The following is a 50826-nucleotide window of genomic DNA, read 5'->3' on the forward strand; positions in this document are numbered from 1 at the left end:
AATAAAACGTTGACTTTGTTAAATTAAACAACGATTAACTTACACACTGTATATTTAATTAAATAAAAATAATTATTTACATTCATACCTACACATTATTGATTGCATTAAGACTACACTTATTAATTTGTGCTATTATCAAAATATGGTCTACTATCACTTTTTGAAAGAAAGAACAACAAGTTAGGGCATTTTTTATTTTTTATTGTGAAATTCCATTGATATGGGAAAGTAGTTTTACTTTGATATTTCAATGTACAATACATGAAGACGGTAAAATTTTTATTGTAATTTAGCACCAAATCATCTCTTTTCGACCTTATTTGTGCTTCCCACAGATTCTAGCATTTGTGGACAAAGATGCCACTCTATGCCCACAGATAGTATGAAGATGGGAGCCCTAATGTCCCACAGATTCTATGCAGATAGCATCTGTTAGCATATGATCCTAAATAACATTTGTCGACAGAGATGCCACGCTATCTTAATTAGTGCTTCTCACAGATTACAGTGACTCTCTAGAGAGCCTCTAAGGACTCTCACAGATTCTAGCATCTTAGCATCTATGAGCAGAAATGCCACGCAATCTTAATTAGTGTTTCCCACAGATCCTAGCATCTGTGGGCAAAGATGCCACGATATGGCCACAGATTTGATGGCGTGGAGATGCGAGCTCTAATGTCCCACAGATTCTAGCATCTATGAGCAGAGATGCCACGCTATCCTAGTTATTGCCTGCCCCAGCCCCCCTAGGTAATTGGCAAAACGTGACATTTGCAACTTAGAATTTCCGTCACAGAGCGATGTACAAATAACTACGAGTACAAACAAAAACGCTGGAACGTAGGAATTTCGAATTACAACTGTCACGTCTTGCCACTTGTCTAGAGTGCAGATGCTACATGAGATATTATGTCGACAGAGATGTCTCGATATCCTATAGTTAGTGCTTCCCACAGATTCTGGCATCTGTGGGCAAAGATGCCACGCTATGCTCACAGATGGCGTGCAGGAGCGAGCTCTAATGTCTCACAGATTCTAGTCTAGCATCTGTCGACATATGATTCTACATAACATTTGTCGACCGCTATGTTACACTATCTTAATTAGTGTTTCCCACAGATTCTAGCATCTGTGGGCAAAGATGCCACGATATGCCCACAGATGGCGTGGAGATGCGAGCTTGGCACCAGGATCAGCATATCCTGGTGTCTGTAATAGACCTGGACGCCTGTGTGAGGCGAGGTGATCTTCACGCCGTTCTTGATTTCGGAGACCCTGGAAAAAAGGCATGGTCAAAATAGTTTGAAGGAGAAGGTTCAGAAAACTCAGAATTGGTTAGGACAAAATGGATATCAGTTGTTTCCAAATGCACATTTTACCCTACCGAAAGCTCAATGTCGAAATCAACAGGGTATAGAAGCTATAGACTAACATGACGGGACAATCCCACCTTTTTTTCCCACCCCTGCGCTGCAACTCACCTGTGTAGCCAAGATCTACAGCTTGACCGCCAATAAGAGCTCAACCAGTGAAAGACAAGTTAGACATGGGGGAAAGAAACAAAAAATTGGACCCGCAACGAAATTAATCAGAAGAACATAGGAGGAGTTCGAAGTTAAGGTACGACTTCCCTCCAGTGTAGAGCGGACGACAGGTGACAAAACAAAGGTTTAAGTAACCTTTATGAAAAGGTAGATTTGACACCAGCAACCATAGTTGTTACAACTTACTTCAAAACAGAGACAAACTTAGCCTTCACTGGTTGAGTTTTATTGGCGGTCAAGCTGTAGATCCTGGCTATAGTCTGGTCTGCGAGCACGCAGAATTTTGTCCAATGACCCCAAGCTACCCATCCTTATCGCTCGCGCGTAATTATATTGCTGTCGCGACTGTGCGACGGGCGCCCGCAGTGAGTGTGCGAGCGCGACAGCAACATAATTACGCGCGAGCGACAAGGATGGGACAACATTCTACGTGCTCGCAGACCGGGCTTTACACAGGAGTTGCGGCGGTGGGAACGAGAGGTGGAAATAGTCCCGTTTGACTTACTTCAAATGGTTGTCTGACTGCGTCATATTGATGAACATGTTCTGCCTCCCCGTCCTCTCCACTGTGACGTAGTACCCCCCCGCGTAAACCTTCAGCCCCCCCTGCTTGAGTTGGGTGATTGCGAACCTGTGGCAGTAAAATATTTAACTGATAAACAAAAATATGGGGATTCAATTTAATGTTTTAATAAAATAAAGTGATATCAATTCAATTTTACGAGTCAATGTTGCTAAGTGGCGTCCATCTCCACGATAAGAATTCTATATGCAAAATTGAAATATTTTTACTTAAAAAAACATCAGCCCCCAATCACAAAAAGTAAAACGCGCGTTGAACAGTTTAGGTAATGTAAATTGACATTAAGTACCTACCTATGAAAATGTAATTTTATTTGAAAACACTAGGTCGGATATCATAAAACTTGATGATTCGACACCTAACAATTTGAAAGAGAGACAATAAATTCATCTTCGGATGAAATTTTCACGGATGAAACGTCACCTACTAAGTAACGCCTAATTCGAAGGATGTCAAGACGATTTATCAATAAAAACTTTGTAGGTACTTATTATTACTATGCATTATTACCTGGGTTTCTCAGTACAGTCGCCTAGCAGAAGTCGTTCAGTGCACTCGGTGGTGCCTCCGTGGGGCCCGAACCTGAACCACGTCTCGAAATTTTTCTCCGCTGTACCGTTTTGCGACGGCGAGAATTCCTCTGGATAAAACAATATAAAAGATCAATAGAATTTAATTTATGGGCATCGATTTCCACACACAACTATTGCACAGTGGAACAGCGTTCTATAGCAGTGCAACTTGACGGTATGAAGCTATAAAACAAATATTATTTGCAAAAAGAAAAGTCATTTCTGGGAATAACTGATAATGTTGCTATCTGTCATTAGTAACTTGTTATGAGCGAACAGACGGACTATGAACGATACTGTGCGAGCCATGAATGGAAAATCATCAAAGTCGGCTCGGACTTTTCCTTCTTTTTTTTATCCACAACGAGGAAGCTCTTGGCCTGTATCTCACCTGATGGTAAGTGACGATCAGGCCGAAGGTGGAAGCGAGTTTCACCCGGAATCCTCAACCACGGAGGAACTGGTTATCTTACTTCTAACTGCATGCCGGAACACCACAATGCTGTTAACATTGTTGTTATGGCGACAGACTTAGGTAAGATGGTGGTAGCTAGCCAGGCGGACTTAGAACAAGCCCTACCACCAACCAAACCGAACAGAAAAATCTGCCCCCACTGGGAATCGAACCCGGGACCTCTGCGTCTGAAGCACGTGGTCTTATCACTAGACCACAGAGGCGGTTAAAATGGCGGCGGCCTTCTCCACTCGGAGAAAGAAAAGTCTGTCTAACTCCGACAAAGTCAGACTTTTCTTACAACTTTTTCTCACTGTTTCCACTCCTGTGTAGCCAGGATCTATAGCTTGACCGCCAATAACCCAACCAGTGAAGGCCAAGTTTGTCCCGGGGAAAGTTAAACTGTCATTGGACCCGCAACGAAATTAATCAGAAGAACATAGGAGTTCGAAGGTAAGGATTTACTTACTGTAGTAGTTGTTTATCATCTTCAGATTGGTCCAGGCTTCGAAGAGTCTATCAAAGCCGAGCGACACAAATTGAATCTTCGCGTCATTATTCACAGCCAATGATGCTATAGCGTTCTTCACCTGGAAAATAAATCGTTATCATCATTTCAGCCACAGGCCGTCCACTGCTGAACATAGACCTCCCCTAATGATTTCTATTTGACTGGTTGTCATCCAGGGCTTTTCCTGCTATCTTTATGAGGTCGGCTATCCGCCTTATGGGTGGACGTCCTACGCTGCATTTGATTCGATATCGTAAAGAAACACCGAGCATACGAGTAGCCCTTTCTATAGCACGCTGTACAACTTTGAGCTTCTTTATGAGGCTTATGGAGAGAGAGGCCAAGTTTCGACCTTTCATCTAAGTAGGTGAAAAGGAATTAGAGTGAAGAGTAAGAACCAGAACAGACGGTGAAACGCAACTGCAACGAAACTGCAACTTTCTGATGATTCTTATGAATGAAACTGAAACTGAAAGTTTCAAACTGGTCGCGTCATGTGTGGTCTCTCAACGGACGCTATGGCAGAAACTTAGATGCAACTCAAAAGTAACTAGCAGTTGCAGTTTCGTTGCAGTTGCGTTTCACCGTCTGTTCTGGGCCTAACAGAGAGACTTGAGTCATTATTCTTTTATAATATTGGTATGGAAGAATGTATGTATGTATAAGCATGGATTATTATATAAAATTATGTTATGATTATGTTATGATTATGTTAATTTATCCATACTTTACAAAGGAGACTATGAATATACCTACCTCTAAAGTAACGTTGAATTGGGCGAGATCTTCAGAAGTACTGAACAAAGGTTTTTGCCTGAAGGTCTCTGCTTCGCATCCTAGGCCCAGATTGGCCAACATGTCACTTGGTAACTGAAATTAATACATAAATAAAAAAAATCGATGATCACAATTTAAGATACATCAGCAGCTTGCTTAGTACTGCTCATTTCACTATTGTTCTGGCATTCATCATCTTTTCATCCACAGGAAGTTCACTGTTAAAACTCATTTATTTTTGCAAGGTAGGCTTTTAAAAAGCACGTTTACACGTCCCTATATTACACCTACCACTGCTTCGGGACAATATTAATATTTTTGGCATTGAAGTATAAATTAATAAATAAATAAATAATTGGCCAGTGCTGAGAAGAAGCAGCGCAAGAAACTCGTCACTAGTTGAACATAAGCCTCTCCCATTGATTCGCAGATTGGTCAGTTGGTAGTTAGTGTCCTTTAGTATCGATAGGGCATTTTCGGAAGTAGGTACCTACTATTGCATTAACTTTAATAGGATCTTATTTACTTGTTTAAAGTGTTTTATTTGCAACAAAAAAGTGCTTAGTTACTTTAATAATTAAAATAACACTTGCATTTTTGTTAGTAATCTTCAAGTTGAGGAGTTTCCCCAAGGAGTATTTATTGTCGCTGTATTCCACCTTCAGAACCCTGGCCTTGGATGACGTCACGAAGTTGACGGCGAAGCTGCCGGCGTAGCTGGTGCCTTGAGGCATGTTCTTGGCATAGATATTGAAGTCTTGGTTCTCTATTAACAGCTGGAAATAATTTTCTTTTCTTTATTTGGAGAGCAAAAATAATGAAATAGCTCAATCACAGTTCACAGAAATGTGACAAGGGCGCTGGGCCGGTGTCGCAGCAATATGCACAAAAACTGCTCGTGAGGCCTCAGCCTCGAATTTAGCGGGCAGCGGGGCGGCGGCGGTAGCGGCGCGGGAGCGGCAGGATCTAATGCGTAAAATCAAATAGACCGGTTCTCGAAAACAGCGGCGCGGGAGCGGGCAACGAGCGGGCAGCGCACTCCTTCTTTTGCCCACAGTAAATCGAGCATTAGGAATAAATTTGAATCGAAATAAAATTGTCGCCGTTGTTCAGACATTTCATCATCATCGTCATCATCATCATTTCAGCCACAGGACGTCCACTGCTGAACATAGGCCTCCCCCAATGCTTTCCATGTTGATCGATTGGTAGCGGCCTGCGTCCAGCGCTTCCCTGCTACCTTTACGATGTCGTCGGTCCACCTTGTAGGTGGACGTCCCACGCTGCGTTTCGTTTCGTCAGACATTTCGTTTGCGAATAAAAACAAATATCTCGACAACACAACCCCGAACACAACACTTCGCCGCTAAAGCGCCGCGCGAGCTGCCCGCTTGTTTCGAGAACGGGCCTGCGTTGTCCGCCCCGCTCCCGCGCCGTCGCCGCTACCGCGCCGCTGCCCGCTAAATTCGAGGCTGAGGCCTGAAAGCAATGATGACAGCAGCGACGTCATAATGTAAACAGTTTACGTTGCTTGCGTAGTACCTACTTACTAAAGATTATTCGAACGTTGAGTATAGGTACCGCAGTGGATACTGAACACATAATTTTGATTTCTTTGTGTGTGTGAATTTCTAATGCGACACTGAGTTTTGAACTCAGCGCATTATTTGGTTGATAATAAATAAATAAATATAAATATATCTCCATGAGGAACATTATCATCACTAGATGATGTTCATTCGTTTCAGCCAAATGACGTCTACTGCTGGACAAAGGCCTCCCCTGCTCTCTGCTCCGTTCTGCTCCACCTTAGTGGAAACCGAGCCTTATTAACTTCTTACCCTCCAGTTAGACCCTGGTGATTTAGGCCTGGATCCATTGGCAACAAGCCTCGTAGTTACTTTGTCGTCCAAATTGTTTATTTCGAACTCCGCATCCAGTTTGAAGATGGTATCATCTTCTGGAGCTTCAACGTCCTGTCTGGAACCAAAAATATACATAAACTGGCCGTCTGTCTGTTACAGAAAATTTTCTTCGCTAAATACGTTACGTTTTATGTGTTTAGCATGAGCAATGATTTTTACTTATACGGAATTTATAAAAAGTTCATCATCATCATCATTATCATTTCAGCTATATGATGTCCGTCGTCCACAACTGAACATAGACCTCCTCCAATGATTTGCGTATTGACCGGTTATAAGAAGTTACCCACACTAACATTTCATACCATTATATTTTCCTTTATTTTCTTCCTACCTACTTCATTGTTATATTTCACCCCATTTCGACATTACATTTTTTTGCAATAATAAGTAAGATAGTAAGATGATTGATTATGCATTCGTATTTTTTGTATTTGTCTATAATTTCATAATAAATACCTACATTTTTGAAAACTGCAGCAGGAACAAAAATACAGGTTGACGATGTAAAATGATATAAATCCTTACCTATAATACTTTAAAAGCAGCGTCAATTTCAACTGCTCCTGCTGCCCTGATAGGAACCCAACGACTGATGGTGCGTCGTCTACCACCAGGGTGGCCAAGAGCCCCTTATCATCTCCCAAGGTCTTGGGAGGGTAGATGACGCCGCAAGACTTAGAGGGCGAGGAGACAAGGATAGGGAAACTGTTGAGGATCAATCTGGAGGAGCGCAGGGAATTGAGGAAGCTGGAAGAGAAATTATGATTTTTAAGTTTTAAGGTCATAGCAGACTTATCAATTCGGAAAGGGTTCAACACCGTATTGCCTTTCGCGCGCTGTCAACCGCGAGGCGACGCGTTTACGTTACGGTGCGGATAAGTATGCGTTGCAGTATCGGACTAAGAATTAGTGAACGCCAGTCTTACGTCATTTTATAAAAGCTGAAAGTTTGTCAGCGTATGCTCCCAATATAGGATATTATAATGTGGGTGAATTATGAAGTTTGGGTCGTGGTGGCTTTGGGAGCTACCCTAAAAAAACTGTCTGGCAAGGAGTTGGAACTGTCAAAACTGTCTGGCTGTTGGGGAAAATACTTCTAATTAGTCGGTTTGGTGTAGTGGTTCGGAAACGGACTACTATGCCGAGAGGTAATTTCTGTGACGGGTCTGGGTGTTACTATGAATAATATGTATGTATTTACAAAAAAAAAAGTATTTAAGTATGTTTATATCCGTTGTTTAGTACCCATAGTACAAACTTTGCTTAGTTTGGGATTAGAAGCGTAGTGTAAAATGTCCAAGCATATTAAAAAAATTATTGTCCAAATTATTATACATAAAAATCAGTTTTAATGGTATAACGTTAGTAAGCCACAGTAAAAGTCAGATTTTGGTTGATTGGGAGCATACGCTGACAAACTTTCAGCTTTTATAAAATGACGTAAGTCTGGCGTTCACTAGCTCTTACTCTATATGGAGATTCATACTAAGAATACTGACCGCCTCGAGTTGATACGGTTACGATCCCTTTGCGGGTTGATAAGTGTGCTACGACCATAAATGTGCAAACTACACGAAGCCAAAATCCAAGCTAAAAATAAACTTTTTTTTTCAAGAAGGTTTATTGTTTTTTGCAGTTCTTAAATGCAAAACTTTTATGCCAGGGTTTTTTATGGGGTTTCATTTCAATCTTTTTATTTTGAGTAATCTGATTGCCTCTAACACTTACTCGTAGAAGCTGGTGGTGAAGAGATCCTCGAATCCCAAACCTGCAGCGGAGTGGTCGCAGTCAAAATATATGCTCGATTCGTTTACCTGCGAATGGAGTTCGTGGCTTAAAATCAAATAAATGCATTGTTTTAACAATTACATTATGTAAATTAGGCTACTTTCGCTTAATAGTTAAGGCCACAGACAAACGAAAGAACCACTTGCCAATGGCGTCAACTGCTGAGAGTATGATAGCATTTATCATTCGTTTCAGCCGAAAGACGTCCACTGCTGGACAAAGGTCTCCCCCAAGGTTTTCCACAAAGACCGGTCCTGCGCCGCCCGCATCCAGGCACCTCCCGCGACCTTCACCAGATCGTTGGTCCACCTAGTGAGAGGCCTGCCCACACTACGTCTTCCGCCCCATTGTGCCATATCTTTTGAATACTTTTTCTTTTTCTTTTCTTGTCTTGTGTGGTGTACAATAAAGTGTATTCTATCTATTTATTATTATCTATGAAGGAAGTGGCAATGGACAGGGCACATAGTACGCAGAACTGATGGCTGATGGGGCAGCAAGGTTCTGGAATACCACGTACCGGAAAGCGCAGCGTGGGATGTCCACCCACAAGGTGGACCGACGACCTGATAAAAGTAGCAGGAAGGCGCTGGATGCAGGCCGCTACCAACCGTCCGATTTGGAAGTCATTGGGAGAGGCCTATGTTCAGCAGTGGACGTCCTGTGGCTGTAATGATGATGATGATGAAGCTTACCTCATAATCATGCCCGTCGCGTTTCAAAGTGAAAGCATCGACCGTTCCATTGGCTCGCTTCTCCACTTGTACTCTGGTGTGCATCACTATACCACCGCGTTGCAGGTTTGGTGATATGAAGCTGGAAATACATTTTCAGTATTTAGGCATTGTAAATGTCTTCTTCGGAGATATTTGAAGAACAAAGATTCTCTTCTGGTTGGCGGTCTAAAGCAGGGTTGCTCCATCTTACTTTAACTTTGACAAACGTCAATAATCGTTAAAGTTACGGTCAAAGTTTAGGTGGTGTGCAACTCAGCCTTAGAATCGTCTAAGTTGTGGATAAATAAATTTCCTGAGTAAGGTGTTGCGAGTAAAACCAGTGACACATGGACCTATAAAAAAAGGCGGACGGAACTCGCGCTACAACAAAACTGTGACGCAAAATTTTGGCGTTTGTCTATTGTGTGAGTGAATTTAGGGATGCCATGTTAGTAAAACATTTTACCCTTTTATCTTAAGAAAAACATAGATGGGCAGATATGTTACTTGGAAATGTAGACGGAATTATATCGTGCCATTTGAAAAGGATGAAAGATGAATACGTTTGAGGTAGACGCGAAATTTTCAAATTTTCTTACTTTGTTTGCAAGTCAGTGTCAGGTACGATTCACGCAGTTACAAATTATCAATCTTGTGTACCTACGTAATCATAATCTTATGTATCATCAATATTATTATCTCTGATACAACCTGAAAAATATAAGAAAATTTGAATTTCGCAGTTCCACGCCCTTGGGAAGGATCAAATCTGCCTACGAAAATAATTATATCCCATTAAAACACAGTTATTATGATAAATTATTTTATTTCAATAGTATGCGTAATAAACACCTAAAAAGTCTTAAAATTATAGATTTCCCACTTTTCGGGTAATTTTCCCACGTAAATAACTGAGAACACTGGCCTTTGACGTATTATTTTGTCGAGTGATTGACGTTTGATTTTAATATTTTAATGTTTATAAAATCGGGGAAATAAGTGATTAGATTATTAGTTTACCTGTGAAATGTGATTCCTTGATTTTTGTTCGTTCGATCAGAACGGTTTTTACACAATTTCACCACGCAAGACATGTCGTATTTGTGTTTTTTTTTTCGCCGCGTAAATGTGTCAACTGTGTGAAGTTTGCACTCGAAGTGGTGTATCAGGGTATGAATGTGTGCGTGCCGGCCTGTACGTACAGGCGAGCTGGTATATCCTAATGTCACAGTATTTTGTTGATGAGAATCCGTCCGACTTTTTTTATAGGTCCATGCAGTGACAGTGATGTTTTTATTATTACATTCAAAATTATTTAAATATTGTAAAAATATTGTTACCGCGTACCTGATTGAAGGATAAGGATCACAGGTAAGTTTTTTTAAATTCACTACCTTCGACATTTCTCTTTCATTTCAAGGTTCGACCAAACCAACGCGTGCAGCCCGCGTGCGCGATGGCGATCAGTAGAAGTCAGTAGGATCACCATCGTCATCATGCACGCGGGTTCTTCTTCTTCTTATTCGTCACGTTGAGGCGTTGTTCACATCGGTTGTAGAGGCGGATACAACTCTCCGCACGATCTCCCTCCATCTCTCTCTATTGGCAGACTGTCTGGTGCAGTCACATACGCCGTCTCCCACTGCTGCTTTCACTTGGTCGGTCCAGCGCATTGGTGAACTGCCACGCGATCGGGTTCCTTCGACTTTTCCGTGGACGACCAGTCGTTCTAAGGAGTTGTCATCCTGCCTCGAGACATGCACGCGGGGGTTACACGCGTTGTTTTGGTCGAACCTTCAGGGTTACCCAAAGTCTTAGTAGCTCAGTGGTCGCAACAGTCTATTTTCTAGTAAAAATCTACCTAAGTCCGGTCGCCGAACACGTAGATAAGACGAGCGATAAGAATGGGCAGTTTGGGGTCATTGGACGAAATTCTACGTGCTCGGCGACCGGACTTTACTTGAACTCACTACAATTGGCTATCCCAAAATTAAGAAGTATTAACAAAATGTATGTTAAATATAGGTCTGTCACACATAAAACTATACTTACTTCACCACCCCAGTGGGTCCAGCAGTGACGTTGAACTTGATGGGCAAGTGAGCTACCGTGGAGGTTTGCACTCTCATCGTGTGCTCAGATTGGAAGAACGCGCCGAAAGACGACAGGGATGTCAGGGTTACGCCTTGATACCTATAAATTCATGATTACCATCATCAGATCATCAGATAGCCACGATAGCCAACCGGTGAGGGGTCGGAGTGGCCGACTCGAGATCCGAGGAACGTGGGTTCGAATCCCACCGCCGCTCGACTATTGTGGTGAGGCCACTCGTAACACAAGCTTATTTAGCTTAACACGAGGGGCTAATGGGACTATTAGTAATTTGGACAAATCCCAACTAATATTATAAATGCGAAAGTAACTCTGTCTGTCTGTCTGTCTGTCTGTCTGTCTGTCTGTCTGTCTGTTACGCTTTCCCGCTTAAGGGGAGAGGGATTAGAGGTTTACCTCGCAACCGATTTTGATGAAATTTGGCATAGAGATAGTTTGAGTCCCGGGAAAGAACATAGGATAGTTTTTGTCATGTCTGACCTNATATCACTAAAAGTAAATACGACGGTGCTATAATTTTGACGTCAAAATACAAGGAATCAGCTACACCAAGATGAGTGGATGTCAACCGTATAATTAGAGCGTTTATTGAACAAATATAAAATATAATATTTAGCTTGAAATGTATCGCTTAAAAAAAGATATACACAAAAATATCAAATTGTAAATAACGGCTGGTTACCCGACCAAATTCGAATGCATACAAAAAAGCGACGGATTCATACATATCGATGACCTTCTTAACTATACTCACTAACCGGTAGAAATTTGTTGTACCGAAGTACACTGAAGTACAAAATAACAAGTAAAAAATAAATTTTAATGACAAACTTTTTTTTCTTATCTCTGGCATGAGTGATGTGTAAGTGCGCCTATATTATAATTTACAATTAAGTCTTGACGTGAAATATGTGTATTACATTAATACTAGCTTCTGCCCACGGCTTCACCCGCATGAAATTTAGTTTGTCACAACACAAATCACTTTTCTTTCATGTCTATAAAACATTTTTAGCAATTTATGGCCGCTGAGGCAGGAAAGTTCCACCACAAAGTGGTGACCACGAAACGGAAGACGTGGCGTGGGCAGGCCTCCCACTAGGTGGACCGACGATCTGGTGAAGGTCGGTGAAGGTCGCGGAAGGTAGCTAGCTGGATGCGAGTGGCGCAGGACTGGTGTTTGTGGAAATCCTTGAGGGAGGCCTTTGTCGAGTAGTGTCTTGTCTTTCGAACGATGTTGATCTGTGATTTTACGTCATGATTAAATACTTTTTAAGATAAATTTATAAGAGATTCTTAAGAAGAAGCTTTTCATTAATTTGATGTGGTTACAAATTGTATTTATTTTTCATTAACAATCTAAACGGCATGCGTAAGTGAATTCACTAGTCGGCCAGTGAGTTTTATACGAGACGCTGATTCTAAAACACCATATCACTGAGTTTTAAGGAGCAGCTAAATCGGCAAATATCCCTTGCAAGTGTAAGTCATCATCATCATCATCATCATCTCAGCCATAGGACGTCCACTGCTGAACATAGGCCCCCCCAATGCTTTCCATGTTGCCTGATTGGTCCACCTTGTAGGTGGACGTCCCACACGTTTCCGGTACGCGGCCTCCACTCCAAATTCAAATTATTTATTGTATGTCACTCCAGAACCTTGCTGCCCCATCGGCCGTCAGTTCTGCGTACCTACTATGTGCCCTGCCCATTGCCACTTCAGCTTGTATCCGTCGGGCTAGTATGTCAGCGACTTTAGTTCGTTTACGGATCTCCTCATTTCTGATTCGATCTCGTAAAGAAACACCGAGCATAGCCTTCTCCATAGCACGCTGTGCAATTTGAGCTTCTGTATAAGGCCTATAGTGGAGGCCACGTTTCCGAACCATAAGTCATCACTACACATTGGTTGTAGACCTTAGTCTTCAGGCACTGAGGTATTTTGGACGAAAATATGTTGCGTCGTTTCCCAAACGCTGCCCAGCCGAGTTGGATTCGACGATTGACCTCTTTCTCGAAATTGGACATACCCAGCTGAATCGTTTGTCCGAGGTAGACATACTTGTCAACAATCTCGAGAATTGAGCTCCCAACCGAAACTGGGTAGGGCGCAACATGGACATTGGACATAAGCTTTGTTTTCTCCATATTCATCCGCAGGCCAAGTGTAAGTAGAGATATCTTGAAGATATATGTATTGAAGATATCTTCAACCTCGCCCATCAAGTTCACCAGCGGATCCGATTTGCTTACAATAATTCATCTCGAAATGTCATTGTATGAGAATGGGGGTAATTGTGGAGAAATCCTTAAAAGAGTTCTAAACAGGTTGTTGGCTATACCGCCGACAATTTAGCTGGGTTGATGATGGAGTCAAGAGGTGACCATAGGAACTCTTAAACGAAACGGCGGAATCGCATCAAAAAAATTAAATGAATTATTTGTCACTTTCGGAATGCCTCATATATTAGTTTCAGACAACGGCCGCCAATTCACATCAACAGAATTTGAAAATTTTATGACAGAATGCGGAATAACACACCGAAAAACCGCACCATACCACCCAGCGACCAACGGCCAAGCTGAAAGGTTCGTACAGACCATCAAGAGAGCACTGCGTGCAATGACGGGGGAGAGAGGCGACTTAATGGATAAACTCTTAGTGATTAAATACCGACTGAGGCGTACCCCTGGCGCTAGTGGACACTCAGCTTACGAGCTCATGTTTGGCCGAGAAGTAAGGACTAGACTTCATACTATGCTCAAAACCCCATCATCCTCTCCATCGAGAACTAATGACACATTGGCCTCACATACAAGACATTTTGTTTGTGGAGACAGAGTGCAGGCTAGACTTTACGGAAGCTCCGCTCAGAAGTGGACATTTGCCACAGTGGTACAGCGCCTGGGCAAGCTGCACTATGTCGTGCGTACGGACGGCGGTCTGACCTGGACACGCCATCTAGACCAGCTGCTGCCGGCGCCACTGGTGCCAGCAGTGCTGCAGCCAGGAATCGCGGCGGAGGCGTGTCATGTCTGACCTTCTTTATGGTTGCTTAGCAACATGCTATTTCATTGTTATGACACAGTCATGTAAATAAACATTCAATATTTTATCAAGTATATTATTTTATGTAATAGTTTTTATCCCGGTTTTTGAAACAGGGACGCGCGCGATAAAGTTTTACTGTGACAGACAAAATTCCACGCGGGCGAAACCGCGGGCGGAAAGCTAGTTACTAATAATCGTTTAAAAAAAAATTAAAATTAAAGGACGTATAGCACCACTTATCAACGCGGAAAGGGATTGTACCCGTATCAACTCGAGGCGGTCAGTATTCTTTGTATGAAACTCCATACTGCAACACACACTTATAAGCACCGTAACGTAAACGCCTCGCCTCGCGGTTGACAGCGCGCGACAGGCGATGACAGCTTACGAAAGGCGATACGGTGTTGATCCCTTTCCAAGTTGATAAGTCTGCTATAACCTTTAGTGGTCATAGTTTCAACAATAGTAGGTTTTTCTTTTTAGAATGCTTTTATTCTTTATTTAAGTATCGAAAGGGGGCAGGCGTTAACGAAAATTTATCTCACTTAACACCAGGTGCGATTGCGGTCAAATACCTGTCCTTTCTTGCAAAGAAAAAAAAAAAACCATCCATTATATTTTTTACAGATTATGTTTTCTGCTGCAGACTTACCTTATGTGCAGATCTGTCGATGGTGTTGTAAGGTTTCCTCGGATTGAAGTGAACGATAGTGTAGTCGTTTGTAGTTTTACTGGTATACCTATTAATTGAAAAACAGTAATTAATAAAATTATCACTTCACGGGATTTATTGCAACAATATCTATTTTAACTAATCGCGTTCTAGGCCGTCTCAGAGAAACCCGGACACTGTTAGTGTAGTTTGTCGGACTGACTGTACCACTGACGAAAATATTGTGCAAATGCGGGTGGGTGAAGAAAACTCATCGCGCCGGAGCAGACGACGCCGCATCTCTTCAGTCTGCCCGCGACCATGACTCGTGCAACCGAGCCGAAACGTCGGGAGGGTAAATATTATTTACCGTTAAAATAGATATTGTTGCAATAAATCCCGTGAAGTGGTAATTTTATAGTAAAAAATGCAACATAATAGTTTAAAGTAATTAATAACTTTAATTAATGACACAAAATTCGTCCCATTTAGATAATTCTCTATCCATCACATGATGTTATTTTAAGATTTGTTTAAGTTGTTTGTGCCCATTAAGCCTTTCTTCTTACTTTCCTTAATGTAAGTATTTAGTTGTATTAGAAGCTATAAACAATACACCACTTGGTCACATAAAAAGATCGGGGGTCAAAATAGGAACTAAGTATAACTGTTTCAGTACTATTTTGTGTTCGGTGGAGACATGTAGCGCCACCCTTCAGCGCTCTTTTCAAATAACGAAAATTATACTTAATCAAGCAATGAATAATAAAACTAGGGAAAATATTTACACTTTCCCTACCCTAACAAAAAATACTAGTACTAATGCTACATTCACTTTGCCAAACACTCCAACCGCTAAACGTACAAAATGACGGTGTAACAGCGAAAAATGGGGGCAATACGGAACACTTACCGAGCTCGTTTGGGAAAATCAACTCCTTATGCGTCGGGCAGTAGACGAGCTGCTGATTGATGTGGCTGCCGAGTCGTAAGAATTCGTTTACTGACTTGGCCACTGGAAAAAAATAAAGATTTAGTAAAGGGCACTTTCCCACGGCATTTCAGTGTTGCATTACTGGTCCCAGTAATGCAGAATCTGGCAAACTGGACTCTTGTGTAAAAAAAAACTAATAAAACTCATTTATTTTTGCAAATAGGCTTATAAAAAGCACTTTTACACGTGCCACACAGTGAACACAAAAGTGTGTTTGAAATTGAAATTCAAAATTCGAATGGATCGGTTTTTTACGGGACACTGCAAACTGGATGTTCATGTGATATGGCATGTGATAGAAAAATTTCAAGCTACTAAAGAAATATTTTAAAGTACCATAAATAAAACTATTGTATTTCCAGAGCTCAAACGAAGTCAAAACAAAAATGTCTTTATTTGTTTTATTAAAAATAGGATTTACAAAGAAGTTAAATATTTCTAAGGGAAAGAGAGAGGGCGTTATTTTTAAAATTATTGGTTAATGTTGTCAATTAGTATCAAAATGCTACTTATATTATAATGATAGCCCACATTACTGAAAATGATCTACCAAATTACTTACATTCCAGCAAGTTCCAGCTGTCAAACCTAGTTTGATTCATGTGCGAGACGAAAATAGCTTTCTCTTGGATTTTGACTACAAAATCTATGTGCACCTGTAAAAACAATTATTTTCAATTAACATTTATTTTGCAATACCATAGAAATACATAAAAAGACTAGCAACACACTTGCTTTGGTTCTTTAGTTCTAAAGGATGCCAATAGGTGGCGTTGTATGTCACTTACATCGCGGTGTAAGTTTTCTCTCGGCCTCTTTTAAGGTTTTTGGGGAACTATTGCAGGTTTTTCATGTTTTCAAAATACCCTCACCTCTTCCGAAGACTTTGTGGCCCACACCTTGAACTCTTTCAGGAGTTCCACCAGTTTCTCCATCTTCAGCTCATCCTCGTTGAAGTTGTGCATCCTCTTGTATATGTTGGAGGCTACGCCTTCTGCTGAGATGTAGACCTGCAGGAAAAATGTAATTTTTAATAAGTTTATACGAGACCAAGCGAATTTCCGCCTATGTCCATCAGAAATAATGTAGGATTCTAATGACGAAAGACTATAGGTAGTTGGTTAGATTGGAGATAGGATGAATCCAACTTAGGATTGAAGCTAATTAGTTTTCTAAAGGTCATAGCAGACTTATCAACTCGGAAAGGGATTAACACCGCATCGCCTTCAACTGCGAGACGAGGCATTTACGTAGGTACACGTGCGTTGCAGTATGGAATTTCATACAAAGAATACTGACCGCCTCGAGTTGATACGCTTACGAACACTTAAGTGTGCTACGTCTTTAATGAGCAAGTGCTGAGAGGAAACTCCGCAAGCTCTCAGTCACTACTATTCGACTCAGTCCTTGACGCTTTCATTTATAATAATTCTAAACTAAGGCCGCTTTCACATTAGGACGTGAGAAGCGCGACACCAGCGCGGCATCGGCGTTTTTATAATGTGAAGGCAGGCATCCGCTGTCATATAGTATGAAATTATCGGCAGCGCGTTTGTCGCGCTGCTAAGTCGCCTAAAATAAAAAATACCCTTATGTCCAAACTACTACAAGGTTCGAGACTATATTGATGACAAGGATGCGTGGTCAGTTCAGTCTGCACATATTCGATGTACTTAAATTTGACTATTCTTACCGTTAGATAATTCCTGGCAATAAGTGGTGACTGAGTTTGTTCCGGCGTTTCTTCTCAGCACTTGCCATATGTTTGTCTCGAAGCTCTGGTAGGGCCCAAAAGATGAGGAGACATGTAAAGTGCCCCATAAGGGCTACCTTTTATTTTTTTTTTATTTTCTATTGACGTTCATAAGTGCCACTTGTGGTCTAAACTGAATAAATATTTTTGTTTTTGATTTTTTGATTTTGAAATGTGAAAACGTTCTATAATCATGACTTACAGAAACTCTATTTCCTCCCACCGACAGCCTCAGACCAGCGAAGTTGGGCAGTTCTCCAGGGTTCCCAGTGGACAGCAGGTGGAGGGTGGACGACTGGTCGGCGGAGCTGATGATGAGGTTGTTGACCGACCAGAAGTCCGTGTTGAGGTAGTACTTCAGGCCTGATACTGCTGGGACGTACATTGAGCTGAGTGGGAGACAAAGTTTGGTGAATCAGAGTGCATCTTATGTTGTTTGTAAGAAATGTATTAAGAAAATCCTAGTAAAAAGGATGTTGTACAGTTCATCTTCATCATAATCATTCCAGCCATAGGACCTCCACTGCTGAACATAGGCCTCCCCCAATGCTTTTCATGTTGATTGGTAGCGGCCTGCGTCCAGCGCTTCCCTGCTACCTTTATGAGGAGATCCGTAAACGAACTAAAGTCGCTGACATAACCCAACGGATTAATTAGCAAGCTGAAGTGGCAATGGGCAGGGCACATAGTACGCAGAACTGACGGCCGATGGGGCAGCAAGGTTCTGGAATGGAGGCCGCGTACCGGAAAACGCAGCGTGAGACGTCCATCCACAAGGTTGTACTGCTAATAATTTATTTTAATTAGCTCAATCGAGTTGTAGGTAATATCATTTTTTCAGTGGTTTACGCATAACGCTCATAAGAGGCTTATCAATTCGGAAAGGAATTAACACCGTATCGCCTTTCGTGAGCTGTCATCGCCTTTTGCGCGCTGTCAACCGCGATGCGAGGCGTTTACGTTACGATGCGGTTAGGTGTGCGTTGCAGTACGGAATTTCATAGAAAAAATACTGACCGCCTGGAGTTGATACGGTTACGATCCGTTTCCGAGTTGATAAGTGTGCTTCGTCCTTTATCCTTTATGCATAAAACGCAGTTACTTTCACATAATAAATTGTATTTAAACATCAACTTACGCCAACTTATAACCATCGAAGTTTTTATTCAACTCCAAACTCTTGATGGCCATGTACCAAAACCGGTACAGAGTCTCATCTCTGACCAAATATCTTTGGATAGTCAAGAAATCATTCTGAGTAATCGCTGTTGACGTCAGAAACACGTGGACGGCCGCCATTTTGATTTGTAGATCTTCGGTGGAGTTGGTCAGGATCGGGAGGAGCAGGTCTACTATCTGTAAAATAATTAATTTATTAGACCTATAAGGGCATCTGAGTCGAACCAGATTATGTGACTTCCCAGGTTCTTACGGGGCACGGCTGCTTTAACAAGCGGCTGTGCAACATGGGGTTAAGGGACAGTGCGAGCTGCGAGTGCGGTGAGCTCGAGGAGGACCGTCACCACATACTGTGGGATTGTCCCCTATATAGGGACATACGCGAGGAGCTGCTGCAGGGAGTCGTGCTGGAGACGCACGGCCCCGCTTGGTACCCCGATCTTGTTGCGTCAGAGGCGAACTTCAAGCGCTCAAGGCGTTCGCGTACAAGTGGCATGTGAAGCGGACAGCACCGAACAGTTCGGCGCCATAGGGTGCCATCCGTCTTCGTGATAGTCGCAGCCCCAGATCGGGAGAGTAGCAAATATAGGGACAAGGACAAAGATCAAAGAATTTGTAGGGAGTCAAGCGTTGCGCGCGGCAGAGTGCAACCTGCTACGGCAGACGCAGTTCCGCGCGCATCTCCTGCGATTCGGCCAGTTATAACCGCAAGGTTGGCATGGCCATGGGTGGTGGTGGGTTAAAAGGTCTAGCTAGCGCATACCTCAGTCAATGAGGTATGGAAGCGACACGGGAGGGCTGACATTGACATTTATGACGTGACAGAGCATACATCTGACGTCTCGTAGACGTTTAACAAAAACACCCTCTCGTGCCGCTTCCCATACTTCGGACACTAACTGAGACATATAGATAGAGATACTTATAGATATAGGTAGAGACAAGATATGGGACTATTTACACCTCTCGTTCCCACCGCTGCAACTCCTGTGTAGCCAGGATCTACAGCTTGACCGCCAATAACCCAACCAGTGAAGGCCAAGTTTGTCCCGGGGGAAAGTTCAACTGTAATTGGACAGATACGTACCCGAACTTGTCCATCAGTATAGTATTGGTTGTCAATGTAGTTGGTAGAGAATGCAGCCCATAGCCTTTCGTTTCGTTTCTTGGAAGTGTCAGTGAATATCTCCATCGTGTACTTCTGTGCCCAGAAGCCGATGTTGCTGATGCCTTGCAGCCAGATCAGTCTGTCCATGTAGTGTGGACAATCTAAAATGCAGATTATACTATAGTCTAGTCCGTGAGCACGTAGAATTTTGTCCAATGACCCCAAGCTACCCATCCTTATCGCTCACGCGTAATTTATATTGCTGTCGCGACTGTGCGACGGGCGCCCGCAGTGAGTGTGCGAGCGCGATAGCAACATAATTGACTCCTGTGTAGCCAGGATCTACAGCTTGACCGCCAATAAAAACCCAACCTGTGAAGGTCAAGTTTGCCCCGAGGAAGTTTCCCTCAACGAAATTAATCAGAAGAACATAGAACTTGTGAAAATTGAAAACAGTATACCTATGTAGAAGTGGCCTCTATGTTTTGTGATAAAAAGCCTACGTAATTCAAAGAATTAATGACTTTTCAGGTGCTTCATCGACTGGGGAACAAAACCGCACCTGCACTCCATGGTTAAGCCATCCAAGAATCCCCACCTGACCAGATTGTCCTTACTACGGCCAACCTGCGTCCGAAGTCTATTTAGAGAAGTCGATGAAGCACCTGATAGTCGTGCCCTGAGTGCCCGAGCAACTGCACTCAGGAGGATTTGATGAGTGCTGCTCACAACGCCACTCTTGTGGTGGAGTTTTGGGCTAACACTGTGTTGGTTTGTTGTCGACACGAAAAGAAGAAGGAGAATGACTTTTCGAGACGAATAATGGAGTTACTGTATATTTTTGTTTTGATTTGATTAGACTTTTCAGCAGAATTCCAGCTCTTGTTTGAAACTCACCACTGTACATCCTGACGTATTTCACCACCATATTGTCGAAGTAGTCATCGCCCACTTTCCCATCCCTCTTGGTCTGATGCAGGAGGGTGGAGAAGCTGAGGATAGCCGAGTGTCTGATTTCCTGGAGCGGGGAAAGTTTTTCATGAGTGAGAGAAAAAATAAAGTGAAAACAATTTATTCTAAAGGAAAAAGAGGCTGGGTCAAAAAGAAAAATTGCTTCGCATAACATCTTGGCAATGTAGTGTACGATGCCATGCTTGATGAACCGATGACTTTGTAAAGATAGTTAGGTAGCAGTGGTTGAAAGAGATCTTGCTTAATGGCTTCTTGGAGGCTTACATGAAGCAGGGAACTGTTATAGATTGATAGAAAATGATGATGCAGCAAGGTAGAAAAAGCAGTAGGTAGCTAGCTAATCTCCCCATCTTGCTGGAGGCTGAAGAAAGCCCACCTAAGAAAGCCCATCTAAGAAAGCAAGAAAGAAAAGTTGTTTTAATAAAAGTGTACTAATCGTCCTCCTTGGACCTTAAGGAATAGTGCTCATCATTATTCCAACTACTGATTATAGTGTCTTACTAGACCACTTTGGTACCGTTTTTAGAGTAAGTCTAGCGACCGCCCGTTTTACTTGATCCCGTTTAACGCTTGGATCCCGTTTTACCCCCTTAGGGGTTGAATTTTGCGTTGTAAAAGAAACCCCCATGCAAAATTTGAAACTCATAGCACATGTAGTTTCTAAGATTTTGTGATGAATGAGTCAGTCAATAAGTGACCTTCCGCTTTTAGGTGAAGATTAGAATAATATTTTTTCCTTCTTTCTCAAGACACTCACCTGAGGGAAGTCCAGTCCCAATTTGGTGAACGGTTCAAGTTCCTGCAACAACTCCTGGGTGTAGTTCGCTCCAGTGAACGGTAGCTTTCTGATCATTGCTATCAGCGCGGAATCTTCTATTTTTTCCTGTGAAAAGAATAATACACTCAACATCAAATAAACCGCACCTTCCGCGACGCGAACTTTAAAGATTTTCTTCTGACACAATCATGGTACCCCAACAATATTGGTGTTATTTGAAAGCCCAATAAATATCCTTAAAGAAAAATACATTTCATTTCTAAGTAAATGATTAACATTTATCATAAATATGACTTGAAAATAGACCTCACTTTGGGCTCACCTCTGGGATCAATTAGACCAATTTTTATGGTTATAAAACCAAATAAAGATGTCACGTGTCCTCTTTAACAGATGGATAGCGATTAATCCCAACTTAACAGTTTTATAGTCATAAAAATGGCTATAGCGTAACTACCTATTTTTTGAAGAAGTGACTCTGGATCCTTGTAAAGACACATTTTTGGGGTAAAAACCTTTCCTTTAATGAAATGAAGTTTAGAACTAGGCTTTCAAATGGTACCAATGTTGGTGGGAAGTGGGGATGCATACGTTTGATAAGTGCTTGTCGCGGGAGGTGCGATTTATTTGATGCCGAGTGTATAAGAGGCAGGTGAACAAAATGGAATAATCCTCACAAAGGCAACTGAGTTTCTTTTGCCACCTTTTCAACATCAGAATAATTATGTTGTCTGAAGTGGTGGTAAAGCAAGCATTAAGGGACATGTACTTACGTGTATAAGTGCAGTACGACAATGAGCCAGACCTTCAGCCTAAGAAGGAAGAGAACCTCGAAGTGACCCGGTCAAGCGTCAAGTATGACAAGGAGAGCTGTCAAGACTCCCTCTGTGGATTCATAACAGTTACCCAGGGGCATTTGAAGAACAGGACCTTTGAAGTAAGACAACCTTTTAGCTCTCAACCGTACTCACCCGCACACGTCCCCGCGTTCGCCCCGTCCGTACCAGAGCGTCTATATGACGTCACGGCAGCCAGGTGCACAGTTGGGACAGTTGATTAAACCTTTTTTTTTTAAGCATAACAAGGCAGGTATTTGACCACAATCGTACCAGATGTAAAGTGAGATGCAGTCTAGGATGGTACATATCTGCCCTGTAAGTGCCTATTCACTCTCGCCTTGAAAAGGCCCGGATTATAGTTTTCGGGAAAGACAGCAGCAGGCAACGAATTCCAGTCCCTAGCTGTTCGCATTATAAAAGAGTCATCGAAACGCTTAGTGCGAGCTGGGGGAATGTCAACAATACAGGGATGGTACGCTAACCTGCGTCTGGTTCCCCGATGATGGACCTACCTTCTCCTCAATGACTAAGTGCTTCACAAATCTAACTGAAGCATCTGAGCCAGCGTACGGAAGCATCTCTAGGAATATATTTCTAGAAGTCTCCAGCTCGTAGCTAGTTCCCAAGACAAGGTCTTCGAAGATTCTCTTCAGGGTTGTGTAGTTCAGTTGAGATATGGTGCTGAAAGTAAGAAAATATATAAATCAGGCATTTTGCACGCAAGATCTTTGATCTGAGATCAAAAACTTCTTCTTCTTGTCGTGTCGACAACAAACCTACATAGTGGCAGCCCAAAACTCCGCCACAAGACTAGCGTTGTCAGTAGCCTTCATTCCCATCCCTTCATACACTCCCCACGGGTTGAAGAGACCTGATGATGGTGATCATGATTTGTATTTATGTTGATCAACAGTTGAATGAAACTTACCTCAGTAGATTAATAAAATCAAGGCTATGAATCATGGAGGAGTTTCTCACTATGTTGTCAGCGTCAATTCCTTTTTTGGCAATCTTTAACAATATCTGTAACAAATAATATTTTATTTATTTATATAATATTCATTATTGAGCAATTACACATTTGATCCAAATAGCGTCCTAAATCCTCTTTAGGTTTGTCTAGACACTATTGTTCTCTATACAAAATAATATTAATAGACTTAGAAAAAATATTTATCCAGTATTGCCAGTATAGACCAACCCTGAGCACCTACTATACCGAGCAGAAAATTTTGACCCCATTGGTAATGGAACCCGGGACGTCTGGGTAAGATTAAGCAGGTGGTCCCACTAGATCGGGGGTTAAAAGGTCGTCTTAGGGATTGTTCCTACGGAGACATCTCATTTTTTGCAGGAACTGGAACAGGATCACGTATGTGTTTTATTAACGTTCACACGAATATCCCATTTGTGGTTTCGATCCATTCGAATTTCAAACACACATGTGTGTGTTCACAGTCCAGTTTTGTTGGGTCCTGCTTTACTGGAGCCCTTACCTGGTCCTGATCTTTAAATGCTCCTGGGTGACAGCCATGATTCCACAGAGGGAGTCACCTCCACTGGTAATCGAAAAACCATAGATCTCTGGGTTTGAAGCAGAAGGTCTTACCAATAAACCACAGATGGTAAAGGTGATCTTACTTCAAAATTCTGTTCCTTAAATGCCCTTGAAGAACAGGAATCGCTTCCACTGGTAATCGAAGAACTCTAGCCACAGAGGTTAAAATGTCGTCTTACCTCAAAGGTCCTGTTCTTCAAATGCCCCTGGGTGACAGTCATGATGCCACAGAGGGAGTCTTGACAGCTCTCCCTGTCATACTTGACGCTGGACCTGGTAACCTCGAGGTTCTCCGGCTTCTTAGGCTGAAGATCTGGCTCATTGTCGTACTGTATTGTCAACCTGGAATTGACAATATAAGATTTCAATTCCTGTACCCCAAGCACGAACAATTCTTGTTACTGTTGTGATGACAATGAATGGACAATGGTTGTTTGTTGTCACAATATAATTTTTTTTATTAATTTTCTTAAATAAACAACAAGAAAGATATCTTTCGACAAAAGCTAGTGGCTAACGTTTTTTTTCATAATATCATTATTTTTAATTTTTAACTACGCAAATGAATAAAATAATATTTTCTCTCCTGATAGCTACCAAACAATCATTGTCAATAATACAGTTTTATGGTTGTCAAAGTTATTTGTGCTTAGGGTACTTGGTTTAGGGAGGGTACCAATTGAGATGATTAAAAACTACTTGTACTCAGGGTGGATTCGACCAAACAAGAGTAACGCCCGTATGTAAACGATGCTTGTTTATGTGAAGCAGCAAATCGAACGCACAGCGTTGAATACTAGAGCTCTGTGATTGGTTCGTGTATTACCCTGTGCGGCCACGCGCACTGTGAGACCTCGTAGTAATGTTTGCGAATACGGCCGTAAATATTAATCGCAGAATAAATCGTCAGTTAGTCGACGTTTTGACATATTTCCCATTCTTAAACTGTCAATGTGCCAGTTATACCAGGAGTTATTCTCGGATAAAAGTTTGGTTGAATCGGGCCTCAATCAGATAAGGGCAAGAATTTTAAGGCTGGGTTGCACCATCTTACTTTGACTTTAACAAACGTCATAAATCTGTCAAAATCCATACAAAAAGCACCGGTTATCGTAATAGGTAGTTACTGTTGGTGCATCCAGCCTTAGTGCTTTTTTAGGAAATTGTTAATTTCGACTGGTTCATCCAGTGTCTAAGTAGCTCAGTTGAAAGAGCAGTCGTCCGGCAAGCGAAAGGTCGTGGGTTCAATTCTCGCCTGCCTAAGGCAGTTCGATTTTTTCAAGTTATAAAATTTATAATTTTCAAATTGTTAATTACCCTATTTGCTATATCGATTGCGATTGCAATACTCACTCAGTTAGCACCTTCAGTTCTGTGTCGTCCAGCTTGTATACTATGAATTCTGACATGGATATATCTGTCAGACCGGTTCTGTCATTCAATCCGTACTCCCTCTCAGTGGAAACTGAAGTTGTGTCCGGCTGGAAACGTAAATTTCTGGAATTAGTTTCATCATCATCATCATTTTAGCCATAGGACGTCCACTGCTGAACATAGGCCTCCCCCAATGGTTTCCACAGTAGCCGGTTGGTGGCGGCCTACGGGACTATTCCCACCTCTCGTTCCCACCGCTGCAACTCCTGTGTAGCCAGGATCTACAGCTTGACCGCCATAAGAACCCAACCAATGAAGGTTAAGTTTGTCCCGGGGGTAAGTTAACTGTCATTAGACCCGCAACGAAATTAATCAGAAGAACATAGGAGGAGTTCGAAATTAAGGTTGGTGGCGGCCTGCATCCAGCGCCTTCCCTGCTACCTTTATGAGGTCATCGGCCCACCCATCCTTTTGGTGGACGTTCTATGCTGCGCTTTCCGGTACGTGGCCTCCACTCCAGAACCATACTGCCCCATCGGCGGAATAGTAGGTATAATTTTCCATTAATTCAAGAATTAGTATGATGTTTTATCGGCAGAGTAGAATAGGACTATTATTCTTCCCATGGATGTCTTCCCGAGGGACAAAATACGAACATCGGCCTCCCCAAACCGTCTGGCCAGCGTGGAGGTGTAGGCCAAATTTTTTTATGTGTCAGGAGGCAAATGAGCAGACGGATCACCTGATGGTAAGTCATTACCGTCGCCCATAGACACCCACAGACCCAGGGGCGTTACAGGTGCGTTGCCGGCCTTTAAGGTAAAGATATGCTCTCCTCTTGAAAGCTTGCAGGTCGTATCCGTCCGGAAACATCGCAGACGACAGTCCATTCCACAGTTTGGTTGTACGGGGCAGGAAGTTTCTAGAGAAACGTACTGTTGTGGACTGCCAACCATCTTTCACCCATATCTTCCATTTGCCTCATTAGAGATGACCTTACCAATCAGTCATACACTATAACCAGACTTATTTTCAAAAGACAAAGACTTAAAATACTTGCAATAGAGTTCCACAGAGCCTGATCTTGGCGGTAGACGGGGTCAGTCCATGGTACAGACCGCCAGCTGTTCCCGAACTTGGGAGATGAGGGTGAGGACGTAAACTTTTTGATCTTGTTCTTGTCTGTGACGTAGGTGGTGAGGCAGCGGTAGTCGTGGATGCAGGGCTGGAAGAAACGTTGCAGAAGGAAGATCATAATTAAACGTATGAAGGTATAGGTCGCGCAACGAGAGTTAAGGTTCGGCCAAACCAACGCGTGTAGCTAGCTTCGAATTTTGTCAGTGTGTGCGTGCGCGCCGCATACGTATTGGCGCGCTCACATTCACCGATTTAAGTGTGGGCACTGGCTCCTGTAACACAGGTACATACACCTAGCGCAGGAGTCAGGGATTTCGCAATTTTATACTGTACTTGTTTTAATGTTAATAAAGTTATTATTTATTTATTTATTTATTATTACATAAAAATCGCGCTCGGTGCGTTTCTATGAAGATGACCTACTCATTTATATTTACTCTGATCGTAGTTGCCATAGCAACCGAACGAACGCGATGCGCTGGCGCCGCCGTGTCTGCGCCACTCCCCCCGCTCACTTCATCCCTTCCCGCGTCATTCCCCGCCGGGTAACGGAAGCTAGCGCACGTCGACTTGACGTCACGCGGTCCGACTAGTCGAGTAATTTAGTCGTTTAACTCGCTTTTAGTAGTTACTGTAAGTGTTGTTTGTCGGACTGACTATATACCAGCGACAAAAATATTGTGCAAATGCGGGTGGATATAGAAAACTCATCAGACGACGCCACATCTCTTCTGTCTGCCCGCGACCATGACTCGTGCAACCGAGTCGGAACGTCGGGAAGGTAACTAAATATTTTTTTACCTTTTTAAAAGTGTTTCAAGTGTGTTGCCAAACCTGAACGCGGTTGTAGTGTTTTTCACAAAGAATTTGTCTTTTGTTTCTGATAAATTGAAGTTTGCTATTACAATACGATATTTACGGTTGTGCTCGACAAGAAGAAGGTAGTTTTAGCATTGAGCGAGTGGGAACAACTGATGGTTGTGACGTCATCGTGGGTGTCGTGAGTGAGGCCTACTGCAGTGCAACACGGGACAAAATGAAATGTAAGTTTAAAAAAAATATTGTATATTATTTCAAACCTCTGTAATATTTTTTATTTCGCAGTTTAAAAGGTACGACTGCTTACGCTATCACCCTGTACAAACTGATCGACCTGGCAGCCGTGACGTCACATCGACACTCTAAAGTCTGGTCGCCGAGCACGTAGAATGTTGTCCAATGTGTGGCGCTCACACACTCACTGCTGCCGCCCGTCGCACAGTCGCGACAGCAATATAATTACGCGCGAGCGATAAGGATAGGTAGCTTGGGGTCATTGGACAAAATTCTACGTGCTCGGCGACAGACTATAGGCGAACACGAGGAGGTGTGCGGGTGAGTGCGATGGAGAGTCGCATTCACCGAGGTGCGCAGTTAATTCAATTGGGTTTAACGGGACTATTCCCAGCTCTCGTTCCCACCACTGCAACTCCTGTGTAGCCAGGATCTACAATCTTGACCGCCATAAAAACCCAACCAATGAAGGTCAAGTTTGTCCCGGGGGAAAGTTAAACTGTCATTGGACCCGCAACGAAATTAAACAGAAGAACATTTAGGAGGAGTTCGAAATTAAGGTTCGACTTCCCTCCATTGCAAAGCCGATGACAGGTGACAAACAAAGGTTTAAAACCTTTAAGAAAAGATTATGCACCACATACCTAATTCAATTGGGTTGTATGTTTATCTACTCGGCCATTCTCACGATTAGGCGTTCTCAGCCTAATTACCATATTATTTTTTAAATTTGGCTTAATTGACTTAAACGCATTGAAATATAAAACACATGAAAAGTACGAATTTAACTATCGTAAAGGCGTCAAATTATTCAAAGCGGTTTTCGAGTAAATGAGACCCAAAAATTTTATGGTCACGGTAATTAGATAAGGCTAATACTTAATCTAACGGTAATTAGAAAAGATATGTAAAATAGCAAAAAAACAACATCTTGCATTGATTTTGTACACAAGCGTCATATAAAAGGCTGTAGGTACTCTTAATAACCCTTTGCAAAAAGAAAAACACTAATTTCTATTATTTATTGTATCATGATATTTTCAGTGTACCTACTGCAAGAATCGAGGCTATAACAGGAACACTTAATCTATCTGTGATCAGCCATCTCTTAATCAGATTAAATTGAATTTGTAATAATGACAGTTCCAGCTCTGCATATCCCAGTATTTGTCACCTCGATTCTTTTACAATAAGTTTTCAGATTGATGCTATTCGCTTTCTCCTGAGCCTGAATGCAGAATTCTCAGAATTTAGAAGGGATGCAGCAAATAGATTTCATGACGGTCTAGTCTTTGTTTGTAAGCTTTACAGGAATTTTTTACACCCTCTTTGACGTTTGGTATCACTTCAGTGGACTTTGTAAACCGGTCGATGCCATATGTCTATATGGGTCTTAGGATGCATTTGTATTTAGTTTGTTCTCCAAGCTTCTTCTGCCCAGTATCCATTGCATATCACGAAGTTTTTTTTCAATGCATGCATAACAAAGCTGCATGCAGTCTAGGATGGTACAAAGTGCCTAAACACTCGTCTTGAAAAGGCCCATTGTCTGTTCATTTGTTCCCTTTTGTTCTTAATGTGATCACGCCAGGTAAGTGTTACTGTTGGACAATCTCATCTTTTTAGGGCAAAATTAACATGGATAGATTTTAATGGTATTATATTAGAATTAATTAATGATTTAACATGTTAATATCAATGATATTAATAGTAAAAATAAATATCTGGTACGAGACATGTTTCACGCAGGGGTGACATCTCCTGGGCATCAGGAAGCCCCGATTTCACTCCAGCTAACTTCTTTGTGTGAGGTTACCTTAGGGGTTAAAATATACTCTAAAATCCAACAACCATGCAGCAACTGAAGCTGAACATTCGTCATGAAATCGAATCTATTTTGAGGTAACTCTAACAAAAGCTTTTCAAAATTTTGATGTCAGATTGGAAGAAAAGTCCGTAAAGTTGTTATGCGAAAGTCTAGCTATTTTATAATTATACTTATTCAATCGTGAGTGCAGTTTGTAGGTAATAACTACATACAACGGTGATTATAAATATATGGTAATTAGTACATGGAAATTAGAAAACGATAGGTTTTCTTCAAAATTTCCAAAATCTGCAGGGTATGCAAATACTGTCTTACTATAACGTATGGAGGCCAAAGTACCGATTCTATTTGAATCAACAACGTGGATCTACCTTCAAAAATCTAGTTTAAAAATAAGGACATGGTAAATAGAAAAATTGAAAACCAAAGATATGGTAATTATACTCTTACGCAATTCATCGACGGTACGCCAACGCAATAGACGTCTACTTGCTTACAGGTCATAGAACTAACTAAGGGCTCGCGCCGCGCGCGTAAATGATGTGTCAAATATTATTATTTAGGCTTGTGTGCCCAAAAACAAAAAACGTCACGGGAATTAGGATTTTCGCTCGGACAAGCAGTTTTTTAATTCTAATTATTTACAGAATGGTTCTATTGAATAGATATTTTGCTATGCATAAGACTATCTTTTATACTCTTTAAAATGTTGAATGGAGTAAACCAAATCTTTACGACATAAAAATTACAGCCAACTTTTAACATTAAGTCGGTGTGCGGACACGTAACGGTAATTAGAGAACAGAGGTTCATGAAATTAATTTAGACACAAATACTTCAAATAAAGGCCTATGATTTAATGCACAACTGGATAGGGTTGTGAAGTAACATATAAAAATACTTGCATGTTTCTAATTTGTCATTTTTAACGATTTAACAGCCCGGACACGCAAAAACTAGCTCATCTGAGAATGGCCGTACTGTGCTTTTACTTACTTCATAGCTGGTGTAGATCCCTTCGCCCTTCTTCAATTGGAAGTTCAGACTGAGTGCGCGTTTCACATTTGAGACCCACGTGGGTTCTGCCGGCAGGAATATGGCTTCGATGAGACAAATATCCTGCAAAAAAGTATATAATATTTTATTATACTTAACACCAATGGCAGCGTAGGGCGTCCACCCACAAGGTGGATCGACAACCTCATAAAGGTAGCAGGAAGGCGCTGGATGCAGGCCGCTACCAACCGGGCGATGTGGAAATCGTTGAGGGAGGCCTATATTCAGCAGTGGACGTCCTGTGACTGAAATGATGATGATGATGAACACCAATAGCACAAAATAGATAGGAGTAGAAGACAATCTACATACAAAGAGCGCTCGGTCAAAGACTGAAGAATGACACAATATCACAAACCAGTCTAAACCACTAACTCATTAATCATAAACCAGTCTAAACCAATGCGAGCGCGAATGCCACCCGCTTTAGACGCGTCTGTGTGCGTATGCAAAATGAAGTACCTACTGGTGATTGTCTTTTGTTACTATCTATTTTGGCTTCTACGTTCGGTCGTTTCAGTCAAATGACGTCCACTGCTGGACAAAGGCCTCCCCCAAGGATTTCCACAAAGTCCGGTCCTGCACTGTCCGCATTAATGATGATGATGATGATGATGATGATGATGATGATAGCCAAATAAAACCCACCTTATAATATTCTACGATCCATGGTAATTTCAATGGTGCGAGTTCGTTATCAAACTGATAGGATATGTGGCCATCAGTTTTGCTTGTTACATGGACCTGGAAATTTTTTATACGATAGATAAATTAATAGTTTAAAAAGCTAAAAACACGCTTTTAATTACTGCACTAAAAGGCAGGATCCTGAACATCATCTAGCACTAAAGTGCTCGAAAAGACAAATTCAATGAACCCAAACTCGATGCAATTCAACCGTTTCGTTTAGGAGTTCCTATGGCCGCCTTCCAGTGCCATCATCAGACCAGCTCGATGGTACCATAATATTGTATTGTCATCTAATCTACATAGTATAATTGCCAAGTTTCATGATGATACAAGAATTAGAAGTGCGTGTAATTTAGATTCTTAGATTCCATTACATTACATACCTACACGACGACCTAATAAAAGCGTGTTAAAAACATAACCCTCCTTCTGGCGCAGTCGGGTAAAAAGTAGGTAACACTATCATTTTATCAAAATCGGTTCGGTTATGAGCCGTACACTACAATAATGACTCTCGGATTGCTCGGATCAAAGAGATATAGAGAGATGTCAACTAATGCGCTAAGTTCGAAACTGTGTTGCATTAGAAATTCACACACACAAAGTAATCAAAATATTTTATGTGCTCATTATCCACTGCGGTATCAGTACTCAACGTTCGAATAATCTTTAGTACTACGCAAGCAATGTAAGCTGTTTACATTATGACGTCGCTGCTGTCATCAATGCTTTCACGAGCAATGTGTTCTGTTTTTGGGCATATTGCTGCGACACCGGCCACGCCCCCTTGTCGACATCTCCCTTTAGTTTCTGTGATCTGTGATAATTAGGTAGGTGTTTACCTTTATGTCGTCCAATTCGTATCTCACATGGCTTTCGTTGTCGAAGACTTGGGCCTTCAGGCGGCCTGTGAGGCTCCAGGAAGTGTCTTTGTAGCCTGAAGTTAAAAATATAGTCATTATAGCGCTTATCAGTTGGCGCCACTGTAGAGCATGGTCCTGACACTTGCCAGTGACTAAAACAGTGGCGCAAACTGAAGCTGTTGAAGGACTATGACAAGTCAAAACCAAGACGGCGCCATAGTAGAGTGAATAGACGAATAGTTAGTGAACGCCAGGCCTACGTCATTTTATAAAAGCTGAAAGTTTGTCGGCTTATGTTCCCAATAAAAGATATTTTATATCTAATGTTGGTGAATTATGAAGTTTGGGTCATCGTGGCTTTGGCAGCTAACCTAAAAAAACTTTCTGGCAAGGAGTTGGAACTGTCAAAACTGTCTGGCTGATGGGGAAACTACTTCTAATTATTGCCCAAATATGATTTATAAAAATCAGCTTTTATGGTGGCTTTTTCTCTATATTCAATCTCAGTAGTCGAAGTGGTGGTAGGGCAAGGTATATTTGGGACGTGGCACCTATAAAAGGGCCTATACTATAAAGATTTTGATTCTATTGATTCCTAAGAACTTACCATCGCTAGCGCTTGAGAGGGTAGACAGAGAGGCGTGGACCTCGTATACGTACTGCTTATCAAGAGGGAATAGCAGGCGGAGGTCTTTGGTCGCGAATACTTTGGTTGATAGAGCTGAAAAATAAAGAAAGAAAGAAAAATGATTATTTAGCACCAAGAAACCTATTCAGAAAAAGACTAAACTAGTAAAGTATTACACATTTTATTATTATCACTTACCAATAATAACAATCAAATACACTGCTCTCATTTTTTTAACTTTCTGAAAACAAAAAACTTTAATTAAGTACATATTTTAATAAGTACTAGCTTATCACGTGTCTTCACTCGCTTGAATGATGACGTAGAAAGATTATACTGCGTGTACCTACTCCCTGTCAAAAACCGGAATAAAAACCATTTAATTTCTATGTTTTTTCCCTGGGTTATAAACTTCATCCATACCAAATTTCCCAAAAATGTAAGGTAACAGACTGACACAGAGTTATTGTTGCAATTATAATATTAGTACAGATAAAATTTCCCAGACCCAGATATTGATCCTAAAACTCGACGGTAAAAATCAAAATTATCTTTATTTGTTTAGACTAATTAAATTAGTTCTTGCAAATCGTCAAATGCTCTTAAGGAGCCTATACATGTCTCATTCTTTTTTTGCCCTACCAGCGCTTCGAGACAAACATTTGGCAAGTGCTGAGAAGAAGCGCCGCAACAAACTCAGTCACCACTGTCTGCCTGTGTCTGTGGTATGTGAGAGAAGTACAAATAGCATGTACCTAATCTAATCTATTAAATAAACAACAATTAGTATGCTCTCAGCTCTACTATGTGAGCTTTCTATAACTATCTCTACTTCCCTACTAAACTAATCTACCTACTTTATTTTCAGTTTGGCCCTAAGGTTGACTGGAGGAAAATGCCGAAAGGCATTAAGTCCGCCTCATGTACCTACACTGTTCTATGAAATAATCCCTACTAATTATCCCTACGTCCCTTCGAATCTATATCTATAAAAGCGAAAGGTCACTGATTGACTCACTCACTCATCACATAATCTCAGAAACTACAAGTGCTAGGAGTCTCAAATTTTGCATGGGGGTTCCTTTTAGAACGTAGGTGCTCACTAAGACGGGATTTTGCAAAATTCAACCCCTAAGGGGGTAAAATGGGATCTACGGGCCGCTAGTATTATAGTAAATGCGAAAGTAACTCTGTCTATCTGTCACGCTTTCACGCCTAAACCACTGAACCGATTTTGATGAAATTTGGCATAGGGATAGCTTGAGTCCCGGGAAAGAACATAGGACAGTTTTTATTCTGGTTTTTGAAACAGGGACGCGCGTGATAAAGCTTTTGCTATCTATATTATAGCTTAAGCTATGACAGACAAACGCCCGTATTCACAGACGATGCTAGCTTAAGTGAAGCATACCATACCTGTGAGATAAAGATGCTGAGGTGGGCGGCCGGCGTAACGAGACTCGATAAAGTGCGCAACGAACACATCAGAGGAAGCTACAAGGTCGCCCCCATCACTGACAAGATCAAAGAATCCCGCATGAGATGGTACGGACACAACATGAGACGAGATGAAGATCATGTCGTCAAGAAAGCTCTCGCACTACCAGACAGCAGTAGAGGCAGAGGACGACCGTTTGCTACATGGAGGTCCACTATATCAAAGGATTTGAAACAGGCCCAGCTGAACGAAGAGACAACCCAGGATCGAGCGATCTGGCGATCTGGCGTCATGAAAACGAGGAGGACCGACCCCAAATAATGGGAAGAGGCACGGAAAGAAGAAGAAGAAGAAGAAGGGCGAAAAATCGCGGGCAAAGGCATTTACTAATAGCTTTTCCCGCGGGTTTGCTTGCGTGAAAGGTCTGTTATAGCCTCTATGCTATACAATGACTTATGTAGCATTATAATGGTGTAAGAATTTTCGAAAACGGTCCGGTAGTTTTTGAGTTTATTCGTAGCAAACACACAAATCTTTGCTCTTTATTTATTTGTACGATATTTATGTAAATGTTGTACAATTGACAATAATGAACATACCTACAATTAAAAGAGTGATTTAGATTACAAAAAGGATACATTTTATAACTAAAAACCTTTCAATAAAGTATCATGAAAAAAAAAACATGAGATAACATAAGATTTTGAACAATAAAAGAAGCTCTAAGTTACTCACTTCCACCAACAAAGTCTGACCTACGAATGTTTTTCTAAAGATAGTCTTTAATAATTATTAATAATCCTTGATTATTATCACACTAAGTATCCTTGGTATAACAAATCGCCACAAAAATCACCAAAAATACACAAATTCACTCACTTTATTCTGTTCTAACTCTTAATAGTAATAATAACTTTCCCTAACGATTAATAATTATTATAATAAACACATCAACATGTTGTTTGAAGACGGACGACTCTCTGAGTCAAATAATTGTTCTCTCTTCAATTGATTAAGCTAGTGATGTACACATTGTGTTAAAAATAATAGGTATTTTTTTATTCGTTACTTTTTTGCGTTAACGGGACTACGAGTATTCCCACCTCTCGTTCCCACCGTTGCAACTCCTGTGTAGCCAGAATCTACAGCTTGGGTGGGCTTGGTCGTCAATGAAAACCCAACCAGTGAAGGTCAAGATTGTCTCGGGGGAAATTTCTATGTACTTTTGGTTACAGAGTAGAAATAGGACCCCCCATTCTTCCCGTGGATGTCGTAAGCGACTAAGGGATCAGATCTCTCTCTCCAACCCCTTATGGCCAGCGTGGGGAGTGAAGGCCAAATCCTACATTTGCCTCTGGTAAATTAGAAAGGATCCTGCTCCTCCAGTGAACACTATTCAGCCTCCTAGACAAAGTAACATTCGTGATAATATCGATTTCGCTTCAAACGAAGCGATCGATATAATTGTCAAGTGTTTGAATACCAGTAATTTGTATTGCAAAAATTCTTAATAGTCTCGTTAATCCCTCGTAGTAGCTAATTAAAAATGTGTCACGAGTGGGTTCACCACAAATAGTCGATCGGCGGCGGGTTCGATTCGAACCCGCGTTCCTCGTATGCCAACCGACCCCTTCTCCATTCGGCTATCGTGGATTTTTTATTGAACCCTAATACTTTATTTGAGTTTGAATATCAAATAAAATGACAACTCTCGCGCACATCACTACATCCTTATCAGAACGCGTGATAAGCATTTGACCCGCGACCCCGGTCTGTATCGGCGTCACCTGACCACAATATGTAGAGCTCTGACTGTCACAGTCAAATGACACATCAGTAAGTAGTCATAGCTCAACAATGTATTGTGGGTAAAGTGAAGGTTAGACCAAAGTACCAAGAAATTGATTAATTAAATTAATCTACACTAATATTATACAGAAGAAAACTTATTTTGTTTTTTTGTTTGGTTGTAATGAATAGGCTCAAAAATTACTGGACCGTTTTTTAAAATTCTTTCACCATTCGAAAGATACATTATCCACGAGTAACATAGGCTAAATTTTATTTTGGAAAAAAATAGGGTTCCGTAAAATATGTAGATAATATAGTCCACGCGAGCGAAGCCGCGGGCGGAAAGATAGTAAACTATAAAAAATGTGTAAAAAAACCGATTATTTTGTATGACATCACTAGTTAAAATGGACTAACCAATTTTTGACTAAACTAATAAGTACAAATATCTAAAGCTGAGTTGCACCATCCTACTTTAACTTTGACTAACGCTAGAAATCTGTCAAACTCCATACAAAAAGCACAAACTCAGCCTTAGTTAAAGATGGACTAACCAATATTTGATGATACTCAAAACAACTGTACGAATAGCTCTCGTAATCTGAGTTGCCTAAAAAAATTTTTTTAGTCCGTAATGTTTAATATCAAAAAATATTGGACACATATATTTTTATTTGTCAATCTAGCAAATAATTACATAGTTATGGTGCGTTGAAGTTGCGCACGACGTCACAACGTGCGGCATTTTTAAGCAAGCGTTGACGTCACGGGCCTCTTCTTATGAACTTTGGGGCGCTTTATCTCTTTAAATTTTCATTAGTTTGAAAAAGTGAAAAATACGTGTAGAGTATTTTTTGATAAGTTAAATGACGGACTAATTAAAACTCTTGCTTTTTGACCCAGGCAACATCCCCATTGCTGTCACAAGAGAAAATATTTATATTTGCGCAAATAATGAACGGTACCTACATGGTTTCCTTGAAAAGTAGTACCTTGGAATTAGTACCTAGTTGGACTAAGTATCTACATTATAATAGGTAAGTATAACTCAATTAAGATTGGGTGGGTTATGACACAGAAACAATAAAAGAGTGATTTAAAAACTTTCGCGTTCCATTTCAACTAACATAGTGAAATACGGGTCTCAAAGCTTAATTTTTTACATGAGTTACAGAATGTAGTCACGGCTTGACGTTTTGGCTGCTATGCTGCAACCGTGGTCTTAAGTACAATGCAGTATTTCTCTATAAATAAAAGAGTGATAGTAATATAAGTGACCGACATAGCTCGCAGAATTGCTAAAATCAAGTGGCAGTGGGCGGGGCACATAGCTCGTAGAGACGATGGCCGTTGGGGCAGAAAAGTTCTCGAGTGGCGACCAAGGGCTGGAAAACGTAGCGTGGGCAGGCCTCCTACTAAGTGGACCGACGATCTGGTAAAGGTCGCGGGAAGAGCCTGGATGCGGGCAGCGCAGGACCATGCATTGTGGACAACCTTGGAGGAGGCCTTTGTCCAGCAGTGGATGTTATTTGGCTGAAACGAACGAACGAATAATATTTTAGACTTCGTTACCGAATTAGAATTACTGAACTACAAAATAAGCTATGTCCCAAAACCTTCATCCACACAATCATCATTTGTGCTGTACCCAACGATGCAGAGGTCTGGTCAAGTTGGCCGTCAATTGACAACTCTTACTCAGCCATCACGGCAAGGTCAGAACTTCAGATATTAGTGGTGACTTTATTACAATCTAGAGTTTTGTTAGTCCTTTTGAGGTTCGAATCTCGATGGAGACAGTAAGGCACGGTTTCCAACAAGGTAGAGCGGAGCGATGAGAATTTGTTAGTCCTTTCTGATTCTGATTCTTTTGAGTAAGATCTTGGGTTCGAGTCTTACCGGAGGCAGTTAGGCAAGGGCTCCTTCCCATGGAGACGACCCGTTTTTCCATTAATCCCTAATTTTTAAGTGACCCCTTTGAAAATGAATTTCCTGTTATTTGTTACCATAGGGATCACTTAAAAATTAGGGATTGATGGGGAAAAAACGATCCTTTCGAATTTCAAATTTCAAAAATTTGTGTGTTCAACAGTCCAGTTATGCGATATCCTGCATCCTGCAAATGATTTGTTTTGATTTGATATGATTTGACTTAGCCATTACGGCAAGGTCAGAACTTCAGATATTAGTGGGGATGTTGTTACAATTTAGAGAATTTGTTAGTCCTTTTGAGTAAGATCTTGGGTTCGAAATTTGATAAAGCCAAATGAAAATTTCTTTTAATGTATTTTTATGACTGTTAAAATATTTTTTATTAATGTTTATTTTACTTGATTCTTCTTCTTCTTCGAGGTAACTTGATATCGTTACCTTTGAAATTAATATTTTTTTATAATTTAGGTAAGTATCCAGATAAGTAAAGAAATAGTATTATAGGCCCGTTTATCACCAATAAAAACCGTATTATTAGTAAACATGAGTATCTACGCACACTCGCACACTTTTATGAAAATCACATTCAATGACTTGAATGTGATTTTCTGAAATAACTTGAAAAATTTAATTGCCTAAGGTGGGAATCGAACTCACAACCTTTCGCTTGCGAATGACAGGTTCTCCCATTGTCTAAGAAGTTCAGATGGTTAAGAGCAGTCGCCCTGCAAGTGAAAGGTCGTGGGTTCGATTCCCAACTTAGGCAATCAGATTTTTGCAAGTATTTCAAATGTAGCTAGTTTGAGATGCGACTCTTAAATCTAGAAACTTTTAATACCTGTTGAATGTTTTTTAATATTGATAGTTACCCTGTTACAAATTACCTGCGTGCATGGGAAATTTCAATTCCCATGCATGTTCCAACGCCACCCACCGTGCGTTCACGCTCGTCGCGTATGCTCAGTGAGCACTTTGAAACCTTTGATCATAGGATTAGCGCAGGTTCGATGCTTGGTGAGGCCTGTGGGGTTATTGAACTGGTGGGAAACGGGGACGTGTTGAAAATAAAATAGAATAATTATTCATCTTAGGCAATTCAATTTTTTTCAAGTTATTTAGAACTAGCTAACTAGCGACTTCGTACGCGTGGATCCCGTTTTACCCCCTTAGGGGTTGAATTTTGCAAAATCCCGTCTTAGTGAGTACCTGCGTTCTAAAAGGAACCCCCATGCAAAATTTGAGACTCCTGGCATTTCTAGTTTTGAGATTTCATTATGAATGAGTCAGTCAGTGACCTTTCGCTATGGATTTGGTTTGAGATGCGACACTTAACGATAGAAAATTTTAATAACTAGGATATAGTATTTTTTATAAATAATATTTGGCACGGGATTATTCCCACCTCTCGTTCCCACCGCTGCAACTCCTGTGTAGCTAGGATCTACAGCTTGACCGCCATTACCCTACCAGTGAAGGCTAAGTTTGTCCCGGGGGAAAGGTAAACAGTCATTGGCCCGTTAAAAAACTCATTTTATTTATGCAAGTAGGCTTTTAAAAAGCACTTTTACACATCCCAGTATTAACCCTACCACTGCTTCGGGACAATAAGTTGCTGCTTGCTGCTTCAGTTAAGCAAGCATTGTTTGTGAATGTAATAGTCACTATTGTCAGCCTTAAGAACATTAAAATATTTTAGCAGTGTACAAATAATATAAATATTATGACCCTTTCTTTTCGTTTCACTGTAGTCGGGTAAAACATAGTCATATACCCTCGCTTGACAAATTTTGCGAATGTACAACTTAACCCTTAAAAAGACAAACAAAGCCCACTCGTTTAACCCCAAACAATCCGAGCCACTGCATAAACTAAACAAACCTAAATCTAAGATTACCCTTTCCATACGTTCCCTATCTTAACCCTTTGATCGCCGAGGCGGGGGTAATTTAATCCGTCATAGTAGTTCGTAAGCTCGTTATGTGAGCAGATTTGTATCAAGGGTTCTTTTAAGCGTTAAAATATGTCGTAGTGTAGCAAGGGTAGTATGGATTGGTAGATAATACATAGCTGATTTGGCGAACTTCGTACCGGATATGTTCATCAGAAAACGTGTACCTGCAAGGTGGACCGACGACCTCATAAAGGTAGCAGGCGCTGGATGCAGGCCGCTACCAACCGGGCGATGTGGATAGCATTGGGGGAGGTCTATGTTCAGCAGTGGACGTCCTATAGCTGAGACGATGATGATGATAGTAAATACTAAAAATAATTATAAAAAAAACTACTAAATCTTAAAAAAAAATTAAAGAAGAAGAAGATATTACTGACGTTTTCTTCATTAAGCACGAGTTTATAAAATGAATAATAATAATTCCAATAAATTATTCTTTCTTTCTTTCTAATTCAATGTGGTGTGGAATGTGTGTCGCTGCATTCAGCTTCTAAAAAGCGGCGAAATCGCCGATAAATCGATGCTAAAATTAGCATGTGAGTTGTGACTAGGAATCGAATCTGAGACCTCTGGTTCTGAAGCAGGTGGTCTTACCACTAGACCACAGAGGTGGCCTTAAAATCTCCCTGACGCCAATCCTTAACTTCGAACTCCTATGTTCTTCTGATTAATTTCGTTGCGGGTCCAATGACAGTTTAACTTTCCCCGGGACAAACTTGACCTTCACTGGTTGGGTTATTGGCGGTCAAGCTGTAGATCCTGGCTACACAGCAGTGCTGGATTTACAGTTTTGCCGCCCGTAGGCTAGGGTGGGATTGGATCTTTATTTAACTTTTATCTTCTGAAATCGAGTAAGCGTCATCTGAAATCTGCCGCCCCTAGGACGCTCTTCTCAGCACTTGCCAAATGTTGGTCTCGAAGCGCTGGTAGGGTAAAAAGATTATGAGACATGTAGAGGCTCCTTAAGAGCAAAATGACGATTTGTAAGAACTATTTATTGGTCTAAACAAATAAAGAAATTTTGACTTTGACTTTGACTTTGCTGTCGCCCCTAGGCCGCGGCCTATACGGCCTATTGACAGATCCAGGACTGCTACACAGGAGTTGCAGCGGTGGGAACGAGAGGTGGGTATATTCCCGTTGACGCCAATCCTACTGAATCAGACTGTAGATTCAGTCTCTGATCCTATTCGTTCCCATGGATGCTTTGATCCTGTTAGCCATCAGCAATTCAGGAGAAATTTGCAATCCAATACACAATTATGTGAATTTAATAAACGATTTTTGTATTTAAATTTCTTATTCCGCATTTTCGTGCATGTGAATTACGATTTATTACAGAAAAACGTGGCGTGAACCCGTCTACCCCAATATTATCTAAATAAATATTGTATAACTCAAAGGTGACTGACTGACTTACTGACTGACATAGTGATCTATCAACGCACAGCCCAAACCACTGGGCGGATCGGGCTGAAAGGCATGCAGGTAGCCAGGTATGTTATGACGTAGGCAATCCGCTAAGAAAGGATTTTACGAAACTCCACCCCTAAGGGGGTAAAACGGGATCCACGGTTGCTAGTTTTAAATAAACCACTTTGGGGCCGTCCATAAATTACGTCATCGATTTTTTCAGATTTTAGACCCCCCCCCCTACAATCATCCTAGCGTCATTTCTTAATGATTAGTACTCCCTGGCACATCTGCATGGCAAATCTGCGGTCTATGTCATGATACGGGGGGGTGGGGGGTGCGATTGTCCGTCATCCGCAGACCAACCCCCCCCCCCCCTAATTTAGAATGACGTAATATATGGACGGCCCCTTTTAACTTTTATTTAAAATTTAGTTTGAGAAGCTACTCTTATCGCTAAAGAAATTTTAATAACGATAGACAGTGACATGCCATACATAAGTACAGGTAGACAGGCCATATTATAATTGTCATATAAAAGCAATTTAGATTGATGACAGGAATTGAACCAACGAGATTCATCGGTTGCCAAGTTTTATAGCTAACTTTGTTTTTATAATTGGCTTATAACGTACTTTATAATATAATAATATGGTCTCTGGAAAATATGGTCTGTCCATAACTCTATGGTCGCTGCATAAACGACCGGATTTTTTAAATTTTACGGCCTGCTTAAAAATTTGCCACCTGACTTGTCCTAATATTTTTAAACAAACCGACCCACTGCCTTTTTACCTCCACATGACCGATTTTTAAAACCCATTCTCACAGAAACCCAAAAATAGCCTGAAAAAGGGTACTAAATAGGCTGGAAAGTCATTCTATTCCAATACTACCCCCATTTTTTAATAGAGCGAAAAATGTGATCAAAAGATGTGCTTACTCGACGGACGCCGAAGCTCAACTGACCGTTCGAACGTTATAATTTTAAATAAAGAACGCGGGAACCGACGCTAATGATTGGTCAGCGGTGGGCATAGACTAACGGGCTCATCTTCTCAATAGAGCATAGACAAGGGCCCCTTTGATCGTTTCTCGCACCAGTGACTTTTTAATCACAAAGGAGGTATGACAGTTTAAAGTTGAATGCTTCATTAGTTTGATGCTTAGAGTGCAGTGTTAAATGTTTTAAAATTGTCGTTTTTAAAACTAGCTGTGCCCGCGACTTTATTCGCTTTAAAATAGAAGTTCCCGTTTTTGCAACATATTTCGTTGAAGTTCTGCTCCTATTGATTGTAGCGTGATGTTTTATAGCCTATGGCCTTCCTCAATAAATGAACTATTCTATACAAAAATAATTCGTCAAATCAAACCAGTAGTTTTTGAGATTTAGTCCACAGTCCACAGTTTCAGCCCACAGAAGGTGCTTGACGTAGCCAAATGGCGGTAGCACTTTATAGCTAAACTATACTTACAAGTTATTCATTACTCTTGTAGATAGATGGGATTTCGATCATATTTTAACTTAATTATTCTTATATAAATGTTGTGTGCAACATTCATAGGAATATAATTTAAATGTGAAACCTAGTTAAGTTATCATTGTAATTTTATTGAATTGTATTCTGTGGTTGTGCCTTTAAATAAATAAATAAATAAATAAATAAATATTTTGTCCCTTAAGTTTGTTGTTTTATATGAATGGTTTCTATTTTACATATCCTATTTTACCTAATACTACACAAAAAAACCCATAACATCGCAAAATAGGTTATACCTAGTTGTTGCAATTTATTCACGAAGGCGAGTGAGCTTTACATGTGTGGTGGCTCACTACTGTTTGTTTTTCAAAAGTTTTGATAGATATTACACTATCGTTATGTGCATGTACACGTACACACACAAGTAAAGCTCACTCGCCTTCGTGAGTTGCAAGAAATATACTGGTATTTTTCAACAAAGCTGTATAGAAATCAGGTGAAAAGCATTTTTTGCAAATAGGCCTTTAAAAGGGCGCTTTTACATGGATGGCATCTGCAAGTAGGTATATTTTCAGGGACATTTTTCTGCAAAAACCGTGGCTTTTTAATAATGCTTGGAAGCTCATTACCTTAATAAAAAATATCCGTGAAGAAGAGAGACAAAAATAATATTTGTAAAAGCATAAAAACCTGTTTTTTGTACAGTTTTAAGAAGGCTCGTTGAGCGGATAACATGTGTACTGGGGTGATATTAGGAGGAGCATTTGAGGAGGCAAGTTTGATGGAAAAACGGGCTTTTTTAGTTCGTTCGTTTCAGCCAAATGACGTCCACTGCTGGACAAAGGCCCCCCAGGATTTTCATAACGCCCGGTCCTGCGCTGCCCGCATCCAGGCTCTTCCCCCGACCTTCACCATATCGTCGGTCCACCTAGTGGGTAGTCTGCCCACACTACGTCTTCCGGCCCGTAGCCGCCATTCTAGAACTTATCTGCCCCAACGGCCATCGTCTCTACGAGCTACGAGTATGTTCCCCGCGCACTGCCACTTGATTTTAGCAATTCTGCGCAAATGCTAGTAATCCATAAGTAAAATAAAACATTAAAAAGCTTTCACCATTAACATCATCAGTTCATTTAGTCATTTAGTGTCCACTGCAGGAGGACGACCCTCTCTTATACCACCTCTCTTTTACCATAAGCAAATGGAAGATTTGGCTTACACTCCCCACCCTGGCCAGACGGTTTGGGGAGACCCATAAAGTTAATATTCCTTCGGAATAAAGCAACAACCACGAGCCAGTGTCATTATTGTTTCACTGTTTTGTACAATAAATCAATTACTGAACCAGTCACCACGTTTCTGAAGCACTTTTCTCATAAACATCCACGATTTCACTCATGTAAAATCTGAAAATAATCAGATCAAATTTTCAGCGTGCCACTGCGTGCCTCTCAACTGTCAAATACTCGTAGTTGCAATAAATGGTTCTGTTTGACATGACGGCGCGACGACGCATCTCTTTTTATCACACAGTGTTGTTGCTAGTGACATCTAGCTCGCTCAATTTTTTGTTCGTCTATTCCGCTAGGTATGTACCTATATTAACTTTATGGGGCAACCTGCCTGATGGTGAGTGCGAGGAAGAGTCGCATACCAATTTTCAGCAAGGTGCGCAGTTAGCTCAATTAAGTTGTAGTCTAAACGCTCTTCCGACTGCGCTACGGCTCGTGTAACGTGGTATTAGACATAATTTTCACTCGCCAAGGCAGGGTGGGAAAAGGCGCATCTAAGAAATTCACTTTTACAAAATGTGTTTGGTTTTTTCAGCTTGCTTCTAACGAGTGTTTCCGGTGCCTATGAAAATAAAAAAATGATTTATTTTTCATACATAGGAATAATTATTATAATTTAGTTTTATACTATGACCTAGCAACTAATAATGCATTCTTAGTACCTTCAAATATTAGGTTGGGTTTAAAAGACGTCAAAAGTCTGTCAAACCGTACAAAACTACCGGTTAAGGTTACAGTTACGGTTAAAGTAAAGTGTTGCAACTCATATGAGCTCTAATATCTGATAGGTATGCAATTTCTTGGCCTACGTAAATAAATATTTTTGAAGGAATCGAACCCGTAAACATCTTTAAAAACTACTTATTGCGGCATGCTGAAGAGTATTAATTTTTTTTTCAGCATTGAACACCTGAAAACAAACACAATTTCCACCTCTACAACTTTTAATAAAAATCCATAAAATCCTACTTACCCTCGTTCCCATTCATCCCGTCACGGCACAGCTTAATGTCCATAATTTTATTTCAATACTGTCCTACTGGCGAACTCTTTAGAAATACCTGCGTCTCTCTCTCTCCCATTCAATAAATACGCCTAGGATCTTCCGTCTCTGTCGCTCTGAAAAATACATGACTTCCTAAGACCTGGTTTTCTATTAGCTTCGAATCTGGTTCTGGGTAGGGTGGCAATGATTTGGGAATAATATAGGATAGTTTATTTTGCAATTTGAATTTTGCTGTATACAGAGTGTTAGGTAAATGGGTATATGAGCCGACACTAGCCCATGTTAACATGGGCAAATAAATGGTATGCTGAAGTCAGAAATTTGATATCAACATTTTTTTTTTTTTAATTTTCATACAAAATAAATTTTATAAATTCCGATTTGTATGAAAATTAAAATAATTAAAATGAAGATATCAATTTTCTGACTTCACCATACCATTTATATGCCCATGGTAACATGGGCTAGTGTCGGCTCTTATACCCATTTATGTTAGGTAAATGGGTATAAGAGCCGACCCTGTATAATTAAATGATTTTAAAACCATAGAACGAGTATGGTCGACAGCAAACATTTTTTAAACATCCTTTATTCATATTTTTTCCCAACAACAATGTACTTTTATAAAAAGGGAAATCTGTCATTGCCTATACTATCAGTCTAAATCTTACAACTAACATTTTCAATGTATCGCTGCAGTTGGTTTCTATAAAATAAATAAATAAATAAAACAGAAAAAGATGAAGAAATATTTATTATTTTTACTTGGAAACAAATTGAATGTTTTTGAACCAAGTCAACAGTGAGACGCCCCAGGACCGAGTCGCCTGGAGACGCATACGGAGCCCCAAATAAATAGCAATGGGCCAGGAAATGAAGAAGAAATTGATATTTTTTAAAATTGGGTGGAAGTCGGTATTTGTACCAATTTGTTAGGATGAGTTGCATCACCTTAACTTTAGGAGGAGCTTTAGGAGCTTGCCTTTTGCTATAAAATAATTATGATTGATGCTTACTATCCGTGGTGTAATATAATATCTTTTCCTAAAGGTTACATTTATAAACCTTTTTTTTTCACCTGTCATCCACTTTGCACTGGATAAGTCGAAACTTAACTTCGAACTTCAGACAAAGTGATTAATATCGTTGCGGGTCCAATGACAGTTTAACTTTCCCCCGGGACCAACTTGGCCTTCACGGATTGGGTTGTTGGCGGTCAAGCTGTAGATCCTGGCTACACAGGAGTTGCAGCGGTGGCAACGAGAGGTGGGAATAGTCCCGTTTTTTGCCTTGTAAAATATGATAATTATCCTATTTCACATAAAAGCCTGGTCACCATTCTACTGAGATGCGTTATATTATTAAACAGAGTTGGTTACAAAGGTATCGTAGGAAACTCCGGGGTGAATAGCTAGTGGTGCAAGTTTAAATGGTCGGATTGATCGGTGGGTAGAAGCAGGGACGCTGGTTCGATTCCTGAGGGAAGTAATTACGAGATTTTGTTCGGCTGTTTCAGCCAAATGACGTCCACTGCTGGACATAAACGAGACTATTCCCACCTCTCTTTCCCACCACTGCAACTTCTGTGTAGCCAGGATCTACAGCTTGACCGCCAATAACCCAACCAGTGAAGGTCAAGTTTGTCCCGGGGGAAAGTTAAACTGTCATTGGACCCGCAACGAAATTAATCAGAAGAACACCACTGCTGGACATAGTCCTCCCCCAACGATTTCCATGTTGATCAATTGGTAGCGGCCTGCATCCAGCGCCTTCCTGCTACCTTTATGATGTCGTCGGTCCACCTTGTGCGTGGCCGTCAGTTCTACGTAGGTACTATGTTTTTTTTTATGCATAACAAGGTAGGTCCTGTATTTGACCACAATCGCACCTGATGTTAAGTGGGATGCAGTCTAGGATGGTACATATCTGCCTTGCAAGTGCCTATTCACTCTCGCCTTGAAAAGGCCCGGATCATAATCTTCAGGAATGTGCCCATTATCACTTCAGTTCTGTGGTGTCATCCATACCTATAAAAATAGTTTCAAGTTATGTTTGTGACCTAAATATAGATATGAATAGTTCCTTGCGATTGTAAGTCAATAATATATTATTCGCATCTAGGGGTACATTATCATAAATTACCATAATGGCCAAGTAAGGGCATTGGTTTCCAAACTATAGTCATGATATGTATGCATGACACGCTAAGTGAGTCCCATTTTGGTTCAATAGATATCTGCATTTTCTGTACATTATGATAAACTGTGTAGGTACCTATTTTGAATCAAAAAAATATTTCTTTCAAAAATCTTTCTCAGTACATTTGAGTTTATTTTTTATCCGATTTCAAAAAGAGGGGGAGACGTTCGACTGTTTATTTTTTATATTACTACGTCAAATTGTCATTTTTTTAAATTATTTTTTTATTTGTCGGCCGTTTGGTGTAGTGGTTCTAAAACGGACTACTATGCCGAGAGGTCCCGGGTTCGATTCCCGGCCGGGCAGAAATTGAAATGATGAATTTTAATTTCTGCGACGGGTCTGGGTGTTACTATGTATAATATGTATGTATTTAAAAATTATATATATGTAGTATTTATCCGTTAAACTAGCACCCATAACACAAGCATAATTATTAATTGCTTACCTTGGGGCTAGATAGCGCTGTGTGAAATTGTCGAAAGATATTTATTATTATTATTATTTATTCGATAGAATACACTTCTGAGGTGTTCCCGTTGTCACCAAGTCAGGGTGTGATGATGGGATTCCACAAACACAGTACATACGTACAGCCTAAGACTTCTTCAGAAGTCTAAATAAACAAATTATTTTATTTGAGAACCACTGCCTGAACACAAAACGAACAACAACAATGGGAGCTTCAAGAAGCGAAGAGTTGATGCATCTTTCAAATTCAAATTCAAGTTTTCCTGAACATTTGAGAGAACCTCTTAAATCTGTTTACTTGGGAAAACATTTCGTACCCTTTTGATGGCTTTTAAAGTCGTAATTCTTTACTGTATCATGTTTAGAGATTGCAATCCGGATTATTCGAAATTCGAAAATATCTGAAAAATCCGGATTTTGAGGCTATAAAAAAATCCGGATTTTGACTTTGAAATCCGGTTTTTCTCGAATATTTTTACCCCAAAAATTTTATCATAAAATCATAAATCTAAATATCTATTTGATGCAACATGGATGCAAAACAAGCGAAGTTTTGATTGAACGCACCCGCACTTCGTCGCACAACACTCACACCTGCACTGTGCCTGCACAATGACGCGTCATGCCGCATGCGTAAGTGAATTCGCTAGTCGACCAGTGAGTTTTATACGAGACGCTGATTCTGAAACACCATATCGCTGAGTTTTAAAGAGCAGCTAAATCGGCAAATATCCCTTGCAAGTGTAAGTCATCATCATCATCATCATCTCAGCCATATGACGTCCACTGCTGAACATAGGTCCCCCCAATGCTTTCCATGTTGCCTGGTTGGTAGCGACCTGCGTCCAGCGCCTTCCTGCTACCTTTATGATGTTATCGGTCCACCTTGTGGGTGGACGTCCCACGCTGCGTTTTCCGGTACGCGGCCTCCACTCCAAATTCAAATTATTTATTGCATGTCACTCCAGAACCTTGCTGCCCCATCGGCCGTCAGTTCTGCGTACTATGTGCCCTGCCCATTGCCACTTCAGCTTGTATCCGTCGGGCTAGTATGTCAGCGACTTTAGTTTGTTTACGGATCTCCTCATTTCTGATTCGATCTCGTAAAGAAACACCGAGCATGCCCTCTCCATAGCACGCTGTGCAATTCGAGCTTCTGTATAAGGCCTATAGTGAGAGGCCACGTTTCCGAACCATAAGTCATCACTGGTAACACACATTGGTTGTAGACCTTAATCTTCAGGCACTGAGGTATTTTGGACGAAAAGATGTTGCGTCGTTTCCCAAACGCTGCCCAGCCGAGTTGGATATGACAATTGACCTCTTTCGGGGTAGGTCCAATTTCGAGAAAGAGGTCGTTTGTCCGAGGTAGACATACTTGTCAACAATCTCGAGAATTGATCCCCCAACCGAAACTGGGTAGGGCGCAACATGGACATTGGACATAAGCTTTGTTTTCTCCATATTCATCCGCAGGCCAAGTGTAAGTAGAGATCTTCAACCTCGCCCATCTAGTTCACCCAGCGGATTCGATTTGCTTACATTAATTCATCTCGAAATGTGAATATGAGAATGGGGGTGATTGTGGAGAAATCCTAAGAAGAGTTCTAAACAGGTTGTTGGCTATACCGCCGACCATTTAGCTGGGTTGATGATGGAGTCAAGAGGTGACCATAGGAACTCTTAAACGAAACGGCGGAATCGCATCGAACTTGGGTTCGTTGGATTTGTCTTTTCGAGCCTGATGATGGATTCAGGAGGTGGCCATAGGAACTCCTAACCGAAACGGCAGAAACTTATAGAGTTTGAGTTCGTTGGATTCGTCTTCCCGAGCACTTTGGTCGTAAATAATGACCAGGGCCCTGAGATTGAAATACAACTTAAAAGTGTAAAATAAAATTATAATAAAAAAATTAGCTCCCCTGGCCTACCTGGAAATCTTTATAGACTTCGGACAGGTCTGCCGTAGTAAGGACAATCTGTTCAGGTGTCAGGTGGGGATTCTTGGGTGGATCAAACTTGGAGTGCAAGTGTGGTTTTGTTCCCCAGTCGACGAAGCACATGATGTCGTGCCCTACCTGCCTATAAGCCTCTTGTGGCGGAGTTTTGGGCTGGACGCTGTGTAGGTTTTTTGTCGACACGACAAGAAAAAGAATAAAAAATATATTTTATAGGTACAAGCAAGTTTTTATTCTGAAATGCAGTTGTACTAAAACGAAAAAAAAGAATGCAAGGTTCAAATAATTTCGAAATTTGTAGCGCAAACCGAAAAAAAAGAGGAATAAATTCCATGCACGATAATAAAATAAAACGCTTTTCTTCAAATACTTACATCTTTTTGAAAAAAACTACGTTTTATTTAAATTAAATTGATGGTTTAAAAATTTTACCCAATATTCGAAAAATCCGGATAATCCGGATTTGTACGTAACACAAATCCGGAAAACCGGATTTAAGAAAAATCCGGATTTTGCAATCTCTAATCATGTTGNGTGGGAGGCCACGTAACACACATTGGTTGTAGACCTTAATCTTCAGGCACTGAGGTATTTTGGACGAAAAGATGTTGCGTCGTTTCCCAAACGCTGCCCAGCCGAGTTGGATATGACAATTGACCTCTTTCTCGAAATTGGACCTACCCCAGCTGGGTAGGTCCAATTTCGAGAAAGAGGTCGTTTGTCCGAGGTAGACATACTTGTCAACAATCTCGAGAATTGATCCCCCAACCGAAACTGGGTAGGGCGCAACATGGACATTGGACATAAGCTTTGTTTTCTCCATATTCATCCGCAGGCCAAGTGTATGTAGAGATCTTCAACCTCGCCCATCATTAATCCATCTCGATTTGCTTACATTAATTCATCTCGAAATGTCATTGTATGAGAATGGGGGTGATTGTGGAGAAATCCTTAAAAGAGTTCTAAACAGGTTGTTGGCTATACCGCCGACCATTTATCTGGGTTGATGATGGAGTCAAGAGGTGACCATAGGAACTCTTAAACGAAACGGCGGAATCACATCGAACTTGGGTTCGTTGGATTTGTCTTTTCGAGCTAAATAATAAGTACCTACATACGTATTTTCATTTATACCTACACTAGCTTTCCGCCCGCGGCTTCGCCCGCGTGGAATTTTGTCTGTCACAGAAAAACTTTATCGCGCGCGTCCCTGTTTCAAAAACCGGGATAAAAACTATCCTATGTTCTTTCCCGGGACTCAAACTATCTCTATGCCAAATTTCATCAAAATCAGTTGCGAGGTTTAAGCGGGAAAGCGTAACAGACAGACAGACAGAGTTACTTTCGCATTTATAATATTAGTTGGGATAACTGCCTACTTACCCTT

General features: G+C 40.9%; 1 protein-coding gene across 2 annotated transcripts; it reads right to left on the reverse strand.

Annotated features, from left to right (window-relative positions):
• Nucleotides 1-329: 329 nt before the first annotated feature.
• Nucleotides 330-34916, reverse strand: cv-d (vitellogenin-like lipoprotein). Of its 2 annotated transcripts, none has more exons than XM_028304507.1 (31): nt 34681-34916; nt 32706-32748; nt 32487-32600; nt 31859-31953; nt 30975-31070; nt 30267-30389; nt 26313-26477; nt 25232-25359; nt 24058-24220; nt 23249-23343; nt 22833-23001; nt 21461-21586; nt 20629-20749; nt 19711-19892; nt 18583-18800; nt 17647-17833; nt 16564-16701; nt 16254-16347; nt 15611-15712; nt 14698-14785; nt 10929-11069; nt 8856-8976; nt 8101-8186; nt 6898-7119; nt 6286-6424; nt 5038-5220; nt 4424-4537; nt 3626-3746; nt 2641-2770; nt 2053-2178; nt 330-1278 (listed from the first exon to the last, which is right to left on the reverse strand). In XM_028304507.1, exons 2-31 carry the CDS (start codon nt 32734-32736, stop codon nt 1107-1109), a joined length of 3990 nt encoding a protein of 1329 aa, XP_028160308.1. In that variant the 5' UTR covers nt 32737-32748; nt 34681-34916; the 3' UTR covers nt 330-1106. The 2 variants fall into 2 exon arrangements, with proteins under 2 accessions (XP_028160308.1, XP_028160309.1); XM_028304508.1 differs by having other exon boundaries at nt 34825-34872.
• Nucleotides 34917-50826: the final 15910 nt, after the last annotated feature.

Source organism: Ostrinia furnacalis, unplaced genomic scaffold (assembly GCF_004193835.3).
Source record: "Ostrinia furnacalis isolate ACB-3 unplaced genomic scaffold, ASM419383v2 OfSCF1452, whole genome shotgun sequence".
NCBI classification, from domain to species: Eukaryota; Metazoa; Arthropoda; class Insecta; order Lepidoptera; family Crambidae; genus Ostrinia; species Ostrinia furnacalis.

Coding starts and splice junctions, on each gene's coding strand:
- cv-d (XM_028304507.1), bottom strand. CDS start 32,736: ATGAGAGCAGTGTATTTGATTGTTATTATTG. Junction 23,002..23,248: donor GATTTTATTAATCTACTGAG/GTAAGTTTCATT, acceptor TCTTACTTTCAG/CACCATATCTCAACTGAACT. Junction 2,771..3,625: donor GATGATAAACAACTACTACA/GTAAGTAAATCC, acceptor TGTTTTATCCAG/AGGAATTCTCGCCGTCGCAA.